Here is a 72,089-nt window from a genome sequence, read left to right on the forward strand (position 1 = left end):
CTTTGATTAGTTGGGAAACTGCAGGTAAAGGAAGAAGAATCAGCAATGGTTAACGGCATGCGGATGCAGAAGGCAATGGAAACCCCTGAATTAAAGACACATATTGAGTATCCACAGGACATGCGGCCTGTAACTGAAAGAAAACTGTCATGAAGATATCTCTATTGGCAAAAGATTCCAGAATAGTCTCCCATTCGGATCTCCAGGAGGAGACTGCCAAAAGGGAGGTGACCGTGAGATAGAGACCGAGTAATCAACGAACGGATAACGTCCTGCGAGTCGGGGCGTGGAATGTCAGAAGTTTGAACGTGGTATGGAAGCTAGAAAATCTGAAAACGGAAATCCAAACGCTCAATCTAGATATAGCTGGGATCAGTGAAATGAAATGGAAAGAAGACAAGGATTTCTGATCAGGTGAGTATAGGGTAATGACAAGAGCAGCAGAAAATAGTGTAATGGGAATAGGATTCACTAGCCTATATAGTAGGAAGGCATGTCAGAGTGTGTGTTACTGTGAACAGCGCAGTGATATGGTTGTTCTCATTAGAATCGTCACCAAACCAATATCAGCAAAGATTGTTCAGGTATACTTGCTGACGTCACAAGCTGAAGGTGATCAGGTAGAGAAAGAATATAAGGATATTGAACTGGTAATTCAGTACGCAAAGGCAGATGAAAATCTAATAACCATGGGCGACTGGAATGCGGTTGAATGTGAAGGAATAGGAGAAAGGGTTGTGGAGAATATGCACTTCGTACTAGGAGTGAGAGTGGAGAAAGATTAACTGAGTCGTGCAATAAATTTCAGATAGTAATATTGAAAACTATGTTCAAGAATCACAAGAGGAGGAGATATATTTGGAAAAGGCCAGGAAATATGGGAAGATTTCAGTTAGATTACATCATGGTCATGCAGAGATTCCGAAATCGGATATGGGATTGTAAGGCATACCCTGGAGCCGATATACACTCGGATCACACTTTAGTAGTGATGAAGAGTAAGCTGAAGTTTAAGAGACTGGTCAGGAAAAATCAATGTGCAAAAAAGTGAAATCCGGAAGTACTAAGGAATGAAGACATACCCCTGAAGGTTTCTGCAGCCATACATACTGTGATAAAGAGTAGCTCAGTGGGCAGTTCGGTTGAAGAGGAGTGGACATCTCTAAAAAGGGCGATCACGGAGTAGGAAAGAAAATCACAGGTCCAAATAATGTAACTGCGAAGGAACTATGAGTAACAGAAGAAACACTTCAGTTTTCCGATGAAAGAAAGAAGTACAGAAACGTTCAGAGAAATTTAGAAATACAGAAACACAGGTCACTGAGGAATGAAATTAATAGGAAGTGCAGTGAAGTTATGACGACATGCTGCGTGAAAAATGTGAAGGAATCGAAAAAGAAATAATTGTCAGAGGGACTGACTCAGCATATAGAAAATTCAAAACAGTCTTCGGTGAAATTATAAGAAAGGGTGGTAGCTGAGCCGTGCGCAGCTCGTGTTCATGCCATTTATTGCTTGACATCTGATCTTTGCAGTCCCGTATCTTATCTGATTTACCGGCAACACTAAGTTGCTGGTTTGCCTGCCCGTGAGTAGCAGAAGCAGCGCTTATCGATAACAGCACTGTTGTACTATCTTTGGAGCAATTGCTAGTATCTCTGGGTTGCCGTGAGTCGGGAGTTCAGTGGGGATGGAGCAGCAGCGAGGTCCGGAAAGCCATGACTGACCCGATCGTTGCCGACACACCTGACTTGAGTGGGGACGACCTCGGTTGGTCGTTCAGCTGGTCGCCTCATCGGACGACTTGTATTTCGTCGCCGATCGCTTCTGGGTTCTCCATGTGTGTCCACTTGTGATCCGTCCTTGTTGTTCCACAGTGACTGGTTTTACTATTGTTCGAGTTATTTGTGGAAGTGTTCGTGGAACCACGTGTAGCTTGTGTGGTTTGGACTGAGAAGCTATTTTAATCCTGTTTGGATGCTGCAGTAGTTGGTCGGTTGGGACAGAGCAGTGAGAAAGTCTCTGCAGCGTGAGGTCAGGCTGGGACCGCTGGCGGTGTGCATGCGTGGTCGGATTGTGAGGTGTTAGCTGTGAGAGCTACAAAGTTCGTTGCCCACTGAACCTGGACGCTGAAGTTGAGTGATCAATAAACCTGTTGTGAAACCTCAACTGCTGTGACATCTGTTCGTTCATTGCCGGTTGTTGCTTCCTGGATCGTTCCAGCTAGCAGCAATGTATGGTGTATTGAAGTTGGCGAAATTTTACAGCCATCTTCCTGTAAGGTCTTTAACTATTAAATTGGTTGTTACTTATCAGCGAAGTGCACCAGGGGTATTTTCTGCCTCGGAACCGTTGGCAACCCAGTTACCTGCCCTGGCCGTTAGTATACTTTCCGGCAGTGTGTTTCTCCTCACCGTGTTGATACTGTCTGGCACAACATGTAGTTCGACAGCCTTTTAGTTGTTTGTTAATATTTTTTCTTAGAGTGGTTATTGTGCCTTTTCTGTTTTTAGATGCCAATTTTGAAGACGTAGTGCTGTTGGTATTTTTGTCCTCGGGTGATACTTTCTGCTGTCGTGCCGTTGGTCGGGCAGAAGGGAATTGATCACGTTGTTGGCCACTCCTTCAGCTGTCCCTGTGAAGGGTTGCCATCCGATTATTTAACTTTACTCTTGGCTGCCTGTCTCACCTCACCTTACTTTAGAGCTACCTCCTCAGGCCGACCCTTGGAACACTTCTGAGCACCACAGTTCTGTCGCTTTTAGATTGTGATTTTCATTTTAGTCTGTAGTACTGTACAAGGCCTTCAGCTGTCTGTTAATTTAGCTTTTTTTAAATTTTAAAATAAGGCCTTGAGCCGACTTCAATTACAATTTGAAGATTGATTTGTTTAAAGCCTAAATTTTGAAAGTTTGTTCTATCTGAAATTCTTGTTATCCAGGCCTTAAGCCCTGAGTTGTTCAATGTCCAGTGTGTGGCCTTCAACCGAGCTTTTACATGAAATATTTTTTAAGTAAGGCCTTCAGGTGCGTGTATTCTTTAAAGCAATTTTTTTTTATAACTTGTGTTCAGGAGTTCAGCCATTCTTGTTTTGGTGTAGTTTTGGGCCTTCAGCCCAGGAGCTATCTCAAGTTTTCTTAACTAGGCCTTCAGCCATATTGTTTTATTTTGATCCTTTTAAGGCAATGTGTAATTAATTGGTTCTTAGGAAAATAGAAGTTGGTGTGTTTTGTGCAACTGACAGTAACCGATTACGGCCCCCTCCACAACCATAACCTGATCCGCTCTATCCTGAGAAACCAGATTTCAGTAGCATTAAGAGTAAAATGGGAATTCCATTGTTAAATGCAGAGGAAAGAGCGGATCAGTGGAAAGAGTGCTTTGAAGGCCTCTATGATGGGAAAGCTTTGTCAGATGTGGCAGAAGAGGAAACAGGAATTGGTATAGAAGAGGTAGAGGATCCAATTTTAGATTCAGAATTTAAAAGAGCTTTGAAAAACTTATAATCAAATAAAGCAGAAGGGATAGATAACATTCCATCGTTATTCCTAAAATCATTGGGGAGGGGGAATGGTAACAAAACGATTATTCACGTTGGTGTGTAGAATGTATGAAACGCGATATACCATCTGGCTTTGGCAAAAATATCATCCACATAATTCCGAAGACTGCAAAAGCCGACAAGTGCGAGTGAATTACGGTACAATCAGCTTAACGGCTCATACATCCAAGAAGAATACAGACGAAAGGAAAATAAAATTGAGAAGCTGTTAGATGACTATCAGTATGGTTTTACGAAAGTCTAAGGCAGAATAGAGGCAGTTATGACGTTGCGGTTGGTAACGGAAGCAAGACTGAAGTAAAATCAAGACACTTCCATAGGATTTGTCGATCTGAAGAAAGCGTTTGGAGTATCAAATGGTGTAAGATGTTCGAAATTCTGATGAAAGCAGGGGTAGGTAAGCTATAGGGAGAGTGTGTACAACATGTACGACAGCCAAAAGGGAATAATTAGAATGAACAAGAATGAAGATCATGGAATAAAAATGGTGTAATACAGCGATGTAGTCTTTCACCCTTCTATTCAGTCCAAACATCAAAGAAGCAAAGATGGAAATAAAAAAAAGGTTCAATAATGGAAGGAAATAAATGATAACGTTTGCTGATGACATTGTTATTCTCAGCGGCAGTGAAGAAGAACAGTCTAATGACTGCAGTACATGGATTGAGAGTAAATCGAAGGAAGACACAAGTAATGAGAAGTAGCAGAGATGAGAGCAGCGAGAAACTTAACTGAAGCAGATGAAATTAAGAAATTCTGCTTCCTAGTCATCAAAATAACGAACAGGTAGGACATTAAAAGAAAACTAGCACTGGCAAAAAGGGCCTTCCTGGCTAAGGGAAGTTTCCGAGACCATAGGTCTTAATTTGAGGCAGTAATTTCTGAGAAGGTACCTACATTTGGAGCACAGCACTGTACGGCAGTGAAACGTGGACTGTGGGAAAACCGCAACAGAAGAGAATCGAAGCATTTGATATGTGGTGATACAGACGAAAACTGAAAATTAGATGGGCTGATGAGATAATAAATGAAGAGAGTCTGCGTAGAATCGGAAAGGAAAGGAATATATGGAAAACACTGACGAGAAGAACGGACGGGATGTTGGACATCTCTCAAGACATCAGTGAATAACTTTCATGGTACTAGAGGGAGCTGTAAAAGGTTCAGCCCTCTGTCGGTGAACGTAAACTATAAAGACACGTTATTGAATGCACCCTAACTACCAAATCTTATCCATTCAAGATTCCTAAAAGATAACATTTCACAGGGTAAAATGATAGACAATAAGAAAGTGTAGAAATATCATTTTTCGGTCATTAATATTTGCCTAGTGTTCGCTGCGAAACCCGACAGGACAGTATGAGCAGTACGGGGACATTCACCCCTAGGGCTCAGATTCGGAGCCTGAGGAGAACTGAGAGCAATGAGGCGGTTTCAGAGATTCCATGTGTTGACAAGGCCTAATAGGCGCTGTAACAATGAAGAATATATTCTTCAATATACTAACACAGGATGAGTCAACACCATGTTTTACAAAGGTTTTTAGTTCCGGATTTTTAGCACGAATATCGAAAGCTCTTTCAGAATACGAGAATCAAAATCAAATGCGTAATTCAAGTTATATTTGTTGCTCTGTTTTATAGTTTCGTACCATATCTGAGGTGGTCCCTCTTTCCCATTGGGCACTCTGGGCAAGTTGCCAGGGCCCCGCGATAGATAGGCGCCTCGTAGTTCCTACCAGATCACCAAACGGTAACCGATATTTATTATCTAAAAACAAAATTTATTTCGAAAAAATCGAACGATAATGACCGAGTACAATACCTACTTGCTTACTAGCTCTGCGCAGTGCGCAGTTCTGCACGGGGCGAATAGCGACGTACAATTAAACGTGACGGGCCGACTTAAATAAACCGACTCGACGACCAGGAATTCCCATGTGTTTGGCTTCGGTGTTGTGACGTTTGTTGTGTTTGTGGTTGTTACTGACTGTGCTCTGAGGTATTCTTTGAGTACATCGTCGTTTGCCTGTTTTGTTTCGTGTTAGCGACTATTTTCGGTGTAAAAATTAATACTGCATTGTAATATAAAATGCCGAAACGGTCGTATCCTATTGGATCTGCAAAAAAGAAAAAGGTTGTACATCTGAAGGAAGTGATTGAAAAGTTTCCAAAATTAACAGCATATTTTACTACTACTACTGGAGCAACTTTTGTAAGTAGCAATCAAATAATAAATCTTTCATATGATGAAGCGTGTCAATCACAAATTGCGGTAATTTCTGAACGTTCATGTTGTACACCAATTCCAGATTTATATCAATTGAGAAAAAGAGATTGAATCAGAATATGACCGTCCCTATGACGGAAGTGTAACAACTTCGGTGACTTCACCGGCACCGACAAGTGTGTCAATTGAACAACAGTTTTCCAACCCAGAAGAAATATCACACGAGCCCACTGATTACTTTCATCAAAGTTTTGCAGAAAGAAATCGCGAAATTTTGATTCGTAAAGGACCTGTATATTTTGTAAATAAAGATTCTGACTTTTCCGTACATCTTTTGTGCTTCTGACACCTCTCGAGTCACAATTATAATATTGACTAAATTAAGGGAACCACCCCTCATCGAAAAACGGTACTTACAAGCGCTCACAAAAAACAATGAACACACGTAGAGAACAACTCTCTTGGCAACCCTGTGTTCTTCGTTTCTTCAGTTGCATATTAGACGGACAAAGGGCACGCGCTGTTAAATTGTTATTTTGTGCGGCCCTTTGTTTTAAGTAAAGAGCCCGAAATGAGTGATAAACGAAAAAAAAACTTGATTACAGGCATCAGAAAATGTTAATAAAGTTAGGTTTTGGTTAAAAAAGGGATGTTTTTAATGGAAGAGATAATTTATAAAACTCCGTCCAAATACGGTTTTTTGTTGTCCAGCTTGACTTTCTGCCACATTAGGCCGGATAAACGGGATTCTACTGTATGTTCAGTTCCCAACACACGATATCGTAGACTTTCCTTCAGTTCACGTAGCAGTTCGGATAGTCGATCTAGGTTAAGTGGTACTGCCTATCGAAAGACAGCTGAAGAAAAAAGACAGAGGGGTAGCAAATTTTTACAGAAAATCCAGCCACTAGACTTACATTTTAGTGCTGAAAGAGAAAATGAACGGCGTGGTTTCAGAATATCCAGGTGAAGCTGCGGTTCAAAATAGTAACAATGGACTGTGTAGCTCTGAAAATATAAACAAAATAAGAGTTATAAACGGTAAACAGAATGCATAGATCAGTCACACGATGACGCAGCCAGCATACCTGGTGCATGTTAGATTTGGAAGCTAGACTAAAGGATCGAAACTTTCTAATTTTCTTCATTCCACGATCGTCTTACTCGCCGAATCTAGTTAGTTTACGAGCTACATAATGCTGCACTGCTGCGATACTATTTTTTGAATTAATTCAAGGCTCATATACCCTCTTTGCAGAGTCTGCAGGCAGATGGAATATCTTGGAAACATTGTTTGATTCTGCGAGTGTTACACTGAAGCCACTGTCTACAACACAATGGTGCGCATGTGAGGTTGCTTGTAAGAGTATTAATGCAGAATGGAAAGCTGTGTTTTCTGCATTAAGAACAATTTCCGAAAATAAGAGTGGTGAAGTTAGATGTCATGCTGAAGGTATTCTCAGAAAGTTAAGTAATATTGAGGAAATTCTCATTACATCAGTGTGGGGTTGTATTTCGCTACAGTTTGACAAAGGAATGACGAAACTGCAAGCTGAATACTATACATTTCCACTTCTTTTGAAATGTATGACTCTCTTGCATTGTTTTTAGCTGAGCTTGAGACACGTTTTCAGTTCACAATGATTGAGCTGAAAAGAAACTTTTGGAGATAAGGAATTCGGAATCAATTCCACCCTCTTCACTGCTGAAAATCAAAACAGGAGACGTCAAATTAAGTACAAGAGATTCTTTGATGAATCATCTGACTCAGAAGACGAACACAAATGTCCTGAAGTAGAAACAGGATCAGATTGTGTTGAGATTTGGAGAACAACGAAAATATCTTATTCTAAAATTATACAAACTCTTCAAGATGAATTATAGAGGAGAGCTAATTTCTACAGAGAATGTAAAGTAAGATGTTCATTTCTCCGAATTATCACCGAACTAGAAACTGTTCAGATTTATGATGCTGTAGAGACACTTAGCGCCATCTATAATTCTGAAATACAGAACAACTTTGGTAAAGAATGCACACATTTTAAAAGGTATCTGTTGTCGATGAAGAAAGAAGATGCTGAGAATTTGTCGTCTCTTCCATCTTTCTGTAGAATGTTGGTTTTGAAAAGAATTTGGTGATGTCTATCCAAACGTGTACACACCAGTCAACATTTACAGCTGTGTGGCAAAAACAAACTGTTCAGGTGAAAGGTAATTTTCTGTTTTAAAACGGATTAAGAACAACCTGCAGACAACTGAAAATCAACAATGACTGCTCAGTCTTGGAGTACGAGCCGTAGAATACGGCGTGTCAGTCAGTCTTGATTTTCGGGAAGTGATAAATGAATTCGCAAGTACAATAGTGAGAAGGAAGTTATTTCCCTAAATCCGCTATATTTTGGAAAAGGTCAGTTAAATGGTATTGTAACATGTATTTGGGACTGACTAAATTTCTCAGGTAATTATAATGTAAGGTATTAAATAAAAAAAATATTTTCTTTGTATTTTTAACATGTATGTGTCCAACTATGATATTTCTGTGGTAATGTTTCAGCTACATGGATACTCCGCAAATCACACTTAACTGCCCGGTAGAGGGTTCATCGAAACACCTTCACACTGATTCTCTATAACTCCACTCTCGATCAGTGTGCAGAAAAATGATTAACACCTATTTCTTTCTTTGCCAAATGTAGTAGTTATTTTATTATTTTTCAATGTTTAACTTGCACATGCACATTGTGTTATACGTTATTTAAATGCTTCAGTAAATTTTAGAACTCGAGCAAATGATTACGCAGCTTTATTGCTGGTAGTCCGTAAGTAAATATCAATGCTGAAGTTCACGAACGGGTGGCGTAAAATAAATTACTGCACAGGGGCGTCACACACCCTAATTAGGGCCCTGACAATGACTCTAACCAACATTGGCATACACTCAGATTAATTTAAGGTCGCCACAAATGTGCCACTCCACGCTTCTTCAGCAAGGAAATTACTGCCGGCCGGTGTGGCCGAGCGGGTCTAGGCGCTTCAGTCTGGAACCACGCGACCGCTACTGTCGCAGGTTCGAATCCTGCTGCGCAAATGGATGTGTGTGATGTCCTTAGGTTAGTTAGGTTTAAGTAGTTCTAAGTTCTGGGGGACTGGTGACCTCAGATGTTAAGTCCCATAGTGCTCAGAGCCATTTGAACCATTTTTTTTTTAAATTACTAAATAACATTGCCAGTGATCCGGATTGTGGACCATTACCTAATTTCACGTTTTTGTATACATGTATCTAGTTCTATACTTGACCCCCCAAACTCCTGGTGCTAGGCAAATATATCCGTGCTCCAATGTGTTCTAGCAGGCGGCGTGTCTTGCTCTGCAGAGCAGTCAGTTCGGCTTGGCACTACAGTTCTAGCCTCATGACTGTTGGATTCCTTGCTGCCATTAAATTTTTAATTTATGAAGCTTAAGCTTCAGCAAACGTATGTAACAGGTATGTCAAATTCGTGTGATACATATTTACTGTATGGTCTTTATTAGAAGTTCACATTTTGTTACTCTCGTCTGTTGCTTTGCTCTAAAGACCTTTGTAAGAACTCTTGTAACATCTACCGTATGTAAAAAGAAATTTTCATTATTTATCATGTCATGAGATGTGGGATAATCCCAAAATATGTCATGACAATAAACAGTAAATAAATCCACAAAATATCAGTGAATATTTGTGGACAAACTTAGAGAATTTTAAATTATATTTACTAATTATTGGTATTACAAAAGATGTAATGAACACTTCCTTGCATTATCAGTATGCTGAAAAATACGGCCTCACAGCATGATGTCACTATCAGGCTGCCTTACAGGAGCTCATCCCTCTAAGATTACAGTAGACTTGTAAATAATAGTGGGAAATAAAGAAATTCATATAGGATCGATTCTCTAGACATGTATGTAGAGACAGAAAAAATTGATATTTGCGCTAATATCCCACACGTTTGCTGCAACCACAACTGTGATACCAATTGGAGATGTAAGCACATTCTTTAAAACAAATAATGCAAGCAGGAATATATCGGTTACACCACTCATTCCAGTATGTGTTACTGTGGTCTCAACGGCTGCCGCTTCACATCGAGGCCCCCTTGGGCAATAGCCATACCTGAAATAACATAAGTTAAAGCCCCCTCCACGCATGTACGGAGGCAGTGGGCGTATTGGTAGGAGATCCATTGTATGACCTGTTACTGTTTGCCCATCCATTACCGCACTCTGCACAGATGAACATGTGCGAAAAGGACATCATATGTAGGAAGTCATAACCTATAAGAATTTTGTAATTGTAATACTTCCGGAAATGAGGTGTTATTAACATTTCATCACTCATATTCTTCGTAGCGAGACATCGATAGTAGCCATTTTTATGTCAGCTATACTATATTTAAATGAGTAGTTACAGATACGTCAATATTATCACATTGGCACACTACACTAGACCAGGGCTGCTGTGCCTTAGAACACTGTCATGTGTAATTCATCTTACCTAAACCCACCTAATGTGCAATACATGTTAAACAAGTTTGCCTAGTGTAAAGCTACAACTGCGCTTTGGTCCCGAACACACACATACATACACACAGTAACGACATTGGGACTGCAATAACCGCTGCCAAAGTAATAGGTCTCCGATAAAGACGCTTGCTGGGTTTTCCTACGCTGATTAACTATATCTTTTAATACCCCCAAACGTCGAAAAAGTTATTTGACAAATAAGCCATTACTTATATTTCGTTCCGAGGAAGGAACTTACGCTACTGTCATCACTTAACATCTGTTCCTGTTCTATTCACAATACTGCGTTGAAAGATTGTATGAGCAAACTCCCATATTAGTTCTAACACTCGTTACAGATGTATGTGGGAGTAATTACAAGTAATATATTCTCCCCCGAAATATGTTCTCCAATTTTTGCAACGGTAAAGCACTCCATGATGTATAAATTAGCTTCTCTTGTGGCGTCTGCCAGTGGAGTTTGTTTGACAACCTGCACCGACTAAACAATGCCTTGATAAAACGCATCGCTCTTCGTTGGATGTTATATTAATCTGACGTACGAGTCGGAGACTGACGACAAATCTCAAAATTCGGTGGAATAAATGTATTGTAAATCGCTTCTTTTATGGATAAGACTCTCCTCAGAATAGTATTTGTTTTTCCTACTATTTGGTTTATTATGCACTCAGTCCAATTTGGATCGCTCTGGCTAGTTACTAGGATTTTTATAATTGATACCGTTTATGTTGATTTATCATCAATGGTATAATTGATCAGTAGTGGGTCTCTTTGCCTGCTTATATAGCGCCCCAATACAATTCTAAAGTATTTTTGGTGGTTTAGTTGTTCATATGTTATGGGTGTAGAGGTGCCGTCTGCCATTTTCGGATAACAGGTCAGTGTTCTGGACTATGCAGCACTCATTTAAAATGTATACTGTGGAATGTCTTTTTCAAGAAGCAATATAATCCATTCCCCACTATATTACTCAGAGTATCGCCACTCTGCCACTGATTCCTTTGCTTCTAAAATAACTAACGTCCCCATTTTTTAAGGAAAAATTGCGATGCTAATTTTCTTAAAAAACAGATCATGTATTTAGCCCTGTTATGCACTCTCCATACAACATACAGTTACACAACTGAAATTTTCAGTGAGTGTATTATTCTACTACATACTCCGAAGATTTTCGAAACAAGATTTTACTACCAGCAAAGTAGATGACCTAAATTTTTTGTGAAGTAGAGATGTATGGGGTAAATGGTCGCAATAATTTTTGCTTACCTACAACAGAGAATGCTATCGTAAATGCTAAGAGAATCTCCTATAAATATCGATTTTGATCAAAATTTGCAGTGAAGTTTTTTAGCATTGTCCATTACCGTGTAGTTACGCGTCTCACATTGGGTCCATCTTCATGAAAATAAAATTTATTAATACAAAAAGTGTCCATCGGCACCAATCAGTTATAAATAAAATCTTAATACCATACTATTTAGTCAGTAGTAGGTATATCAGGACATTTAGTAAGATCGATAAGGAAAGCACAATATATACTTTCGTTTCTGTGGGTAGTGTTAACTCTACATCCTCAAACACCTACTTAGCAATGAAACTGTATGGCGTATATTTATTAAAATACTAGTTTCAGTAAATTCTTAATGCGAGATATCGCTCCTAAATAAATGCCATTACTCATGCAGGCATCTGTTTATTAGGCCAATGTTTTTAACACTTTAATAATGCAGCGACAATTTCCTCATGTGTTTTCTAAAAGTTATAATAGTCAACAATTGTTAAACATCTTTTAGCACAGCAGCCTTAATGACACACCGTTTAAATAATGCACTCTCGTAATATTAAAAATCTTGTATCTGTGTGTGTCTTTGGATGATGGTCAGGAAAAGTGGGTGTTTAGAATATTGGGAGAAAATAGCCCCAAAATACCTTAATGGTACTCATACATTCCAGAATATGCCATTGGATAGTGATGATATTATTAACTTATAGCAATTCAGCTGATAGGATAATGGACCACAATTTTTACATACAACCTGTACACTCGAAGTGTCTGAGATCATTTTTGGTTTGTAAATTATGTTAATTCAACTCAACATGACATTTGTACACCACGCAATTCGCCTAGAAAAGAAGGAGCAGGGGAAAGGGAGTGGGAGGGATGAGAGGGGAGGAGGTGGCTAATGGAAAGTAATCAAATGGTTCTTTGGGAGTCGATAAGAGCACTGGCGCAGAGTTCATTTACAATAGGGTCATAGGATCATAAAATACACTTGCTAATCATAACTTCAGAACACAAATTTGTGGTTTGTTTATGCATGACCAGGGCCCAGTGAAGTCATTGTTTACAGAGAGCCACAGCCAAGTGAGCAGTTTGTTTACATTTGAGTATTAAATTAGACTTGTCTAAACATAGCAGTAATATCATTTTATTTCATTATGAGGATAGTACAAACAGCTATGGGTTTATTTATATAAAGAGAACAATGGCTCTTTTCTCCTGGGGAGGGGTGTGGGTGACCTCGAAAGTGACAGCTGGTGTTTCTTTATATAAGAGCCATAAATAAGATTTCCTTTCTGTGCTCTCAAACTATTGAGATTTGCATGATGTTGTGTATGGTTCTGCTGAACCCATCGATTCCTTGTTTCAATGACACTTGTACCTTGACACTTATTCTAGCAGCAGTACTACCTGAGCAGCAGTATCCCGGAACGATAGTCTTGATAAGCCACACGCTATCCACTGATGGGTTCCAGGAGGTGCTGATAAACGTTTCTCCTTCTTGTGTAAGACAAAACACTATTTTCTCCCAACCGACCAACATTAAAACGTATTTTCGGTACAGTAAGCCCACTGTGTAATCTTTTCCTATATGTAGAACAAAGGTGATGTTACTTCCACCAACATCGTATGGTTGAGCTGTCGAAATACAACGACGTAGAACACTTCATTCTGTTTCGATATGTATTGCATGCGTTACGGTGATACGATTTTAATGGACAGCAATGTAATTTTGGAAGTGTCTGTTGTACTACCTTGCATTCACCATTAATCATTTCTGTCTGATCATAATTGCTGTTGAAATTAAATTTCCCGAACTGGTTAATTACTTTTTTACGATAGGTTCCGTTTCCACAAACGTAATCAGTTTCCGGTATGTGAAAATAAAGCACGACACAATATTGTTGATTTCTTAAATTTTATTGCAACATTGATGAACACAGCCAAGATAAATATAAAAATAATGAAACACTTTAGTCTCTAGACTTCAAATAATATGCTCTCGTGAAATTAGTAACTAAAAGATACAATTAAATAAATATAGCACTTGTTCAGACGAAAGTGCTTCATACGAGCGAATCATAGGCCCAATGGGTATGAGATGTGAGATAAATCAACACTGCATGCAGTGCGAATCCACTCGATCGACATACTTCATCACGTCATCATGTTGCGTGCTTGGAATCTGGGTCGTGGTTTCTTGCCGATGGCTGCCCTACCGTTTACGGTCGCATCTACTTCAAAGCGGGGTCAACACACCTGCAAAAGTAAAGCTATAATGTCGACACAGAGAACGTGGAGATCTGTGTGCTGGAGCATACACAAACTGAACAGCGCTCACATACGTCGCTGCCTAAGTGAGTGCTTCAGCTAACTGTTACTTCGTCACACAGCACAAAACTCAGTTATGCACTATCTACAGCGGCGGTAGAGTCATAACACCCCTAACGTTTCAAATGCTACTCAATATATCAAAGTGGTGTTTTCTGAAACAGAGGCAACGATACTATATTCACAGCGATAACGTATTTTTACAGATTCAGTACGTCATAAAAGAGTTTATATACGGAACATCTCGGTACAAACGATGAACAGAATCGAAAAAAAGAAAGATCATGATGCACTTCTTCTAAATATAACACCAAAGTATGTTGGTACAGAGCTGTTGTGTGGCTACAGCAGTTTCAAGTTCACTGCTAAAACTGTAGTATAATGCAGTACAACAGAAACCTTTACGCAAGTAAGTTTGAGTCCAGAAGTGCTAACAGAAGAGGCAATGAATGCACGTAGAAGATAGCTATAAATAATACTTCTAATGAGTTCCTACAAAGCACATCATTAATAAACCTAACGACTCAAAATTATAATAAATGTTGCTATTGCACACTACTGCACATACCTAAAAGCAGTTGGGCGAAACATTCTTTCTTAAGAAACAAAAATAAAATTTTTGCAACTGGTGAGTAGATAATTATTTAATTTTAGTCTCAAGATAAAACTACATACATAATGGGATTTTCACTCTGCAGCGGAGTGTGCGCCGATATGAAACTTCCTGGCAGATCAAAACTGTGTGCCGTAACGAGACTCGAAATCGGAACCTTTGCCTTTCGCGGGCAAGTACTCTACCAACTGAGCTGCCCAAGCACGACTCACGCCCCGTCATTACTCATTGACTCATTAGTTGAAGGTTTAATAAAACACCTACAGAAACTAAATATCATTTATCTTCTATCATTTTAAAAATGAAAATATTCAAAGAAAATTCTTTTTGATTCTTAAGTTCAGTTAGGTGCTTGAATGCAGGGGGGGCCGAGAGGGGGTGAGGCACCAGTTAATACCTGATTGTACTCATGTAACGGTCTCAGAAAGGTAGGGAACCACTCATGTAGAGCCTATGTTCAACTATTTTGACAACAGAAGTGCTTGAACCAAGAAACGTATAAAAGAGGAAACACACACACACAGAGACAAGGGAGATAGAAGGGAAGAATAATAGTAATTGCAATAGAAATTATTATAATATCCCAGGAAGCCGCCGCGCGGGGTAACCGTGTGGTTTGAGGCGCCTTGCCACGGTTCGCGCGGCTCCCCCCGCTGGAGGTCCAAGTCGTCCATCGGGCATGGGTGTGTGTGTTGTTCTTAGCGTAAGTTAATTTAAGTTAGAGTAAGTAGTGTGTAAGCCTAGGGACCGAAGACCTCAGCAGTTTGGTCCCATAGGAACTTACCACTAATTAAAAAAAAAAAATTCACAAATCCTTTTAATTTATTTGAAGATTTGTTGCTCGCATCGCCCAAGGTCAGAGTAGTAATTTATAACAGTGACAGTCAGAGACGCTCATGGCACGCATTTTTTACATAGCCGCAGTTCACACGGAAGGAATCCACCACTTTGCTGTACAAGAGCTACTGGATTTTCAATTAAAAGTTTGAGAATATTTGTATTTTACTTTTCTTATTACGTGGTTTGACGTTCCCATAATTAAATATAGTGTGGAAATTTCATATTGGATGGGATGGCAAGACATTTAGCGAGTTGGTTGTTGTGCGCATAGAGCCATCAATTTTTGGATCATTTGTTTTCCACAGACTAATTAAAAAATAGACAACTGTCGAACAGTCAGTCCGATAAATACTGTACCACCCTGCACCTTGCGGAAATGCGTACCCAGTCACAAAAAGATGGCAGACAAAATCGAAAATAATTCAAAACAAATATTATATACTACTGCAACAAATATAATATTTCAAATAACAACTAAATCACGACATCATTCAGTAGAGGACCTTCAATGACTGTACAAATGAACTCTGTTAGCGAGGCGCATTCTATGCCATCAATGAAGCATACAGAAGACATTGTCAGATGTCAACGTACCTTCGTGATCGTTACACATCATCAAAGGGTATGTAACTGATTAGCGTTGCCATTCTGTGTGAGAGGTCATGACAAGGCAATTGTGTAATTCGTCTTTATCACTGCAGTGAGATTTGGTAGGTTGTATAAAGGGCACGAACAGCGTCAGAAGCTGAGGGATGACTAAGAAGAAACGGAGATGCAAGTTACTCGAATGAGACTGCGTTATCATAACTGGGGAGAGTTTCAAAGGGTCCTCATTGTTTGTCTCCGTTTGGCCGGCTTGTTGGTTCACTCAATAATCAGATTTGTGTGGCGTTCCGGTGTGACAGGGGCCCGACATTGGGCTGCATAGGAACGTGCGGGCAGGGAGACGCACCTGCAAGATCCCCGTCGACAGTATGCGACCACCACAAGGGAGGATCGCGCTATTGTGCACAAACTACATCGCAACCAGTTCACATCTGTGCCTGCCATCAGAGTACAAGCAATGGGCAGCAGCCGGACTACGGAATTAGCCTCCGATGCGTCTGCTGCTGTTGACACCACAGCGCAAATGGCTGCATATTTAGTGGTTTGCAGTGAGCGATGGGCATAGATTGCTGACGAATGACGTCGCATAGTGTGCAGCGATATACCGTGGTTTCACAATACCCCGGAGGTCCATCGTCGGCGAGTATGACGGCGATCTGAGGAGAGATCTGACTCTTCGGAAGAATAGGAAAGGCGCAACGGAGATACACCTGCCGTCATGCTGTGGGAGGCCTTTGGGTATGACTTCAGACCACGGCTAGTGGTAACTGAGGGAACTGTGACGACAGAGTAGTGCGACACGGACCTCATGTGTTACCTGTCAAGTGACAGTATCTTGGCGCCACTTTTCAAGGACAATGAATGTCCACACTCGGCGGATGTCTATATGAACTGGCTGCGTGATGCTGAGTTATTCCCATGGTTCAAATGGTTCAAATGGCTCTGAGCACTATGGGACTTAACATCTGAGGTCATCAGTCCCCTAGAACTTATAACTACTTAAACCTAACTAAGCTAAGGACATCACACACATCCATGCGCGGGGCAGGATTCGAACCTGCGACCGTAGTGGTCGCGTGGTTCCGGACTGAAGCGCCTAGAACCGTTCGGCCATACTGGCCGGCTATTCCCATGGTCATCACGATTCACAGGTTTACCCACCACACAACTTTTGAGGGAAGAATCCGACGTCCGTCCCATCGGCAGTACCCAGGATACCAAGACCGTTGGTCAGCTTGCCTCGGGAGAGAATACAATGGCTTTACGACACCTTACTCCAACGGATCAGTGAATTAACCCAGGCCAGAGGGAATTCGACGTCAGTTCGGGTCATGTTGCCAAGTTCTTTGTAGATGTAACTCGATTTAGTAATCACGGAAATAACAAAAATGGTTCAAATGGCTCTGAGCACTATGGGACTTACCATCTGAGGTTATCAATCCCCTAGAACTTAGAACTACTTAAACCTAACTAACCTATGGACATCACACACATCCATGCCCGAGACAGGATTCGAACCTGCGACCGAAATAACATCACATACCATATCAACCTATAAAGTTTAACTTGTTTTTCTCCCTCCCTTATGGATGCCTCTGTTTTTCCACACAGTGTAGATTGACATATCACAAGTCCTGGGATAGCGATATGGACTTATACAGCTGTCAGTAGTATCGCATACACAAGGTGTAAAAGGGGAATTCACTGGCAAAATTGTCATTTGTACTCAGGTGATTCATGTGATAAGTTTTTCGACGTGATTGTGGCCGCACGACGTGAATTAACAGACTTTGATTGCTGAATGGTAGTAGCAGCTCGACGCATGGTACGTTCCATTTAGGAAATCATTAGGGACTTCAATATTCCGAGATCCACAGCGTCAAGAGTGTGCTGAGAACACCAAATTTCAGGCATTACCTCTCGTCACGGACAACGTAGTGACCGACGGTTTTTACTTAACGGTCGAGAGTGGCAGGTTTTGCATGGAACTGGCAGTACTAACAGACAAGCAACACTGCATGAAATATCCTCAGAAATCAACATAGGACGTACGACGAACTTATCCTTCTGGACAGGGCAGCGAAATTGGGCTTTAATGGGCTACGGCAGCTAATGACGCTCGAGTGCCTTTGCTAACAGGAAGACATCGCCTGCATCTCCTGCACTGGGCTCCTGACCATGTCGGTTGGACCCCAGACGACTGAAAAACCGTGGTATGGTCAGATGATTGCCGATTTCAGTCGGTAAGAGTTGACTGTAGGATTCGACCGTGGTGCAGGACCCACGATGCCATGGATTTTGAACAAGACATTGTGCAAGCTGGTGGTGACTGCGTAACTGTGTTGGCTGTGTTTACATGGAGTGGACTGAGTCTTGGGGTCCATCGGAACCGATCTTTGACTGGAAATAGTTATATTCGGCTGATTGGAGACCATTTGAAGTCATTCATGGTCTTCATGTTCCCAAACATCAGTAGAATTTGTATAGACGACAGTGCGCCATCTCAGTGGGTCACAAGTGCTCGCGATTGGTTTGAAGAACTTTCTGGACAGTTCAAGGGAATGATTTCGCGACCCATCGAACAGTTATGGGTCATAATCGAGAAGATAGTTCGTGCACAAAATACTGCACCGGTCACTTTCGCAATTTTGGACGGCTATACTGCAGCGATAACAAGGCTCAGTATTTCTGAAGAGAACTTCCAACGACTTGTTGAGTCCATGCATGTCGAGTTGCTGCGCTACACGGGGAAAAAGGAGGCCCGATGCGATATTACGAGGTATCCCATGACTTTTGTGACCTCGGTGAATATTGAGCAGTAAGGGCTGTAACCAGCATTATGAAGCAAACTTTCCGGACGATTTTAATCCCATGCGTAGCTCAAGCGTGACTTTCCTGAATGAATCTGTGGTGGTTCCTCAACAAATGCTTATAGTCAAATTTGCTTCTAAAGTCCTCTCTACCAACAAGTGAAAAAAGATCGGTTATAACATTGCCACCATCTTTGCCAAAAAATGACACATTGTTTACATTGTAGATTTTATGTACTTCAACAGTACACAACAAGAGTGATTAACGCCAAACTGAATACCAAGGGACTATGTTTCGGTCTCTTAAATGTTATGGATACTTACGCAGCAGTGGCAACGTCGAAGATCTGACTGCCAGGACACCTGTACATTTCCGGAGACATGCCATCTCCCTTCTGTATGCAGATGTAGTAAATGGCTGGGTTCTCTGGGACAATGCCCACCTGTCCCAGCTGCGTACAAGGCGTGATGGGGCCTTCCGTGCAGACTCGGTCGGATGTCGTCAGGCTGTCAACATAGAGCAAGATTTGATTTAAATGAGTTACGGACCACATCACATCAGAAGCATAATTCAGAGATTATGAAACTGCAGTTACCTGTAGGTATGGCGAATACTGTAACAAATGCTGCATTACACCAGAAAAAATTTTACACGTGGAAAGGCTTTTGATGTTACTCATTTAGGAATCACTAATTCGTTATCTAATCACACATTCTATTGAAGTGCCCCAAAAGTTGTTAATATTGGTCAGCTGTATCAACATTTTAAGGGAGTTTGTTCGTTTGATTAAAAGCCTACGTTTCTTCCTGTGCTGTTGTTGCGAATTTTTCGTGAATTGTCTTCCTCGGCACTCATTGTGCAATCAATTTTGTAAGTTCATTATGTTTTATTATTCTTCCACTTGTAATAATTTTCACGAATAGACCATCATCTTCTAGCACTATTCCTTTTTTCATATCAAGCGTGACAGAAGAATATTAACTACAGTGGACCTACATTTGGAAAAACCGTTGTTGAATGCCGCATCTGTCATCCAGTTGTAGATTTCCCATGGTCTCTCTAAACAGCTTTACCAAATGGCATGACGATTCCCTTGAAAATAATATAGTTCAATCCCCATGTTACCCCACACCGAATTTCTGCACCGTCTCTAACATCTTCGTCCACGAAACATTGAAGCATAATTTTCCTTTCTCCTCCCTTTCTACATATCTCGATCGGCTTTGTTTACATCATCCAGCATACCTGCAGGAATGCCATTATTGTCATTATTAAGTAAACATAATAACTGTTTTTTATTTTAAAATTGTGTGTATGCCTAACGTTTTAAACTATGTGATAATGCCGACTCTCTTTGCTGTGTACGTGACAACAAGACCGATACAGCTCAAAAGATTAAGACGATGCGTATTTCTTGGAGTTCAGACATTGAGTTAAGCAATAATTTTCATTAATATGGAGGTGGCTCGTCAAAGAGCTGAAACTGGTCATCAGTACTGAAATTTTAGCGATTCTGACGTATGGTTTTTATCCACACATTTTATCGTAACAGATCGCCAGCCTTCCGATTTGACAGTGTCAAATAATAATGTGTTATTTATTTGTTTCGTGCTATACGACGTTTATAACCGCATCCTCGTCGGTTCTTTTGCCGTAGCCCTTTGCTGTAAGTCACCTGCAACGATATCGGTAATTTTCAGTTTCGATTGCTCGGTATGTTGCAGACGAGGGGCATGTCACAACTGATTGGCCATACGTGCAATTAACAAATATGAACCAAAACTCAATATGTAGTACATTTCCAATTTGGTGCGTACATGTACTTTACTTCAAATGCAAATTATACTTCCTACATTTCAACTGTCAAGAGTGGCTAGAACATTCCGAAAGGAATGACAAATTAGACTTACAAAACTTTTCGAGCAATAAATAGAATAATAGCACCTGTAAATGCAAAGGAATTTAAAGAATGTATGCAACACAAAACATCTCACCAAAACTGGAACAATATATTCCTCGATTGAACAGTCCACGAGTGTATCACCGGTTCTTAGTGTCCAAAGGGGAACAATATTTAGGCGACATGTCTGATTGTTCCAGTGGATGTTAATAGCAATAGCTATGCAGGGATCAAGAGGCTTGCAAAAGAGAGACTAAGTTCGAAAAACATATCAAACCAGTCTTTGAGCTGAAGACTATAACCGCAACAACGTTTACTTTAATACTGATGCTTCTCTTGGCCTGGGTTGAAATAGTGAATTCAGAAATGATCAAAGAGTCAGGCAAGGGCAAATGATATCACCAAAACAGTTCACAATAGTCCAAGTAGAACCGGAAAATAGTGGATAACCACCAACGACAAAGTAAGGAGCTGTACCTCGAAATTACGTGTACGAAATAAGTGAAAGTGAGTGGTGCTTGTGAAAAAATACTCAACACACGCCACTGAAAAATGAACGCTTTTTCGTAAAAATTTGCTCTAATATGGCAATAAATTGAAAAAAAGTGTTATCTTATGAAATTAAAGAAATAATTACTCGATTCCGGCTACGTGCAACACACAATAATTCATTACCGAATGTAGTCACAAGAAGAACTGAAACAAGATATTCTTCTTCGCTAAATGCAACAGAAGCCTATCGATGTAGATACCCAACCACAATATAAAGGACAGCTCAAAAGTTGAAACTTGCCACTGATTCCATTCCACTGAAATATGCGCCACCGAGAGTATAAGAATTCTATCCACTTCTAAGAGCACTCACTAAAAAAATGTTAATTGTCCGCTCTTAAAGAACTCCTAGCTCGCTTTGGAGAGGTGCAGGTGGTCTAGAACTAGTACCAGATGGCGTTTCACTCTCCAGTGAAGTAAAGAGAGAGAGAGAGAGAGAGAGAGAGAGAGAGAGAGTGAGTGAGTGCCAGTCTCTTGTATGGAATCGTCGTAGTGAGATGCGTCAACGTGGGGAAATGAGCAGTGCACAAATAACTGCTTTGAATTATTTAAATGTACTATTATTTAGAGAAGTCGTCGGCTGTTTTCCTTCCTTGTCATGCAATTGAGCTATGATAGTGTCCTGTTTCCAACTACTACAGTGTCTCTGAATCGCAAAATTTCCTTTTTGTATACTTTTACTTAATGTGAATGAAAATTAGAGCCCCTTGCAAAAGCAGCATCAACGGACAATCCGTGTATTCACATAGTTCACTAAACAAGGGCATTGTAGGATCCTGGGAAGCAATGACACAGGCGTCTTCTCAGTTGCCGTATCGGAGCATGCCTTTTAGTATGGCTTCTGTACAATACTTTAGCAAATGGCCAATTCTTCCTACTGCAATAACTGCAGTATTTTCGATGTGTGCACGCTTTTACTATTGTACATGAAATTAATGAGAGAAATGTCAAATGCGGTACAAAGAGAACAAAGGAATGGCAGTACACGGCCTTCTAAGACTTGCGTATACTTCAGTACCGAGAGTATTACGCCACAAGTCGTCAAATGTGTGATACTTTTATACGACAAGTTTCGGGACTAAGTTGTCCTATTATCCTGTGCTTTGGGAGGTGAAAGCGGCTCTTTAATTACAACTCAACCTTGAGTGTATAACACGCCAACATGGCTTGTTCTAGGAAGAGTTCTATGTTGGACAATGCATGTTTGCTGCTGGGGTTTTACTTTTGACTGAGCCAAATGTCATAGAAGCTTTAAGCTATGTTACACTGCGGGACGATACAAATATTTTCGTATGGTTTGAGAGTACGTGTAGTATCGCGGTTCATTGGTTGGTTTCTGAAGCATTGTAACTTCTCGATATTGCCGGAGTCGGCGACTCTTAAGTTTCCTGCGGGCGCCACGAGCAGCGCTTTGGACATCGCTACCAACGAAGAAACTCCAGTCCGCCGACCAATGAAAACATCCAGGACGGTTCTACAAGCAGCGGGCACCTGTACACCAGTCTTCTAGTTCAGGATTACTTCCAGTAGGGTTTACTTCCGTGTCACTAGTTGGTGCCGAACTTTACATAGAGCTGTCGATAGCTAGCCCTACCGACAAACATTCTCTGCACCTAGGCGCACGAACGATTGGTCCTCTGCTTATAGCTAGCCACGGCTGTCACAAGTTGTCAAAAGTGTAGTGTTTCTTCGACCAGAGGTTGAAAGTGAACTTGCGACAAGTAATGTTTTTCTTGCCTGTCCAGTTTATTAAGGCGACAGACCGTTTGGCCATCTTCCACCCACTTACCATCATCAGTGAGGACGAAATAATTGACTCCTCGGAAGATAACGGTTACCGCCTCGCAACGTAACAGTTTATTATTGTGAAGCACTTCATAATTGGATAACGTGGCAAAAATATCACGCGTTTGCGAACTCCTGGCATAACATTCTCGGTTCCGCTTCGTGAGACAGTTGTGCGAGGGCTTTACAACATATGAAGTAACTGTGAAAGGATTAGACTCGTCAGAAGCGATGGTGCCCCTGGGAGTCATTTTATTGATCTGATGGAATATATTATTATCGTAAACGGAATATTATCATTATGCATTGAATGATATGGATTTACTAAGATAGATTTATTTTGAGAAGACAGGTATTTAAGGTAACGAATGAACGTATTTTACTTTATTGAGGCAGCATTTTGTTAGGCATTCTTGGTTCAACACAGACATCCAAATCAAGAATTTCTTGCTATTTTTTAAATTAGAGATTGAAACCACCGCTACAACTGTAACGTTCTATTTATTATCACACGACCGGTTTCGCGCTCTTATACGCCCATCTTCAGGTGCCGTAACTTGGTGCTGTGACCCCAGAGCGCAGCAGTGGACGTATGATAATCAAAAGAACTTTACAACTGTAGCGGTATTTTCAACCTCTAGTATAATGTTCATTTGCGGTTGTTCCTCCAACAGGATTGGCTATTTTATAAAGTTATTTCACAGTCAGTGTTAATGGATTTGAAAAGACAAAAAGAATTTAATCATTTTGTGTTAGAATAACCTTTCATATTAAGCTACTTTTTGTATTTTCCCATTGTTGACATGACGTTATTAATTCAATATTTCCTTACAGCTTTCTAAGGCTTCAAGTGGTGAAATTTTGTAAACGAAATAAAGAACTTTTATGAGATGTTCTTCTTTTTTAATACAGATTCTTGAGAAGAAATTTTATCTAGACAGTAACTCAGATTATCACACGTCATTTGAAGGTCCCATTAGCTGATGAACATTCCTTTTTATGAGAGATAAATTTTAGGAGAACCAAGTTTTCAGAGCGTATGTTTAAGAGATCGTATAGCACTACCACAATTATCTATAGTTAGCAGCAACTCAGAATTTGAGACACACCTTTTCTCCTTTTTCTACAAGAGTGGTATCTCAACGTTTTCAGTTGCTTCACAGGGTCAATTAACAGCACTGAATTTAATTATTCTCATTTAAGTACAGAGTCTCTTAAAAAAAAAGAAGAAGAAGAAGGAAGGAAGTCAGATTTGCTTCTCACTCTCGAACACAGACTTAGTTCTTAACTGAACGTGAGGTTAACTTATGCACATATTTCTTCTCTATGAATGGAATTTTTGGTATGCAACAGCTTACATTCATAAAGAGACATACATGTACAAAGAGACAATCTAGAAGTAAAGCAAACAGCTACACATTAACATAATCTTATCTCGTTTATTTACTAAGATAACTTATAACTGCACTTGTTCGACTTTGGAGGCCTTTTCTGAAGGAATTAGTCTGCAGAGTAGCCTTATAGGGAAATAACGTCAACGATAAGCAATTCAAGTAAGAGGTGACTAGTGGATTTCGAAATGTGAGGCTAGAGAATAGTGCCACAGATTCGATGGGTACATCACATAACCATAGAGGAGCTACTGAACTGAATTGAGATAATAAATATAGTGCATAACCTGAATAAAAGAAAGGAACAGGTTATTGAACACATACTGAGGCATCAGTTAATCGCCAGATTAGTAACGGATGGAAGACTGGAGATAAAAATTTTAGTAGGAGGGCAGTAAAGACGTTCAAATGGATGTAGGCTTCAGCAGCCATGCAGAAACGAGAAGCCTTGCAGAGAAAAGAATAGTATCATGAAGAGTTTCATCAAACCCATACTCGGACTAAAGACCCCAACAAAGAATACAAAAGGTCGCCCTCACACCGAAATGAGTCTTACAAAATATTCTGGGAAGGAGAGGTATTCTTGGAGCAGTAAATATATGCTCACCTGCAGTCTGCTTGCAGAGGATTGTACGCTGTAGTTCCGGAGCACGATTCGGGTTGAGAACCTGCGTTGACCTCGGTGCAGATGTGGTACGTCTGGCAGTCGTACGGGTCAGGGAAGGATCCGATGCCGTGGCACGTGAAGTCCTCGCCGGGCAGGGAAGAGTGGCACTCAGAGTCCGCTGACGCGACGCAAGCAGCCTGCTCTGCGCTGCACTTCTGATCCGCGCTGGAGTCGCATACTGCCACCACCGTGGCGTAGAAGCCGCCTGAACCATCCCCCAAACACACCAGCACCTGCACAAACACAGCAACGTACTTCGAATACATGTAGAAAAATAAGAAAATAAGAACTCCTATTTTTTTTTAGTTTTATACACACACAAATTCCAATACCTGCACAACGAAACTGCTTTTAGAAGACAAAGGAAATACAGACGTTGTTTGCTAGTCGGCCTTGATTTAAATCAATGGAGAAAGTCGAAAATTCGTGCCGGGCAGGGATCCGAACACAGGTCTCCAGCTCAAGCTCAGTACTTGGATGCTCGGACCACTGCGCCATCCGGACACAGGTGTCCTCTGAACCGCACGGACGACCCTTAGCATACCTACCGTCAGGCCCGAATTCCCAACTTATCGCACAACACTAATATAGTGCCCTTTGACTATCATCCTCATTTCCTGAGACATTTCGCTGATTCCCGTAAGAGTTCAGCACTGATATCTCTCTCACACTCACACACTCGCGCGCACGTGTGTTTGTGTAACTGAGGCGAGAATGACCAATGATTTTATCAGTGCAGATGCGCATCGGGCTCTGTTACGGGAATCGGCAAAATGTCGCGAGTAATGAGAATAATGGGCAAGGAGGCACTACATTTGTAGTATGTGGGTATCTAGGTCTGTTGGGAGGCATGCTGAAGCAGTCTATGTACTCACGACGACCATTGTGTGTGGCTAGCGCAGAGGAAAGCGCATCTGCCTGCTAAGTAGGAGACCCCGACTTCGTATCCCCGTCCGGCACAAATTTTCAAGTTTTCCAGTTGATTTACATCAGTGTCCGCTTGCAGCCATTGTTTGTAATTCCACTGTGTCTTAATTCACAGTAGCTTTAGATCAAAAAGTGTCAGTTCTTTCGGACGTGTCTGAAAGATCAGACAATATATATATGACATTGCGTTTATTTCTTTTTGTAAAGAGAACAGAGAATGGCAGTTGTTGCCGCATTTCAAGCGTTCAGAATGGTACTGGTTTCAAGCCGTCCATGAAATTCTGTCGGCTAATGACTTGAAGTGTAAGGTGTCCATAATTAAACTTCCAGTATCAAAACGCTGTAGAAAGAGAAACGTTGCTCAAAATAACGTCAAATTTGAATAGCATATTATTCGCGCATACGGAAACATCATGGGAAAAAATTACAAAAAATTGACCAATACAGGTCGCTATAAGCTCCAGAACATCCATACCAACAGATGAGCGGAGCCCATCATGACTGCATCCATAAAGGACCGCGCGATGCTGGTACAGCTCTTTTACAAGAACGGTGACTGTGCGCTAGTAGCCATGCAGAGGTTCTGGACAGTCAACAGAATGAAAAAAGGCATTAGTTTGATGCCTGCTGAAGGTCTGGAGAAAGTGACTACAAACTTCGAAAAGACAGCTTCTTTTTGTAATGCAGTGTGATAGAGGGAGGAAGGCAGTTCATTCGACGTCTCTCGAACATTTGGCCACCGCACTACAGGACGGGACGGGAGGTGGTGTGCAAAACATGCCACGCACGGGAAGTTCCCCGAACACTGGACGCGCCTTCGAGGGCACGGTATACAAAATCGCACGAAATACGTTGCATCACTGCCCATACAAAATTACTCGTGTTCAGGAGTGACTTCCTGTTGACTAGCCAAGATGACAAACTTTCGCTCTTGAATTACATGTTCGCATGGCCGTGGAACATTCTGTGGACTGAGGAAGCCATTTCTGTCTCCAAGAACACGTCAATATGCAGGACTGCAGAATGTGGACAACGGGAAATTTGCACGCACGTCAACCCGTACCACTTCACTCTGCAAACGTGACTGTATGGAGCGGGTCGACTAAATCGTTTTTCGTAGGGCCGACTTTTTTTGAAGAGATGTGTCCTGCGGGTCCTGTTACCCATATCGTCACTGGTAGACACCTCGAGGGTCTTTTGCGCACCAAAGTCATTCCAGCTCTCCAACAGCGAAGGTGTGTGGGTAGGATAATTTTTATGCAAGATGACACTCCTCCGCAAGTTGCATAGCCAGAGAAGGGACTGCTGCAGAGGCACTCCCAAAATCCTATAGTTATCAGCCGTGATTTCCCTACAGTCTGGCCGTCCGTATCATCAGATCTCAATCGTGTTACTTTTGGCTGTGGGGTTATCTGAAGGCTGTGGTGTTCAGTGTTCCAATTACGAACGTAGCTGAATTGGAGGCACGTAGGCCTATTGCGCAACGCATACTGAACGTGACCCCAAACACACTGCAATATGTTGTGGAACACGCTGCTTCTCGATTTCAGCTTGTGGCAGAAAACGGTCGACAGCATACTGAACATGTCTTGCACCGGACTCACGACAGTTAGAAATCGGTGTAATTTGGTTTTTAGGCGTTTTTTGGCCCCTGGACAATTAAAAACTGATTTTTTCTATCCTATGTGGTGGGACATTACCGTGACGGATGAGCTTACCTAACTAGCAGTGCCGCAACTGTTGCCTGCCGAACCTGTGCAGTCATGCATGTTGATCAGTTCGGATGGTATAATGCGCAATTCAAGCCACAGCCATCGTATTGCGATTCATTTGTAATTTGTAGACGACCCTATTTACATTAAGACGTTTACAGCCCCATCTATTGGTAAAATTTTCTTTAAATCTTCATGTGTGTTTGTGTTTATTTCACGACGTCAGTAACATACTATTTAGATCTGACGTTATTCTGAACAGATGTTCTCTTTCTACAGCGTTTTGAAGCTGGAACTTCAAATATGGACTGCCTGTAGGTATACATCACGACTTCCCAGCAAAATATCTGTGTCGTATTGGAAACAGATTTTTGTTTTGACTACAGAACAAAAGTTTCGCTGGGGAGCTCTCACACATATTCCACACAGTCTCTAACTTTATCCACGTGATTTCCACATTTTAGGAGCCATGAATAAAGATATTCGTGGCCTTCTATGTCCTTCGGACGCAGAGATGCACGCCTAGACACAATCATGGTTCCGCAGGCAAATGCAACAATTTTCCATGAAGGTACTGACGTCTTATCTGTAAGTGCAGTAAGTCTATTAACAGTTATAGCAGTTACTTTTGTAATAGTAAACGTTTACTTACTTTTATTCCATCCGTCTCACTTTCATTTGACTACCCCTTACAGAATGTTGTTAGCGTCTTTGGACGTCTTCTTGACCACACAAAGGCAAGGGAATGCAATAGGCAGCTACAACAGGGGTCACAGTACTGTCAATTTCATTATGTTGTTTACGCACCATGCGATTGGTCTACGTCAATGCTCTGTTAAGTATTGTGTGCGTTCACCTCTTTTTCATGTTTTTGGCATTACATCATCAATGCAAAACCACAGAAATTGAGATTATTATTACATCAAATTATTATACACCTATGATGAAAGAGATACATATTGTCCCTAATATCTGGTCTGATAAATTTTAATGTGTGTGTAGGAGGCCGCCTGACATTGGGACTGGTAAATTGTACTATCTGTACTGGTATTTAGTACGGGGTGTAACAGGCGTTCATTCGCGGTAATGCTCCAAGTACGTACTCGCTCATCTATGGCTATTAGTGCATCGTTAGCCCACGTGTGTCCATGTCAGGAAGGGCCACAATTGATTGCAACTTGTATGTTTGCAGGTGAGGACCCCTGCAGATGGTACAGTTTGTTGGGCGTGAAAGGAACCAATGAGGTCAGCTGTACACCCATTATAGTTATAGGACCCGATATCAGTCTGACCGTTCTAATATTACGACTTATTCGACCTGAAATTAGGAGACCACATGAAGTCGAATGTGCACACGATCCAGTTTTATTATAGCCGTAGGTCTTCCGTTTATTACGGTAGGCACATGTGTCATTCTGTTTAGAAGTTAGAAACTTTAATAATGCAAATAATTATTTATTAAATAACACAAAATCATGACACAGATCCCACTGTATTGGAACTATTACTATGAGCTTCACGTCAATTCACTTCTACAGCACAAGCTTCAAAATGCTAACAACTGCAAAATCGGAGGCTATATTTGGTATTACTCCTCAATATAAAAGGCAACTCCACGTTCCACTTCACTTTTCAGAGTAGCCGTGGTCTCATGATAACTATAAATTAGAACGTAAATTTATTTCTCAATGTGTCCAAACCGAAACAAAGCAAAACTGTAGAAACATGCTTGATAAATGGAGAAACGCGTCGCGAGCTTATTGCCACGTACCGCTACTACCAGCCGTGCTGTTCGTGCATGCAGTATTGCTATACTTCAAGCACGAATCGCATGCAGTCCGTCAGATTGCGTAGGGTTTCTATTTGACCAGCGATCATCGACCGATTACTGCGATTTTCCCATGCGCTGCGTAGCGTTGCTCGTGTGTAGGCCCCTCAACGGCCATCGCTCGACAAGGTAGGTACAGTTCGACAGCTGTACATCGCACAAATTGCTTATGTTGCTGAACTTAGCAACAGCTAGCTAGTCTACTAACGATCATACAAATGTGTTATGTCATTACATCTACGAACTTGAATAATAAAGAAGTTCAGAAGCAACAGTGTCGCCGCATAAACTACCGAGATGGCCACTCGTAACTGGTGGAGCACACAGAGCAGCAGATCACAGGCAACTGAAGTGGCCGCCCCTTTGAAAGAGAGTGAGCCTTACCCATCACCACACCGTCGGAAACAGCGAACTCACCTGTGAACAGTCGTCACTGCAGATAATCTCGCTAGCCGCTGTGCAGACCCCCCGTTGGTCGTGTCTGAGCCACCATGGCAGCTTGCCGAGAGCCGCGCTGGCGTGGGCGGCACACAGCAGCTGCAACAGAGAATGGCGTGAGCTCTACACCGTGTTCCATAACAGCCCGCAGCAGTTTCAGTGTGGCTCATGGTTCGGTTACTGAAATGATACGCAATGTGTTGTTCCCATAACTTAATACTACTGTTCATTGGGAAAAATATATTACCTAGCTTGTATATGACGAGCAATGTACATGGACTAAATTACGTTTCATTTTTGACACACTAAAATTTCTTTGCGATGAAATACAAAACACTGAATATATTTAAGCAAAGTTAGATGTAATTAGTTCTCTTATTCCCTAGGTTGAATGTAAATTCTGAGATCGACAAATCCATGACATTTGTGAACATAATATTTATCTTTTTTGCGTTTCCGGTCGGTGTTTCGTCTAGAAGAGCTTCTATTCAGGTTTTTAGATTATTTTAGTTGGTATCACCAACGTTTAAAGTGTAGAACTTTGGATACTCTGTTTACTGCCCTGACACTATGTTGGAGTTTCAGTGGCCCCAGTACATGTTGTCAGCATAACATTCACATCACATGAACATGCTGACAGATACACATTTAATTTGTGCAGCATGTATTGTTTTCTGTACGTCATAATTACTGGGAACTCAGTTATTATTTAATCTATTATTAATTTACAGTGAAAAAAATTTTCATTGTTGTGCGCTGAATCGGAACATAAAAGAAATCTTTCACATTGTGCTAGTTGGACATTCAAGTGAACCAAGTTTGTATGGTACTGAGTAACCACGCTGAGATGAGAATGGTAGTTTTAAATACAGAAAAAGTGTTAGTTATAATCGCATTACCGAAATGAAAATGGACTATAACATCATTTTTATGCATATCAGACAATGAAGTCTGATCTGTGGAATATAACACTGAACTAATATTTTGTGTACTAAAGGTAAGTACAAGGAAATGACTATTTTTGCACTGATGCTTTCATTAATCAACATGCCATCTTGCATGATGTAACTCGTCTGCCTGCTCCAACTGATTTAGTTCAACAGTCTCTTCCCTAAAAGTGTCTGAAACCAAATGCTGCCAAATTTTCTATCACACTACTATAAATATTAGTTCTGGCTGTCAACAAAAAAGTTAGCAGCATTAGATGAAGTCAGCCGGTGTGGCCGAGCCGTTCTAGGTGCTTTAGTCTGGAACCGCGCGACCGGTACGGTCGCAGGTTCGAATCCTGCCTCGGGTATGGATGTGTGTGATGTCAGGTTAGTTAGGTTTAAGTAGTTCTAAGTTCTAGGGGACTGATGACCTCAGATATTAAGTCCCATAGTGCTCAGAGCCATTTGAACCATTTGAACCATTAGATATAATAATTGCTGGTGTGAAAAGCAACAGGAAAGCTTAAGCAACATTATGCTGTAATCATATTAGATGCAAACTAACTTTTCATGCCCAAGAAATTATGTTAGGGAACCAATGAAGTTTTTTACAGGAGCAAGGAGCAATCCATTAGATAATGACCGAGTGCTCTGTGCGGCAAATTATACAGTATCTAAATTATTATTATTAACGGATATGGCGTTAACAGCCATAGGCCCGTATTACCATCTCATCATATTTTCCTCAACAACAGTCTACGTGATTGTTACCACAGTTGCTCTGATAAATTCTAGAACTTCCTTCCCTTATGTTAACGTAACTCTGCAACTGTTCTAACTCTAATGGCCTAGTTGTTAACAGAGCTTGCAATGTATCGTGAAACGATAACACAGCCGTATTATGTCTGATCAAGTCAGGTCAACCTCACTTACCAGAACGGCAATCTTTACACCTGTTGACTGCTCCATGTTGGCCTGAATCATTTCGGATGCATTGGACCAGCGCTTTAAATGCTTTTGTCTACCCTTGTGTTATCAAGAGACCTACGAGATAGCGTTGATATCGGACAAATCGCTGCGGAACACTTTGATGTTTTGACAACTGTTATCGAAGCAATTGATGCAGTATGAGGAAGCATTTACGAATATCATTGTATTTTCGCAAGTATAATTTGATTTTATGGAGCAGGTGCTACTAGAGTAGTAATATACACAATTAAATACACAGGACATTGAAGTCACATGCAAGATTTTGTGAATTTCCAGTAGGCCTCCTGCACAACAGCAAAATCGAAGTCTCCAGAATAATACGAATGTCGATAAGACTGTATGTGAGAGTATTATCATTGCCATTGTTTCAATCGTTCATTACAATGGCTACTTTACTTTGTTTACCAAACGATAATGTGTTCCGAAACTTCCTGGCAGATTAAAACTGTATGCCCGACCGAGACTCGGTGGCTCAGATGGTAGAGCTCTTGCTCGCGAAAAGGCATAGGTCCCGAGTTCGAGTCTCGGTCGAGCACACAGTTTTAATCTGCCTGGAAGTTTCATATCAGCGCACACTCCGCTGTCGAGTGAAAAATCTCATTCTGGGACAATGTGTTCCCTTTGCGTTCAGTATCGTTTTTAAACTCCACAATAAACTAGGTTATGCTTTGCTCCTTATCCACATCAGTAGTTGATCAAATGAAACCCAGTACATGTGACAAGCGTAATACTACTGCACTGGTTTGCATCTAGAATCTAAAGCGAAAATGATATCTTTATTTTTAATTTCTTTCATATGCATTTAATTCGTTCAGATTTACGTTTGTTATGTGGCCGCAAATAAAGATTTGTTTCCAAAACTTCCATGGTAACACATTTTATTTTATTCTCTCAGCACATCTGTTTGGTTTAAAATAACTTTTCGAAGCTCTTTTAGAACTATAATTCGCTTTTAGTGAGTTATACTTATGTCGGAGCGGGACATTCTTCCTCGCAAATTTTGTGCCTAATTTTTATAGTTCCACCATGGCAATAAATATTTTACTTTTAATTGTTTCTTACAAACGCGCAAGGGAGACGATCGATGATCAGATTTGTAGACGTCAGAAGACATGCGATCAATTGGTAGATTTGTTTCATACATCAGAAGAATTTATTGTGAACAGAAAGACTGGGAGAGGAACTGTCACCCTTACTGTTCAATGTTGTACTAGAAAAAGTAATTAATATTGGCAAACTAAAACGCTCTAGTGATGTCAAATATCTCCGAAACAAGAAATGCGCGAAATATCTCCAAAACAAAAAATGAAGTTTGGCCACAAGTGTCAGATATTGACTCGATAAATAAAGAACACGTAACTTTAGTTCTGACTGCACCGGATGTGTTGAAATGAGGATTTAGGTTTAAGATGGATGACATCGAAAGTATTATACTCAACTAAATTTGGAGTTATATATGTGGTACTTCATCCTACTATCTTTCATTATGTTAATGATTTTGATTATGGAACACACGGTTTTATTTTGGTTCATACTAGGTTTTTTCTTCAATGTGGCTTAATAAAGCGCTTAAGAAAAGTTCAGATCACATTATTTATTTCTGGTGGCCAAAGTTTCATTGTGTTTTTTAAACATTGACAACAATGGAATGGTACTTGAGAGTTGTGGAAGTATAGGTCGGTCACTGTATCCCCAAATCAATGCTAACTTTCCCCACGTACAATCTTTTCCATTACTTTCTCTGCATTTTAGTAAATGTATTGTGTTGATTAGTAAGTATGTAATCCTTTAATACAAGCCCAGAAATTTCGCTCTGCGAAAGAGGGATCAAAATAAGTGAACACCTGTCTCAGCTTATCCGCAGATCTCGAACATTTCTGAGAAAATGACGGTCAAGGTTTTCGAAGTACGATATGTGTTTTTTGAGGGTGGGACATTTTCGACCGTAGAGGTGGCACAGTGGCCAGCCTCGCGGCTTCGAGTTTTGCATCCTGTGTTCGAAGCCCGCATATTGTTACTGTTTTTGTTTTTCATTTATCTATCCATGTCCGTAGAAGAGCACTACTCGAAGCTTCTCCAATGTATGTTGAAATAACGTTGTCGTTATTCGTCTACCAACTTTCTGCCTGGTGAACGAATTTAAAAAAATACAAATAAATGAGAAAATTATTTGAAATTGTTTTCGGCGAAGCTCCTGTAGCGTCTCGTGACTCATAATTAATTGGAGGCGACAGTTTTCGGAAAAATGGTCAGTTATGCGTGGTTTGCAGCGAAATCTTTAGCGATTTTAACTTCAAATGAGATTCATACGAAGTAAAGTCACTGTGGCAAAACTTTCTTCACGCGATTCTCATGGTGTTTAGAATATGTGTGTTTAGAATGGTTCTACGATCGGTACCATCCAAGGGAATGCACCGAATCTTCCTCAAGAACAAAGATAAGAAGAAAATGCAAGTATTAGTGTAGGAATTGATTTAAGAATGAAATATAAGAGTATGAGAATTTAAAAAGATTGTAACGCCTGAAAATACCATACACACTCATGCATTACATGAACGCTGTATGACACTTATTGTGACGCAGCTATAAGTTAACGATTAATTTAACGGCCTTATATCCCTTAACTTATTATGAAAATTTTTTGTAGTAACCTTCTACGAACATGAATAGATAAACAAAACAGAGTAAAGTAAAATCGGGCTTAGAACACGGGGCACAAAAAAGTGAAGCCTCGTCCCAAATCACTGTGTTGGTCCTTCAGTTCAAATTAACGTGTGCTAAAAAGGGTAAAAATACGGCCAAAATTTTGATCGCTATTTTCTCGGAAACGGTCGAATATTTATGGATAAGCCGTGACACGTGTTCGCTTATTTTTACCCCTCTTTCACTGAGCGTAAGCGTGCATTCGACTAACCCCAAACCACATTCATTTTGGACTTTAGTGGTGTCAAGCGAGAGGTCTTTCGATGTAGGCTGGTTCTGCTTCGGTACCAGCGACGGCCGAGTATTGGTTGGAAGGAGGCGAGTTGAGGGTCTGCAACTAACGTGTCTGCATACTAGACACACAGGACCTGCAGTCGGTGTTATTGTCTGGGCTGAGATTCCGTATGACAGCAGGAGCACTCTTGTGGTTGTCCCACGCACTCTCACTGCAGAACTGGCGATTCGACCTGCTGTGCTTCTATTCGTAAACAACATTCCAATGGGTGTTTTCCCGAAGGATAACGCTCACTCACATACCGCTGTTGTAACGCAAGATGCTCTACACAGTGTCGAGGTATAGCTTGGCCTGCTTGATCGCCAGATTTGTCTCCAATAGGGCACATCATCAAAAGACAAACAGCGTTGACCTCACGGTACTGAAGTACCAAGTGCAACAGGTATTGAACTCCAACTCAAAAGCTGCACCCGTCACCTGTACCACACAATGCACGCACGTTTGCATGCTTACATTCGACATACTGGCGCGTAGACCTGTTATTAATGTACCAGCATTCCGGATTTTCAATCGATTATCTCGCACTTACATTAACCTGTGATCTTGCAATGTTAATCACGTAAATATGCTACCTAGACAAACGTATTCCGGAAATATAGGTAGTCTACAGTAACTATTTTTTGATGTAGCGATATGTCTTTAAATGTCCCTTACCTGGAAGGTACATCTCAGCCACACCTCTGAATGCTGTCTCCAGCAGTTTACAACTTTGTTACTGTAGCCGGCTGAAAAGACTCCAAGTCAGTGTGAGTTCGATGACAGAAGCGAAGGGAGCAACAACAGACGGCGTCAGAGTGCGTGCAAAGTGTTGATAAAATTATCATTCATGAGAGAATGTCACGTACAGGAAATATATGAATATTACAAGTAAAATAATTAGTAATTATAGAATGCACGAAGGTCACAAAAGTCATGGAATATCTCCTAAAATGTGTCCGACCTCCTTTTGCCCAGCGTGGTGCAGCAAATGGATGTGGCAAGAAGTTAACATGCCGTTGCAAGTCCCCTGCACAAATACTGAGCCATACTGTCTCTATAGCCGTCCATAACTGCGAAAGTATTGCCGATGCTGGATTCAGTGCACGAACTGTCCCTCGATTACGTCCCGTTAATGTTCGATGAGACTCATGTCGAGCGATAAGGGTGGCCAGATCATTCTCTCTAATTATCCACAATGTTCTTCAAACCAATCGCGAACCGTTGTGACCCTGTCACATAACGCATTGTCTTCCATAAAAATTCCATCGTTGTTTGGTAACACAGAATCTATGAATTTCCTAATATGAACATTTCCAGTCAATGACAGGTTTAGTTCGACCAGAGGATCTAGTACACTTCATACCAAGCACCACATCTTGCGCAGTTCCTTGTTGACAACTTGGGTCCATGGCTTCATGGGGTCTGCGCCACACTCGAACCCTACCAACAGCTCCTGCCGACTGAAATCGGGACACATATGACCAGACCATGACTTTCCAGTGTTGTAGGGTACAACCAATATGGCCTTTAGGCCAGGAAAGGCACTGCAGGCGACGTGCTCTTAGCAGAGACACTCGCGTCAGTCGTCTGCTGCCATAGCGCATTAACGCCAAATTTCGCCGCACTGTCCAAACGAATACGTTCCTCATGCGTCCACATTGATCTCTGCTGTTATTTCACACAGTGTTGCTTGTCTATTAGAACTGACATCTCTACGCAAATGCCGCAGCTCTCAGTCGTTCAGTGAAGGCCGTTGGCCAATGTGTTGTCCGTGGTGAGAGGTAGTGCTTGAAATTTGGTATTCTCAGCACACTCTTGACACTTTGGGTCATCGCTAACAATTTCTGAGAAGCAATGCTCCATGCGTCTATCTCCAATTACCGTACCACCTTAAAAGTCCGTTAATTCCCGTTGCGCGGACATAATCATGTCGGAAACCTTTTCGCATGAGTCACCTGAGTATAAATGACAGCTCCACCAATGCACTGCCCTGTTATACCTTGTGTACGTCATACTTCTGCCATCTGTGCCTGCGTATATGGCTACCCCGTGGCTTTTGTCACCTCAGTGCATTTTACTGTTCAACACAGTGTCTAATCTGATTGATCAAGGTTGAGCTGTTCATACTAGTATTGCATGCTAACAGTTGGAGCGGACAAGCCGAGTGAAGAATATTAGGTAAATTAGAGGAGAAAACCATTAATAGATAGTTCTTATACTGCAGAGTGAATATTCTGAAACCATGAAATTAATTAACTACATACGATTTGCAATAAGAACTACAGTACATATCAAAGAATTGCCATGTTATAAACTGTGACCATTACAAATCGCTTCTAGGGAAGCCTGTTTTCTCGAAGATAACAGTAGTGCAAATCTTGTTTTGCCACATCAGTTAAGTTTTAATAACTCTAAATTTGATTTTCGTGTTAAACGTGTCTCTCAACAATACTTGCATGTAAAATGTGGAAAGCGCCTCAACAATGAACTCGTTCACTTTAATACACATTATGACATACAAAGAGACATTTTCTTTCGCTATAAATTCAGACACACTGAGCCATTTTCAATGAGCGTCGTTAATGTAGCCCCCAAGTAGTTTTACTAACTGATTTCTGCTGCCCTTAATTCAATACTTTTATATCGTATTTCTTCAGGTAAGTTCACTTATCCTTCCCTTTAACAGTTCATTTCATATGCGTGAACTGAGCAGTCTATTAGTAGTGTATCAAAGTGGGTATGAGATCAATTAACGATCTAAGGTCACTATCCAGGCCACCTGTGCCTTTAGCCTCTAGGGCAATTTCATGCGGTAAATGATCACAAGGTAACTTCATACCTACAACACGTCTAGTTAACTCCTTCCTCGTTTCTGCTCACACCACTAGGCCAATTGTTCGAAATAAAAATGGCAGAAAACGGAAGGCCACCCATCTACTGTGAGCTTACGAATACACATTCATGGTCATCCTCCCCCTGATTGATCTAGTTCAATTGCGTAACTTAAAAATGGAGGGAAAATCAAGTCCCTTGTCCCGTCCCAGCTCTCTCTAGTATAGCTGTGTGAGTCTCGTCATTTCAGTTAAGTTAACCACAGTAAATAGATCGTCTTGAAGTGTTATCAGAAACCGGGCACTGCTGTTGCACAGAACAAATAGAATAATAAGACTGCAACGTTTTAATGTAAATATTAGTCCACCATCTCTCTCATTATTATTCGTTTATTATTCTTCTATATGTGTTATTTGTGTTATTTGCAAATATGACTTTTGTATTTTTCACTAGCATAACCTCCCCCCCCCCCCCCCCCCACCCCCCCGATGAAGTGGACTGGGAGTCAACACTAGCTGATATTGGCCCAGGACACACAGCTGTTTGAGTTTCTGCACCAAAGCAAAAGCAGATACCTGAATTCTGTGATCAGGAAATGCAGCTGGCGTATACACCTCAACAGCAGCAGCAGCACAGCGATGGGCTTTCAAAGCAGCAACCAGATTTCCTCAATACACCAAGCTTCAGTTAAATGATTCCAGAATACTACTTTTTCACCAATACTTATCACATAACTGCCAGCAGATCGAAACACGTGAAGTTAGGTGCTGAAAAAGACATTGAAGTTGTAGTTACAGTAAAACTAAAGAATGTTAAATGGGGTGCTAAAGTGCAATACACATGGTTTGAGTAGGATATCCATGTAGTATGATGGGGTACATCGAAATTCCGTTGTCAAATAAATATAACCCATCTCATACTCCTGTCGACATTCATATATTTGGCAGGAAGATATCCGTTATCGATACATATGGAGAAGGAATGCGGAAATTAACGCCTGGAGACTTGTTGCTTTTTTTAAATCACTAAAGTGTTGTGAACTAGCGTGACCCGTACAATGCATTAGTGATCGCAGCAGACAGGCAGTCGTATGTCAGAGCGGTATTCTATGACTTTGTAAGATATCTGCGTGTGCATAGTGAATTACAATCTATAATCAGATGTTCATGTAATACCAAAGTATGCTACTATCGTCCCATAAGTAATAAATCCATAGAAGCGGAATTTACAGACATAATACCTAAGTATTTAGTTACCGCTATGGTTTGAATGCAGTGCGGGCTGAATTTAATATTTGTGAAATATTGCAAAATAAAAGACCGTAATTTTTGACTGTTGCAGTTAAAAATGTATATTAAGTATATATAGCAAATTAATGTTCCCCATAAAACTCTTTTTCTCCCATATCATACTGCCATTCAAACATTTATAAAGCTACATCTAGCTGATGCAGAGTTATCGCCTCACCACAGCAACTGATTCAATATGTCGTAACAGCATCTATATGGAGAACCATACCTCGCTGCAGAGAGGGAGAGGGAGAGAGAGAGAGAGAGAGAGAGAGAGAGAGAGAAAGGCAGAGAGACAAAGAGAGAGAGAGAGAGAGAGAGAGAGAGAGAACTGGCCACCCGCATTGGAAGCTGCAGCCTCAATAAAAGCCACCAAGCTTCAATTCACAGACGTCATGTGCCTGCTACCAACCATGAAAATTCCACATACAGCATACAGATCACACTAATGGAGGGCGAGAGAGATGGAGAAACGACCTCTTGGCCACTCTTCGTTGTAGCGGCAAGCACATCTGAGCTAACCAGTGGCCAAGATAGCAGTCCTGCCAATACATTATTCCAGCCTCAAATTGTGGCCACTAACTACTACATCGGCCAGCAAGCATCACATGTATACCTAACAGATATGCAAGCATGCAGCAGCTGCCATGATAATGTATCCCTTAACTTGTTGATCTGTGAAGCAGTCAGTAAAGGAGAATGGATCAACTAATTTCATTTCCTCACACGTTCTGTATTTCAAATGTTATCAAAGATCCTTAGTCATTGTAGATCAGTGACTAAGTTGTTCGTTTCTTAACCAGGAGTTTATACAGAAATAGCCACAATACCATAATCCACCCAATTTGCTAAACTGCAGTGACTTCACATACCATTATTATTACGTTTAAGGATGCAATAAAATAATGTAATCTGCAAGTGCATACGTTTAAAAATTTACTAAATACCAGTTATGCGACCTTGCTTAGTCTAGACAAGTGGCTAAGCTGACAAGTGACCCTATTGTACAGAATCTATGAGAAAATATGGACTTGTTTGTAGGAATTACTGTGAAAACTCTTCATCCATCAGAAGAAATCATAGTTCAAGTCTACAATTCATGCTGTGCATCAGTACATGCAAATATGTATGAATCAACTGTGACAGATGTAGGTACAAAACTTCATTCTTTTCTAATCGTTTCCTATATCCAGCAATACATATGGGATTATAAACAAAACAAAAGTGCAAACGCTAAACGTGCCTTTTTATTTCCCTATAAAATCTCCTGTAGGCTAATGTCAGCAAGTAGTGATCAATATGACTCAGTAAATGAAACATCCTCATCACAAGGACTTCATAGTAAGCGACTGGTCCAGAATTGATTCTAAAACCTGAGAAAGAAGAAGAATTGATCACCCCTTCCTGATAATATATGAGCTATAACTGTTGACTGAAGCAGTTCCAGAAAAAATTGTTGTCATGTTATAGCTAATATAACCTAATGCGATTTGCTTCGAGCAGCAATTAATATTTTCAAAAATATTATATCAGGCCAAATACCAGCTATTACAGGGGATCCTGCATTTCATCAATAGTGAAACATACACAAAATTCAACGAAATCAGTGATATTCCATCACATGAAAGAGTAAAGCCTAACAGTGTGTTCATATTTGATGATGTTGAAGTGGAAACACAGGTCAGATATGGAAAAATTTGTGTTTCGGCTATCATATGGGGATTGATGATGTCTTTTATTTACATTAAACATAATCTAGGATTCTGAAGCAGCTGCTAGTCGATGCTGCAAATCTTATTATTACTTTCAAACAGGACAATTATTAAACTCATCTAGGAACTAAAATGACATTCAGTGAATTTATTTCCATATATATGGATTTCTGGACTCGCACATTTTATGGGTGTCTGGTTGATGAAACAAGATAACTGAGTGATGGGCGATAGAGATAAAACTATCTCGAACCTATTACATTGAATACGTTGAAAAAGGAATGACGCATACTTGTTTGACTCATTGGCGATTTATCCCTTCCAGCAGAATTACGCTGCTACTCTCAACAACCACATGTTCTACAATTTTTGACGCTAGTAAGACATCTGTACATACGTAAGTGGATATTTCTCCCTCATGTTCCTCCTGTTCCTCCTGACGGCTGAATATAAACAAGCAATGAACACATCATTGCATCAGTTGAGGTCTTTGTTGTGATGTCACACTCTGACTTTAAAAGAACATTTTTTTTTGTTCTACATGGGAACTACGTCAATCAATAGTTTTATAGAGCTACACAAGGATAGAATGGAGTATCACATCGATTGGTTTGAAGACATACAACAGCATTCCCATTAGCACCGATAACAACAATAAACTACATCTAAGAAGTGTTAAAGCTGTGGAAATATCTCCCCTCCCCACAACAGTCTGACAAAATGTTGACGATTAAATGCACTTATAAAACAGTTTATGAAAGGGTTTGAGTAACGTTAAAATGTTAATACATTTAAAAAAATAAAAACGAGATAACAAACAACAGCATTCAGCCAGGAAGTTTCAATAGGACTGCTATTAGACTTCTCAAGGCATCAGGTTTTGGAGACGAAATGCAATAAATTTTACAAATCAGAACAACCAGTGGATGGACAACCACTTAACATACCTTGCATCAGTATCAATATTACAACAAATTCATATCTCAATGAGAGAATCTTCACTTCTGTGGGCCCAGGATACAAAACAGTTTAGGAACCTACCAACGTTATATACCTCACAAGGACCGTTCAAATATTAGCCCATCTCGAACTGAGTGTTGTGGACCAGAACTGGAATGAGTTGATTTTCAAGGTACATCTTCTCCTGAAGCAGCATTTCTGAGAAATATAACACTGATGTACACAACTATCAATACACCACTTTGCGGTGTAGGCATAGCGCCATAACACAAGAGAATTACAAGTTTTTTAATTGATAGGATTGAAATCATGGAATGATGTCACTTGACATAAGAGCTCCAGCTAAATATCATAAGCGAATTATTTTCCGAGAAATATTTGTCCTGCAAACCGTTTGGTTTGCTGAGATTTGAAAGTAATTATGAGCTTATGATTGTTGTTTAAGATCAGTATTATTTAACAATTCCAAGCAACAGTTTCCTGCACCTGGAAGGAAAATTTGTGAAGAAAGAGGGAAGCTGTACATCGACATCGCAACTTATAGGAAATGCTTTCGCCTTTTTGTGTCTGGAAATAATACACGATCTGAATGGCATTGAGCAGGACTATACTAGAAATGTTGTAATCACGTTGACCATTAAAAAACTTAATGTAACAATTCCAGACTTGAATTGTCTATAGAATGCAGAACAGTTCACAAATGGATTGAAAAGTGACTATGATCACTTTAGTGTGTGTATCCCACTCAAGATGTTTATGGGTTACTTTGAGGACATGTTTCATGTCTTCATGAACGCAAGTCAGAACTATGCCTGGTACAAAATGTAACTTATAACATCTCACACATTCAAGGACAGCAAAATGATCCTGAATAGAAAAAAACTGTGTTGGAGAAAACAGTAATTCTGCAACACATGCAGAGCATTTAAGATTTTTGTGGGTACTGAATTCTGGTACTCAACTCCCATTAACTTTCTATTCATGAAAACTGTTTTAACATCCAGACAGACATGGGTCATTAAAACAGCTGTTTAACTATAAATGTCTTGATTCCTTGTACTGGCACTGCAAACCGACAGAAGGGGTTATCTGAAAAATAATTCCAGGATTCCAACGAATTCCACAGTTGTAATCTAGCCAATGCTAAAGAGTACTTGCATTATGAATTTTACTCATATGATAATTTACAAATTGACTGGGGTAGCAGTATTCACAGCATACTTTATGACACGTATTCAATTTTTCACTCTTACTACTATGAGGGCGATGAATTTGGATACATTCTCAGCCCACCAAAGTTTAAGGAATTAGCAACTATTATCATGATACGAATGTGTGAAACTGCGACTGATAGAATCTGAATCATCTGAAAATTTCCCCCTGTATTACTATATGATTGCATGATTAATTATTCATTTCTGACAGGAATTATGAGGGAGGTAATGTAAATGTAGATGTGCTGCTTTGAATCTAATGAATTTCACAATGACACCTCAAAGTATGAATGTGGGCAAATGTTATCTAAGTATATCACCTTTGCCATATTCACAAATGTTGTACATGTCATTGCAAAGGCCTCTACAAAAGTTTCATCACAAAATAGTTCAATGAATGAAATGTGCCGAGAGTCTAAAAACTGGATCATGGTTAATTTTTTCGTACCATTAGAAACGCTGTGTTCACCCTGGAATAGCTCACAGACTTATAGAGACATAATGCAGAGTCCTTGACCACACAGATATAATCTTTTACATCAGTGGCAGTGAGGAAACACTGTGGATGCACGAGGTTGGCAAGAGTGCTATTATTTGGAATCAGGAATCACACTATAATCCATCAATTCGATAACTGAAGTAGATGTAAGGGGAAGAAAGAAATAGTTGTATGGACATTTCTGATGATGTACAATTACTTTTAAGCTAGATAAGAAATAATTGAGATTTTTTAGAAAGCTTGGTATTTCTTTTTATTGTGTTCATCCTCATCTACTGACAATTTCTTTCACGTGTGCAAGTAAGGATTTGTATAAGATAAGCTATGCCGATCACTGGGTACAGAACAGGTAACATTTTAGATGTGTGATCTATACGTCTTTGAAATCGACAACGACTGTCTTCCCAAGGTCGTATACATGCAGCTCAATATGAAAAATCCCGCAATATTGTAGCACAAACTGAATTACACTTAGCACCTGGAAACTGAACTTTCTTCATCATTGCACTCCTGTTCAGTAAACCACCTGATGTGCGTGTCACCCAGTCTTTTAGACTAACACAACATTGCGTTGAAACTTGTGTATACATTTGATAATCAGTTGCATGCCAAAGATGGTCAGCGTGTATCGTTACACTCCTGAGGTGATATTGACTCTCATGCATGTTCTGGTGGTTAGAGATGATATAATCACATGCTGCTGAACAGAAACTCACTGGTGCAACACGACATTCTTGCATTTGACCAATGTTTGCTGCCCATACGAAAATAGTGGAAGCAATGCTCTGACAGAAGCCTTGCTGTATTTGTAGTGCTGTTAGCTACTATCTCTATATAATATTATCACCTGACACTGCAGTGGGGGATAAGACGTAAAGTTACCTGCGAATATACAAAATCCCTTTTTTCTCCTACTGGTTTATAAGAATTGGTGTAAAGTAACTGTTTACTAGACTTGCTTCGATGTATGCACACACAGCTTCAGAAAACTTCACCAGAGCTGCACATCTAGATAGTGGAAAGGCTCAGCTCATGATAGAAAAGAAGGTCTTTGCATATATTCGTTGGAGAGACTGAAGGGTAGCATACCTTGTAAGCTAACTACATTCACAATATATATGTGAGACAATTCCACAATGGATGCACACTACGGGTATGTGGTACACATTTGGCTGAAATGTGATATACTTGATATAAGGGAGTATACAAATTCTTACATGGCTACACATGTAGGTTTGCTTCCAGTTATTTTTGAGAAAATGCAAGTTGTATGCATGCAATCATACACACGTGACCCTGCCTTCTATTGTATCGTGCCAGGACTTTTGGTGATACCATGCTAAAAACGGCACTTCAACATCAAACTACTGATTATCGACGACATACTGTTGTTATTCGAATGTGGGCACTTGGGCACTTTACCAATGCGTCCATTGGTATGCAATACCAAATATTCCAATAATGAGAGGATAGGGGCGCACAGCAACTGATGATCAAGTTATGTTCTGTACCTGTATGTCACAACTCATACAGGCATTCAACCATCACTGCCGATTAGGAGGCTCTAACGAAATCACTGGACTGGGTAAATTCAAAGATATGACTGCAAATTCTGTGGTGTTTGGTATGTTGTGGAGACAGACCTGACGTATCTTAATAATATGTGTGGCACACACAATGATTTGCTGCTATGTCCACAGAGACTGTTTCCAAGCATTGGTTCTTCCCTAAGCTGATTCAGACTCTGCGGATAAACAAAGATACTAAATTCACTGCAGAAACCTCTTGCAATATATGAATTTGAGAAAAGAACTTATGAAAGTCATCCATGCTACCTCCTTCAATCAGTCATGCTAGTTTGGGGATAAATTGAAGTTAACACTGAAAAGAGGGCTTCTGCCATACATGATTTTGAGGAGGACTTAATGAGCAACGCAAGATTCGGCAAAACCATGAAGAATCTGTGAAACCACAGTGACATTTGTACAGCTATGCACTGAAATGTGTGCTATGGGACAAGTGTTTATATCACAAGGCAAAATTTTAAATGGGCCACTATTGCCAGTTAAGATTTTGTCATTCTTAAGATTGCTAAGGTTTCGATACAGTTCACGAAACCTGTTCATTTAAATATGTGCATCTTCGATCCATCCAAACTCTGCACATACCAGTTTCATTATCTTATTGTTAAAACTCATTTTGCGTATCCTAAGTCACTTTACATGGACACAGACAACTTCCTCTATTGATTGAAAGGCTGCAATCCAAAGGATTTAATAAGGGTAACACCTCGACCCAAGTGGCTCATCTGCATAGGCAACTGATAATCCTCTGTGCATAACGCCTCAAAACAAAAAGTTATCGGTCCCAATGATGCCAAGGTGAATGTTGACATATTGTGTTTGTGGATCTTACATGAAAACTTTAAACATACCGTACAGGTATAAATGAAACCCAAGTGCGTGCTAAGGGTGTCTACATCTACATCATCATCTACACGATTACTCTGCAATTCACATTTAAGTGCTTGGCAGAGGGTTCATCAAACGACAATCATACTATCTCTCTACCATTCCACTCCCGAACAGCGCGCGGGGAAAACGAACACCTAAACCTTTCTGTTCGAGCTCTGATTTCTCTTATTTTATTTTGGTGATCATTCCTACCTATGTAGGTTGGGCTCAACAAAATATTTTCGCATTCGGAAGAGAAAGATGGTGACTGAAATTTCGTAAATAGATCTCGCCGCGACGAAAAACGTCTTTGCTGTAATGACTTCCATCCCAATTCGCGTATCATATCTGCCACACTCTCTCCCCTATTACGTGATAATACAAAACGAGCTGCCCTTTTTTGCACCCTTTAGATGTCCTCCGTCAATCCCACCTGGGTCAGGTCTGGAGGTCTGTTGTGCATTCTGAATGGCACTCATGAACGAAGATTATGAGATGTGCCACTTCGATGATGCTGGTGCCTATCCGTCTCATGCTCCACAGACTGTACACCAAGTAAGTATTCAGTTGCAAGACCATGTGGTACACGCTGTGTCACACTTGGCAGTCAGTCTGTCATGCGACACTGAAAAACAGTACATTTGTGAGGACAGGCTTAAAACCCTTCTGTACATACACTATTTTCGGGTGAGTAGGTTTTTATTTCGAAATAGTGTATGTGTGCGTAAGTTTATTGAGAACAGAATGGCCTGTTTCCCATAGTACACATAAGTGTTTGTGTTTGTATGTATGTGTGTGTGTGTGTGTGTGTCTGTGTGTGTATGTGTTCGGGTTGGTGGGTGGGTAGTTCGGTGGGTGAGTGTGTGTTTGTATGTCTGAGTTGATTTCACACTAAATAATGAAAGCTTCTATATTGAAACAGTGGTTTAAAAGAGTGATGACTGTATCAAAAAAGTCTGTATCACCTATTTTTTAATGGCTGCGATCAGAAATGTGGTATACTGACTCTGTTTTTAGTCTTTCACTCTTTTGCTAGTATTAGTGTAAAAATATCTGTATGTAAGTTTCCAGTCTTTATTAAAGTAGTTCCTTACATAAAGAAGATTGTTACCAACTAAATATGTAGGTCTATTGCACAGAAGACATTGTTAGGTAATAAAATGTGACATGTTGTGAATAAACCAGAAAATAATTTGCTTTGATGTGTATAGATATTAATATTTACAAAAGATCTTACATCCTGAACCCACCAAATCAGATCACATTGGCAGTTCAGCTGGTTCTGATCTCTGCTGCTGGCGATTCGTGATGACACTTTCACTGAAATGTACAGAGTTTGAATGACGAGATAGATATAAATTGACTAGTAAGAGAAGGGGGAATATAAGAGGAAGGGGGACAGGGGATTTGAACTCTTGAGCCTAAACGACACAGCTCACAGACTGAGTTGTCTGAGAATGTAAACCTCATCTGACCATCAAGTTTTTGTATGCTCATCCTTCTGACTGGAGGTCTTGGTGATGACAGCTGTTCACTATTGTAAGAAAATGAAACGCCCACACAGTCCTTATGACCTTATTTCTTGTGTAGCTACCAGTTTCGGCGCTTCAGTACACCATGCTGAAGGGATTACCACGATCCTTATATACACTGCATCAATGGCTAATACAAATGATCAAGATTCCGGACTGGCAAAGCTGTTAGTAGGGGTAGGGGACGGGCACAGTCATAAAACACGAATTGTTGGCTTTTACGCAAATGAAGCAATGATCCTCAAAAAAATGGTTCAAGTGGCTCTGAGCACTATGGGACTTAACAGCTATGGTCATCAGTCCCCTGAACTTAGAACTACTTGAACATAACTAACCCAAGGACAGCACACAACACCCAGTCATCACGAGGCAGAGAAAGTCCCTGACCCCGCCGGGAATCGAACCCGGGAACCCGGGCGTGGGAAACGAGAACGCTACCGCACGGCCACGAGCTGCGGGCAAATGATCCTCCTTAGAAGGAAAATCAGTGTTCCTCTCTTTGCAATGAGAAAAAATAAACAACATCACCACAAGCAACTGATATGCTGTGTGACCATTTTTCCCACTCTATAACACACACTTAATCACAGCCTCCTGTTATAATTTTTCTTTCATACTCTCGTTCGACACCCCAACATCCATCAACATCCATGCCCCTTCCCTACCTCCCTCCCATCTCCCTCTCTCCTCTCTCTCTCTCTCTCTCTCTCTCTCTCTCTCTCTCTCTCTCTCTCTCTGTCCCTCCCCTTGCAACCCCCCATCCCAAAGGTTTCTTACGTATAGCAGACTTTCGGCAGTCGTAAGTGTCGATCAGAAAATAATGAATATTTGTCTTTCAACCTCCAGCACGATGCTGGAGGTTCAATTGATCAGCAAATACTTTTTTTTATTAATGTTGCTGTATATGAAACTGTCGAAGTTACAGTGAGATGTAACCTTTTTTGGCAGTGACTAGTCTTGGGCGTAACATCCATTACCAAACCATCGGCTTCATCGTAAGTACTGAAATGTACAATTGTAACTGCATGCGGTACATCTAGTGCATTTGTAATTTTCTAGCAATCTTAAGTAACTTGTACAGCACATCGACAACCTATGACCAATTTTTCTAACCAACAGCATCAGAACAACTGGCTACTTACAAATGGACAGGATATATTGTATTTCAAAACTTCCAGTGGAGACGATGGTTTGATAATGGTTGTTACGTCTTAAACTAGTAACAGTTAGTAAAGGATATTTCTCATTGCAACTTCGACGCTTTACAATTAGTAGCTTTAACAATATATATTTTCAAATCTATTTGTACTTTCTCATCTACTAAAACGTTCTCCATTCGACTGAAATAAAGTTCACTTGCAGTTTTACTAAAAACAGTCTGAGGTCGGGAAATGTAAATATTCATATAAATATTGGACATGACTTCACATCACAGAGTGTTCTCCCATTTTGCTTGGGCAACAGCGTCAAACCAAGAGCCAGATAACCATATTAGACGGCATATTCACGACCACATAGGCCAGCCTGGGCAAGGATCGCTTGCTAGGTTTCTACTGTACTTTGATCCTGTATTCTATGAAGGCTCATCTCGACGTATTTCCTATCTCAGTGTAAGAGCTCGTAAGTTTCCTTAATCCACACTTACTGCTTTTTTTTCTATCGCTTGTTTTTACTACCGAAATTTCCTGGTCAGATAAGAAAATCACAGCTCTGGTCACAAGTAATGGCTTCGGGAAATTAGCTCGTACTAGACGTCTCACGTAATTCAGTTTGAGGAAACGATCTAGGTCACCAAAGACCATGTGATTATATTCCTTGTATTCCGTGAGAACCTACTTATCTCATCCAAGTCATTTCACTTAAGTACTAAGTGTTTACTTTAGATTATTTTGTGAATAAGGTATCAAAATATCTTTTTAAGTAAGAGATTTGTTAACTGCAGATGTGAGGAAAAATGAATTTCATCGAAAACAATTTACCTTGACCGATTCAGGGAAAACACAGAAACGTATCTCAGGATGGGGATTTCAAGTGCTGTCTTCTCGGATGTGAGTCAGTTGCCTTAAGCACTGCACCATCTAGATCTGTCACACCAATGCAAGAGTCTTCTGAATTCCATTAGGAAACTGGCAGGAAGTAGCACTAGTGTAAAAGATGTAACTGATACAATGCTATCTACGACGAATATTTTCAGCTACCTTCTACGAAACTGGAATAGCAGTTGCTTAATCTGTTTACTCCTTCTGAAATCTCCTACTGAACCTATACTCTAAAGTAAAATGAGTCACGTCTGAACACAAATGATTTTCATTCCTTGTTCACTATACGTCTTGACAATGAGCAGTGTTGGCATGGTCCTACAACAAAAACAGCACCAAACACAAATGACCGCGATTCGTCAGAAAATTATTCCGTCTTAACTTTCATTTGTACTCCAGTACTTCATGCAGGAAGATCGCCTTACAGCAAAGCAACTAAATTCCAGTTACAGAGCTGCGAAGAAGAGGTATGGTACTACGAGAGGACGGCTTTTGGAAAAAGTAGGAATCAGATCTTTCGCAATATTAATGCAAGGTCCATGGGACAACATACTCATGAAATTTATTTATTTATTCATTTACATTTCAAATTCCGTAGGACCAAAATTGAGGAGTAAGCCTCCAAGGTCATGGAAAGTGTCAGTACATGAAACTACAACATAAAAGTAATAACAGATAAAAATAAAATGTTTATGAATCTGGAAAAAATTATTCCATAAGATTAAGTAAACGCAATCAACAATACAACAAGAATCAGCTTAATTTTTCAAGGAACTCCTCGACAGAATATAAGGAAACTCTTAAGTTGCAATTTGAAAGCGCGTGGATTACTGCTAAGATTTTTTAATTCGAGTGGTAGCTTATTGAAAATGAATGCGGCAGTATACTGCACACCTTTCTGCACAAGAGTTAAGGAAGTCCGATCAAAATGCAGGTTTGTTTTCTGCCGAGTATTAACTGAGTGAAAGTTTCCAGAATGAGATTTTCACTCTGCAGTGGAGTGTGTGCTGATATGAGTGAAAGTTGCTTATTCTTGGAAATAAGCTAGTACTGTTAACAAGAAATGCCAGTAGGGAATATATATATTGAGAGGCCATTGTCAAAATACCCAGACTCGTGAGCAGGGGTCTACAAGAGGTTCGTGAACTTACTCCACAGATTGCCCAAACCACCCATTTCTGAGCCAAAAATATCCTTTTAGAACGGGAAGAGTTACCCCAAATTATAATACCATACGACATAAGTGAATGAAAATAAGTAAAGTAAACTAATTTTCGTGTCGAACGATCTCTCACTTCAGATACCTTTCGAATAGTAAAAATGGCAGCATTAAGACTTTGAACAAGATTCTGAATGTGGGCTTTCCACCACAGTTTACTATATATCTAAACACCTACAAATTTGAACTGATCAGTTCCACTAATGATATGCCCATTCTGTGAAATTAAACGTCAGATTTTGTTGAATTCTGTGTTAGAAACTGTAAAAACTGAGTGTTACTGTGATTTAGCATTAGTTTATTTTCTACGAGCCATGAATTTAGGTAATGAACTGCACTATTTCAAACTGAGCCAATGTTGCACCAACATCCTTTACTACCAAGCTAGTGTCATCAGCAAACAGAAATATTTTAGAGTTACCCGTAATACTATAACGAATAGGTATGGCCCAGCACTGATCCGTGGGGCACCTCCCACTTGATTGTACTCCACTCAGACCCCACATCACAGCCATTTTGAACACTGCGAATAATGACCTTTTGTTGCCTGTTGCTAAAGTAAGAGGTGAACTAACTGTGAGCTACTCCCCATGTTCTGTAATGGTCCAACATCTGGAGCAATATTTTGTGATCAACGCAATCAAACGCCTTAGTTAAATGAAAAAAATATGCCTAGCACTCGAAAGCTTTTGTTTAACCCATCCAGTAGCTTACAGAGAAAAGAAAATACAACATTTTCAGTTGTTAAACTACTTCTAAAGCCGAAATGTACATTTGATAGCAAATCGTGCAATATAAAATGATCAATTAGCCTTACATATACAGCCTTTTCAATAACTTAAGCAAACACTGATGGCAAAGAAACAGGTCTAAAATTGTTTACATTATCAGTTTCTCCCTTTACTGAGTACTTTAATCGTTCAGGAAACTGACCATTCCTAAAGGAAAAATTACAGATATGGCTAGATACAGGGCTAACATGTGCATCACGGTACTTTAATATCCTGCTAGGCACTCCATCGTATCAGTGAGAGTCCTTAGCCATCAGTGACCTAATTATTGACTCAATCTCCCCCTTGTCTGTATCACAGAGGAGTATTTCACACATCAGTCTCGGAAATGCATTAGCCAAGGAAGTTATGTGATTCCCTGTAGAAACTAAGTTTTTATTTAACTCACCAGCAATGCTAAGAAAATTATTGTTAAATACTGTACACATATCTGACTTATCAGTAACATAAATATTTTTACTACGAACTGAGTTTATATCGTCGACCTTGTGCTGTTGGAAAGACACTTCCTTCACAACTTACCATATGGTTTTAATTTTATCCGGTGAATTAGCTATTCTATTTGCATACCACATACTCTTTACCTTCCTAATAACATTTTTAAGCACCTGACAATACTGTTTGTAATGGGCTACTGTAGCTTGATTGTGACTACTTCTAACATTTTGATTCTCGATTTGTTCTACATGATATTCTTAACCCACTAGTCAACCACCCAGGCTGCCTATTACAGCTAGTACGCCGTTTAGAGCGTTCTAATGGAAAGCAACTCTCACAGAATATGAGAAATGTGTTATGAAAAGCATTACATCCATCAACCATGCCTTTGGCACAATAAGCGCCTTGTCACTCTTGTCCCCTGAGAATGCTTAAAAAGACTGTACTGCTGCTGTATCAACTTACATGTGACATTCATTCGCCTGCAACAGCCTTTCAGTGTTAAAATTTGTGCATCATATTCCTAAAGGCCATTCACCCTTTTACCAACAGAATTCCCATCCAGTAATAAAGAATGAATAAAAACATTGCCTATGGCTGCGCTGCTGCTCCCCTGCATCCCAGCAGGAGAAAACGTCGTCTGCACCAGGCCATATCAATTCAGGAGATCCACCAACAACCCCTTCTTGCACCATCATATACAGAACTAATATCAAAGTCACCACACATAACCAATCTCTGGCACCTCCCACAAAGTGAATCAAGAATCCTCTCCAGCTCGAGCAGAAATACTCTGAAGTCAGAGTCAGGGGAACTACAAACAACAACAATCGGAATTCTAGTTTCACTAAATTCAACTGCCCCTGCACAACAGTCAAATATCCGTCCAGTGCAGTACCGTGGACTCAAATGGAATACTGTTCTTTACGTACAAAGCCACTCCCCCACGATGCAAAGAGCTAGTTCGAAAACAGCCAGCTAATCTGTATCCTGGTAAAGGAAGCCTCTGAATTGTCTTGTTACTTAAGTGGTATTCCGATATATCAATAATTTCAGAGTCAACATCTATCAGCAGTTCACTAACATTATCTCTGATACCTCTTATATTTTGATGAAACATCCAAATAAAAGAATTTTTAACACTGTGCAGCCCCATCAGCAACTGTGATAATTAAACATAGAGCACATCAGCTTCAGTTACAACTGAGGCTGACGAGCAATATGTTTAAATATTCTAATTCCTTCTCTACTTGGAAACGTTACGTCCTCTGAAGGTGAGCCCTTAGAGGGACTTCCTTTAAGCAGGTATACATATCAGCTCTAACACCATCTACTACAGGAATTTTTCCATGAGTGATCCCACCACCACCCACTATACTGTTATCTATAAGCTTTGCCAGCCTCACCTTCCCATAACTATTGAGGTGCAGGCCATGCCTAATGAAACCCATCTACTGATAGGCCCATCTGTCACCACTGAAATGTGATCCATGTCCTCTGCCATCAGCACCCTCTCCAGCCCCCTGTTAACGCACCTAACAGCGGCATTAAAATGAGGCCGATCATGATGCTGAAACAGCTGCAAGAAATACACATTAGTGCCACCAGTTTGGGTAGCTAGCTTTACCAGGTCATCTCCTACATCATATTCCCCGTCCCTGTCAAGTCTGTTCCCTGCTCCATCCACAATCGCTGCGTGACCCTCCTTCGTAAAATTCCTACATAACTCCCCTATGCTGTCAGTCACCTGAGCCAACCCTGCACTAGGCTTCACAATGCTGGTGACCTGGTACTCACTGCCCAACATGTCCTGCAACTGCTGGCCCACACCTCTACCCTGCGAACTACATAGCAGCAGAACCTTCTTCTTTCTATTAGACTTTGCAACTGATCTAGGCCTCCTAACTGCACAGGACTGCTGCATGTTCTCTACATATACAGCTAAAAGAGGCTCCTCTCCACATTTGGCGAAATGTATTACATACACGCAAAATATAACTGTCTGAATACCTCCTCCTCCTAGCTGTCTCACGCCCGGGTTCCCGGGTTCGATTCCCGGCGGGGTCAGGGATTTTCTCTGCCTCGTGATGGCTGGGTGTTGTGTGCTGTCCTTAGGTTAGTTAGGTTTAAGTAGTTCTAAGTTCAGGGGACTGATGACCATAGCTGTTAAGTCCCATAGTGCTCAGAGCCACTTGAACCATTTTTTTGAGGATCCCACACCGTAACCCACTACTCACAAATATACGAAAGAGCGCGCTTCTCACTCATGGTAAAATTTTACAGTTCCTGAAAAAACTGTACGTCTATTTTACCATAGTTCAGTTACACCAGTAGTACTAGTTATAGAACTAACAATACCGGTCTCGAAATTCTCTGTCTACTAAGAAAGCAACTTCTTATATTAATACTAGTACACAACAATTAATACCAATACCAACAAAACTTCACAAAATTGTTACCTAAAACCAAAAATTCAAGCGGCCGCTGCAACACTCAACGTAGTTAAAGCACTCAATGAAAATTTTACCGAAATATTTCACTAGAAATAATTAGAAACGTCAGCTGAAAACTAAAGCACGAAATTTTCTAAACAACTTCAACGCATAGAAAGTTCGAAAAAACACGGCGAACGAACGTTTCCTAAAGTTTATTACATCGCTATTCCACCACAAAAAGCACGAAACACCGCTGAAAACTATTAAATTTAATAACTGTCTAACAGTGCACAAATAACTTTGTCAGTACTTACGACCGCTACAGCTGCAACTGTACGCCACAAAATGTAAACACACTACTAGCTGATATGAGTGCTGTATAAATAAATGCAGAATCCGACCTAATCCAATTAACCTGCTTGACATTTATGAAGAAATACACTCCTGGAAATTGAAATAAGAACACCGTGAATTCATTGTCCCAGGAAGGGGAAACTTTATTGACACATTCCTGGGGTCAGATGCATCACATGATCACACTGACAGAACCACAGGCTCATAGACACAGGCAACAGAGCATGCACAATGTCGGCACTAGTACAGTGTATATCCACCTTTCGCAGCAATGCAGGCTGCTATTCTCCCATGGAGACGATCGTAGAGATGCTGGATGTAGTCCTGTGGAACGGCTTGCCATGCCATTTCCACCTGGCGCCTCAGTTGGACCAGCGTTCGTGCTGGACGTGCAGACCGCGTGAGACGACGCTTCATCCAGTCCCAAACATGCTCAATGGGGGACAGATCCGGAGATCTTGCTGGCCAGGGTAGTTGACTTACACCTTCTAGAGCACGTTGGGTGGCACGGGATACATGCGGACGTGCATTGTCCTGTTGGAACAGCAAGTTCCCTTGCCGGTCTAGGAATGGTAGAACGATGGGTTCGATGACGGTTTGGATGTACCGTGCACTATTCAGTGTCCCCTCGACGATCACCAGTGGTGTACGGCCAGTGTAGGAGATCGCTCCCCACACCATGATGCCGGGTGTTGGCCCTGTGTGCCTCGGTCGTATGCAGTCCTGATTGTGGCGCTCACCTGCACGGCGCCAAACACGCATACGACCATCATTGTCACCAAGGCAGAAGCGACTCTCATCGCTGAAGACGACACGTCTCCATTCGTCCCTCCATTCACGCCTGTCGCGACACCACTGGAGGCGGGCTGCACGATGTTGGGGCGTGAGCGGAAGACGGCCTAACGGTGTGCGGGACCGTAGCCCAGCTTCATGGAGACGGTTGCGAATGGTCCTCGCCGATACCCCAGGAGAAACAGTGTCCCTAATTTGCTGGGAAGTGGCGGTGCGGTCCCCTACGGCACTGCGTAGGATCCTACGGTCTTGGCGTGCATCTATGCGTCGCTGCGGTCCGGTCCCAGGTCGACGGGCACGTGCACCTTCCGCCGACCACTGGCGACAACATCGATGTACTGTGGAGACCTCACGCCCCACGTGTTGAGCAATTCGGCGGTACGTCCACCCGGCCTCCCGCATGCCCACTATACGCCCTCGCTCAAAGTCCGTCAACTGCACATACGGATCACGTCCACGCTGTCGCGGCATGCTACCAGTGTTAAAGACTGCGATGGAGCTCCGTATGCCACGGCAAACTGGCTGACACTGACGGCGGCGGTGCACAAATGCTGCGCAGCTAGCGCCATTCGACGGCCAACACCGCGGTTCCTGGTGTGTCCGCTGTGCCGTGCGTGTGATCATTGCTTGTACAGCCCTCTCGCAGTGTCCGGAGCAAGTATGGTGGGTCTGACACACCGGTGTCAATGTGTTCTTTTTTCCATTTCCAGGAGTGTATACACAGGTAAGCACAGAACTACGTGTCCTCCTTAGTTGCGTGTATGGAAAACATCCAGAGATACATGAAAACTAACAAACAGGATTACAGTCAATAGCCATAATCCAATGTTACAACAACACCTTACCTACATCTTCAGCCACGAAGTAAACAATTAAAAACATAGGTACTATGTAAATGTCAAGCACACTCTTCACTCATTCTGTTTACAACACAGGAAAAACTAGTTTTTGACAGATTTCTCTGAAAGACCAAAGAAGGGTCCATAAATAATCCGTCTGTCAAGAAAAAGGAAGCACGCAGAAAGGGAAGATGGAACAAAACGAAACTTGGTGGGCTTGGAGGACATGTGATGTTATGAGTACTTCACTGATTACAAAATCGAGTCAGATTGACAAAGAACTTGACAGTATGAGCCCACACTACTCAGTATGACGTTTCATCCGTTCTGTTCTGAATTCATGCAATGATTTTGTTATGAATGGTGCCCTAAAGTCACTGAATCCTCTCCTGGGGAGAGTTGGTCACAACTGTTGTAACTGGTCTTTGATGCACTGGTCATAGGCACTCAAATAGATTTGATGTTCAGGTTGGTGCCACACATGTTCTGTTGTTGAAGGTGTGAGTGTCTTGGTGGTAGAAGTGGTACAGGGTACATTCTGCAACAAAGGCCGATTCTTCTCGTTATGTCTGAGACCCAAAGTCGATGTCCTCCTTATTTCCAAGGTCAGGGGTCAATAACCTCCCACTCTCCCTCACCCATAAGCGAGCCACTTCACTTAGCCTCCTTTTTCAACAAACTGTCACAATCCCCTCTATAATTTATTATGCAATTATTTATTGTAATTGCTTATTAATCAAGCTTATTAATTACCTGTCATGTTACTGTTATAATTGTTATATCTTATGGCTGCCGAATTTACATTATTATTTATTACCCAATTACAACGATTTGTTATCTATCAACAAGAATTTTCGGTGATCACCACTCCAAAAGAACTCACCACTCTCCTTGCTCTTACCAGCCATCAGTCAGACTCCTCACGTATGTTCTGTCTCTCATGCTACCTGCAATTCTAACCTTCGCACACGCAACTGGCGTGTGAGAAATATTGTAAACTATGTTATATCTCCAAAACTGATCGAGCGGGGTGGTGCAGTGATTAGCACATTGGACTCACATTCGGCAGGACGACGGTTCAAAACCTCATCTGGCCATCCTGGTTTAGGTTTTCCGTGATTCCCCTAAATCGCTTGAGGCAAATGCTGGGATGGTTCGTTTGCAAGGGCACGGCTAGCTTCCATCCCAATCCTTCCCTAATGCGATGAGACAGATGACCTTGTCGGTTGGTCCCCTTCCCTGAATCAATCAACAAATTAACCCAAAAATGGCCGCTTCCCCTGTCCCACTTCTCTGTGTTCTGTACATTTGTCTATCAGCATGCAATCTGGTTTTTTAAAGTTGTAGCAAACTATTGTGCTGAATGGAATTTCTGCAAGAATTCCAATGTATGGCCACCTTCTTCCCTTGGTGTTTCCAGTTTTGTGATTATTTGTTAAAATTCTGATGATTCTCTCCCAGTACTTAAAAGTACTCACATTTCGAGATAGTAAATGGATACTTCACAGGTTTAACAATTACCACAATGCATTATTTAATCAAATTATACTGATATCCCACGTTTAAAGTGTTCTAATTTATGGTGCCTAATTTACATTATAATTTATTACCCAATTTCAACAATTTATTATCTATCAATAAGGATTTTCCGTGACCACCACTCCAAAAGAACTCACCACTCTCCTTGGTCTTACCAACCATCAGTCAGATTCCTCGCGTATGTTCTGTCTCTCATGGTATCTGCAATCCTAACCTTTGCACACACAATTGGCGACTGATAAATCTTTTAAACAACGTTATAACCCCAAAACTGTGAAGCCTACTGTGGTTCCAGAAACTGATAACAAACATATATCAGGTATCTACTAACCTGGTACTTGGGTATGTTGAAATGGTGGCCAGCACACACTGACGTCACATTCATGTCACCACTTGTTCCATCACATTACTGTAGAGTTGTAAATAACAGTGGGAATTAGAAACTTTTCTTCAGCCGTGTCACACACTGCTGGTCACAAACACAGTACATCACTAAGATACGAATAGAGAGTTATGCACCATACGAAAACAAGGAAAACAAATCTTCCGTGATCCACACCATAAGTGTGCACGACCTTTGCATTACTCATGTGGGACGCCACCACTCACACCACCAGGGCCCAGCCAATGCCAGAGCAGCAGCCAACAGCTGTGGCAGGCTGCTGCCTTCAGACTCAGCCAGAGATGAAGTGGAAAAACTTATTCACAGTGGCCACAGCGCCTCCCAGCTGACAGCTGCCACCATCTGTCGTCTATTGCTACAAGATCTTGTTGTCATGAGATTACAAGAGCTAAGTAACGCCTTCTACTTATATCTTGCTAGCCCATCCCTTCCCCCCGCTCTTGCAGCAAACTGTGAGAGCGACTAAAATGTGTACTGGTACTCTGACAGCAATGTAAATAACTCTTAAGAAAACAGCATCCAGTTACAAACCAAATCCCAGCAGTGTAGTGCCAATTTTCTACACTCTCAATAAAATGTAATTTGCGTAAACTACCTGATTAAAATTATCTGTACACCCACTAACGCACACTAACATGACATATGTCTAATGGTAAAACTGAAACAAACAAAGAAAATTGTGACTAGCAAGGTTCAGAGATGCACGAGTGATTCGTGATCCATTTTGAATGTTTCGTTTTGAGGTATTGTAGTGTAATAGCTTATCGCGCCGCAACGCTATCATTATTAAATTTCCTAGAGTAACAGCTCTACATACAACCACTGTAACACTGCATGTATGCATACAGGGTAGAAAAGAGTCATAAACCAGCACCAAATACCTTCTACCACGCACAGTGATTGTGGTATATATGAAAATATCCTATTTTCGTCTAAAATGTTATATCTCACATCAAAACTAACAATTATTGTCACGTGATCGTTTATTCTCCATTTGGTAGAAATATGTTGTGGCTTTTTCAGCTAAATCATCTTTTCGGTCGCGTTTCATGTGGCATCTTTGAAAATTTCGCTCTATTACCAAAAGTGCTTCGTATTAAGATATCACATGAGATTTTTCTACTAAAAAAACACCGATGTTATTCATTCTTTGTTAAATGATAGGCTAACGGTTCACTGCTATACTACAATCTACATAACTAGGCGATAAACGTCTGCACTGCTGAAAACAGTACTACAGTAATGCAAATACGCTTGAAAACAATGGGTTCATTCAAGCCCCCAAGCATGACGACACATGTGCCGCCCAGAGAAGCCCCTGGCAACATGCCTAACAAACGACGGTAAAGCCCAGTACATACACACTGGGTTTCAAAGGTGAGGTTCTTCATCGCGGAGTTGCATCTGGCTGCTTAATAGCTGAGCTCCTGATATCGTGCGTTGTGTCTGATCCACTGCGTGATAATATTTCTTGGTGATGGCTGTGATTTCCACATTTTGCTTTTATGTCTCCTCACTTATTGTAAAATTCGCAGTTACTATACCAGCAGGGGTTCGTGTCCTAAAAACGACACTTCACCGATTCTGAATCAGTGTCTCATAGTTTCAGATCCCTAGAGACGATAATTTCACACCTAACTCTCTTTCAGTCTTTACATATATGATAAGTATTTACGGAACTGGACATATAAAGCCGTACGTTGAAGGTTCGACGCTGTGAAGTCCACTACTGGCCATTAAAATTGCTACACCACGAATATGAAGTGTTACAGGCGCGAAATTTAACCGACAGGAATAAGATGCTGTGATATGCAAATGATTAGCTTTGCAGAGCATTCACACAAGGTTGGCGCCCGTGGCGACACCTACAACGTGCTGACATGAGGAAAGTTTCCAACCGATTTCTCATACACAAACAGCAGTTGACCTGCGTTGCCTGGTGAAACGTTGTTGTGATGCCTCGTGTAAGGAGGAGAAATGCCTACCATCACGTTTCCGCCTTTGATGAAGGTCGGATTGTAGCCTATCGCGATTGCGGTTTATCGTAGCGCCACATTGCTGCTCGCGTTGGTCGAGATCCAATGGAATAGGTGGATTCAGGAGGGTAATACGGAACGCCGTACTCGATCCCAACGGCCTCGCATCACTAGCAGTCGAGATGACAGGCATCTTATCCGCATGGCTGTAACGGATCGTGCAGTCACGTCTCGATCCCTGAGTCAACAGACGGGGACGTTTGCAAGACAACAACCATCTGCACGAACAGTTCGACGACGTTTGCAGCAGCATGGACTATCAGCTCGGAGAGCATGGCTGCGGTTACCCTTGACGCTGCATCACAGACAGGAGCGCCTGCGATGGTGTACTCAACGACGAACCTGGGTGCACGAATGGCAAAACGTCATTTTTTCGGATGAATCCAGGTTCTGTTTACAGCATCATGATGGTCGCATCCGTGTTTGGTGACATCGCGGTGAACGCACATTGGAAGCGTGTATTCGTCATCGCCATACTGGCGTATCATCCGGCGTGCTGGTATGGGGTGCCATTGGTTACACGTCTACATCTACATCTACATTTATACTCCGCAAGCCACCCAACGGTGTGTGGCGGAGGGCACTTTACGTGCCACTGTCACTACCTCCCTTTCCTGTTCCAGTCGCGTATGGTTCGCGGGAAGAACGACTGTCTGAAAGCCTCCGTGCGCGCTCTAATCTCTCTAATTTTACATTCGTGATCCCCTCGGGAGGTATAAGTAGGGGGAAGCAATATATTCGATACCTCATCCAGAAACGCACCCTCTCGAAACCTGGCGAGCAAGCTACACCGCGATGCAGAGCGCCTCTCTTGCAGAGTCTGCCACTTGAGTTTATTAAACATCTCCGTAACGCTATCACGGTTACCAAATAACCCAGTGACGAAACGCGCCGCTCTTCTTTGGATCTTCTCTATCTCCTCCGTCAACCCGATCTGGTACGGATCCCACACTGATGAGCAATACTCAAGTATAGGTCGAACGAGTGTTTTGTAAGCCACCTCCTTCGTTGATGGACTACATTTTCTAAGCACTCTCCCAATGAATCTCAACCTGGTACCCGCCTTACCAACAATTAATTTTATATGATCATTCCACTTCAAATCGTTCCGCACGCATACGCCCAGATATTTTACAGAAGTAACTGCTACCAGTGTTTGTTCCGCTATCATATAATCATACAATAAAGGATCCTTCTTTCTATGTATTCGCAATACATTACATTTGTCTATGTTAAGGGTCAGTTGCCACTCCCTGCACCAAGTGCCTATCCGCTGCAGATCTTCCAGCATTTCGCTACAATTTTCTAATGCTGCAACTTCTCTGTATACTACAGCATCATCCGCGAAAAGCCGCATGGAACTTTCGACACTATCTACTAGGTCGTTTATATATATTGTGAAAGCCAATGGTCCCATAACACCCCCCTGTGGCACGCCAGAGGTTACTTTAACGTCTGTAGACGTCTCTCCGTTGATAACAACATGCTGTGTTCTGTTTGCTAAAAACTCTTCAACCCAGCCACACAGCTGGTCTGATATTCCGTAGGCTCTTACTTTGTTTATCAGGCGACAGTGCGGAACTGTATCGAACGCCTTCCGGAAGTCAAGAAAAATAGCATCTACCTGGGAGCCTGTATCTAATATTTTCTGGGTCTCATGAACAAATAAAGCGAGTTGGGTCTCACACGATCGCTGTTACCGGAATCCATGTTGATTCCTACATAGTAGATTCTGGGTTTCCGAAAACGACATGATACTCGAGCAAAAAACATATTCTAAAATTCTACAACAGATCGACGTCAGAGATATAGGTCTATAGTTTTGCGCATCTGCTCGACGACCCTTCTTGAAGACTGGGACTACCTGTGCTCTTTTCCAATCATTTGGAACCCTCCGTTCCTCTAGAGACTTGCTGTACACGGCTGTTAGAAGGGGGGCAAGTTCTTTCGCGTACTCTGTGTAGAATCGAATTGCTATCCCGTCAGGTCCAGTGGACTTCCCTCTATTAAGTGATTCCAGTTGCTTTTCTATTCCTTGGACACTTATTTCGATGTCAGCCATTTTTTCGTTTGTGCGAGGATTTAGAAAAGGAACTGCAGTGCGGTCTTCCTCTGTGAAACAGCTTTGGAAAAAGGTGTTTAGTATTTCAGCTTTACGCGTGTCATCCTCTGTTTCAATGCCATCATCATCCCGTAGTGTCTGGATATGCTCTTTCGAGCCACTTACTGATTTAACGTAAGACCAGAACCTCTTGTTCGCAATGACGGCACTTTGAACAGTGGACGTTACATTTCAGATGTGTTACGACCCGTGGCTCTATCCTTCATTCTATCCCTGTTAAACCGTACATTTCAGCAGCATAATGCAGTATCGCAAGTTACAGGTCCTGTACGGGCCTTTCTGGATACAGAAAATGTTCGACTAGTACCCTGGCCAGCACATTCTCCAGATCTCTCACCAATTGAAAACGTCTGGGCAATGGTGGCTGAGCAACTGGCTCGTCACAATACGCCAGTCACTACTCTTGATGAACTGTGGTATCGTGTTGAAGCAGCATGGGCAGCTGTACCTGTACACGCCATCCAAACTCTGTTTGACTCAATGCCCAGGCGTATCAAGGCCGTTATTAAGACCAGAGGTGGTTGTTCTGGGTACTGATTTCTCAGAATCTACTCACCCAAATTGCTTGAAAATGTAATCACATGTCCGTTCTAGTATAATATATTTATCCAATGAATACCCGTTTATCATCTGCATTTCTTCTTGGTGTAGCAATTTTAATGGCCAGTAGTGTAGTATTTATGTACATTATAATGTGTCATGATGATATTAAGATGAAACACATTATTTCACTTACATTTAGATAGCTATTAGTATTCGAGTGTACTACCAACCAGTTTGCAACTGCCTCATTGCACTCATGCCTCACTTCTTGACACCACATCAGTGTCCAAAAACTACTCATGTAAAAGTGAAAACTGCTCATGATGGTAAAATTTGTTTTTCGTAGGTGCGGGCAACGGAGTGTAATCGAAAAACAGTAACAGATATAATAATATGTAGATTTCTTTTTTTTTTCATATGCCGAGTGCTGTATTTGAAAGTGATGTAGGCTATAGTATCTAACGGCGACACTACTAATCAACGCCAAAATACAATTCCAAACCAAAATTTAATGCATGTAAGATGCCTTTATAACCGACCGTCCGCAGTAAAAACCGATTAATTTTTCTGCTCGATTGATTTTGTATTTACAAGATAGTGTTTGGTTTTATATGTGCGATGTACACGGTTTCGTTGAAATTGTTATACAACATTAGAGTGAATAAGTTTGAGAGAAGTCATCTGGTAGAGAAGATCCAAAGGTTGTACAAAAATTGCGAAATCACTGCGAGTAACGCATTTTTGTACAGCAATGCAGATGCTAGCGAAGCCTGCAGCGGTGCTATTGTATTTAACCACAAACAGCACCTATACAATGTTCTCAGTTCGCTGCAAGTGTCAATCGTGGTAAGAATAGTGTTCTGTGTAGGTGTGAGTGCATTATGTCGGAAATATGCGGACTCGAACGTGGGCAAATTTTTGGTGTTTGTATAGTGAGTGATTCCGTAACCAAATTAACCGAAGTGTTTTGTGTGTCAGGTGGCTTCATGTCGGAGACTTAAACAGCATACACGGAAAGCGGAAAAACAGTATTCGCTAAATCACAACGTGGGCGATAGAAGGTGTCGAGCGATCGTGACGGACTGTCGTTGAAGAAGGTTGTAACGAAAAATAGAGGACGACAACTGCAAACGTAACTGCAGAACGGATTGTCACACACGCGAACCCTGTCACCGTCAAAACAACACGAAGGATGTTCCATAAACAGGTAACTTCAGGGCGAGATGCAATTCCAAAACCACTCATCAGTTAGGCAAATGTCCTTAACAAGAAAACGCGGTGCCGAAGCCATGAAACCTAGAATATGGAGCAATGGAAGAAAGTAATTTGACCGGACGAGTCGTCTTTCACACTGTTTCCAACTTCTGTCTGAGTTTACATCTCAAGTGTGAAGCATACGAAGGTTCGGTGATAGTTTGGGCAGCCACATCGTTGTATTCGTGAGCCCCATGGTTACTCTGCAATGCCTCCTCACTGCCAACGATTATATGACCATTTTCACTGATCAGGTCTATTCGTTGCTACAATGGTTGTTCCTCACTGATAATGCTGAGTTCCAAGGCGACTCGGTTCCTGTTCATCCATCTCTAGTCGTCCAGGACTGGATTTGCGAGTACAAGTATGGGTTTTTACATCTCCGCTGACCTCCACAGTCACCAGATCTTGGTGTTATTGAACCTTTGTGATCAACACTGGACAAAATTCCTGGTGACCGCTATCCCTCTCCATTACGTTACCTGAACTTGCCACTGTTTTGCAGAAATAGTGATACAAGCCTCCTTCAGAACCTGTAATTATCAATTCTGGAACGACTAGAAGCTATTTTGAGAGCCAATGGATTTCCTACACCGTTTAAGGTGTCGTAATGTGTTGTGTTTTTGGGGTTTCCTTACTCCCCCCCCCCCCCCCTCCAGTATGATCACGAAGAATGGGACTGTGCTACGAGAACACCGAGAATGTACACACACCAAAAAAGTTTTGGATTATCTCAGTTCCGAGAGTTCCGGAACCTGTACAGAAAACTGGAATAGAGATAAACAGAAAAATCATTTCCACCCTTTTTATTGCTCATGAAAACCATACATTGCATATTGTACCGCCGGTCACGGTGGCCGAGCGGTTCTAGGCGTTTCAGTCCGGAACAGCGCGACTGCTACGGTTGCAGGTTCGAATCCTGCCTCGGGAATGGATGTGTGTGATGTCCTTGGGTTAGTCAGGTTTAAGTAGTTCTAAGTTCTAGGGGACTGATGACCTCAGATGTTAAATCCCATAGTGCTCAGAGACATTTGAACCATGTTGTACCACCATACAGTGACACCTTCAGAGGTGGTGGTAAAGATTGCTGTACACACCGGTACCTCTAATAGCCAGTAGCACATCCTCTTGCATTGATGCATGCCTGTATTCGTCGTGACATATTAATCACAAGTTCATCAAGACACTGTTGGTCCAGATTGTCCCACTCCTCAACAGTGATTCGGCGTAGATCCCTTAGAGTGGTTGGTGGGTCACATCGTCCATAAACAGCCCTTTTCAATCTATCCCAGATATGTTCGATAGGGTTCATGTCTGGAGAATATGCTGGCCACTCTAGTCGAGCGATGTCGTTATCCTGAAGGAACCCATTCACAAGATGTGCACAATGGGGGTGCGAATTGTCGTCCATGAAGACGAATGCCTCGCCAATATACTGCCAATATGATAGCAGTATTGGTCAGAGGCTGACACGTATGTACAGCCGTTATGGCGCCTTCTACGCCCACCAGCGGCGTACATCGGCCCCACATAATACCAACCCAAAACAGCAGGGAACCTCCAACTTGCTGCACTCGCTAGACAGTGTGTTAATGCGTTCAGCCTGACCGGGTTGCCTCCAAACACAGCTCCGACGATTGTTTGGTTGAAGGCATATGCGACACTCATTGGTGAAGAGAACGTGATGCCACTCCTGAGGGGTCCATTCTGCATGTTGTTGGGCCCATCTGTACAGCGCTACATGGTGTCGTGGTTGCAAAGATGGACCTCATCATGGACGTCAGGACTGAAGTTGCGCATCATGCAGCCTATTGCGCACAGTTTGAGTCGTAACACGACGTCCTGTGGCTGCACGAAAAGCATTATTCAACATGATGGAGTTACTGTTAGGGTTCCTCCGAGCCATAATACGTAGGTAGCGGTCATCCACTGTAGTAGTAGCCGTTGTGCGGCCTGAGCGAGGCATGTCATCGACAGTTCCTGTCTCTCTGTATCTCCTCCATGTCCGAACGATATCACTTTGGTTCATTCCGAGACGCCTGGACAGTTCTCTTGTTGAGAGCCCTTCCTGGCACAAAGTAACAATGCGGACGCGATCGAACCTTGGTATTTACCATTTAGGCATGGTTGAACTACAGACAATACTAGCCGTGTACCTCCTTCATAGCGGAATGACTGGAACCGATCGGCAGTCGAACCCTCTCCGTCTAATAGATGCTGCTCGTGCATCGTTGTTTACATGTTTGGGCGGGTTTAGTGCATCTCTGAACAGCCAAAGTGACTGTGTCTGTGATACAATACCCACAGTCAACATCTGTCTTCAGGAGTTCTGGGAACTGTGATGATGCAAGAGTTTTTTTTTTTTTTTATATGTGAATTTCTGTGTCTATGATTTGATTTGTATAAGGTGACAGTCACACAGGCTGATCATGCAACGATAGATTATACGAATTCGGCACTGTGACCCATTACGCTCTGACGAGATGCTGGTGTTGGACAGAGAGGAGTTTAAAAAATGTATTACCTCTAAGCATACGGTATCTATTGCGATTTGATGTCAGAGTTCGAAAAAATGCGTCACAGTTCTAATTACACTTCGAAATTGTCATGAAAAACCAGCACTCGTAATGAACGGGTCATAATGCAGCACATTTACTGGGGGAAAATCGTCGTCCTAAAAGACTGCAGAGTGCGGAGGGGGTGGTGTAGTAGAACGTGCGTTCTCCTTGACAGGCGTCCACAAACTGCCGAAAATCGAGGACCCCTTCCTCCCTCACTCCATCCTCCTACGGGGGGGGGGACCCATGCTCCTTCAGACGGCCAGTTGCTCCACCGACCACCTTCCAGCGTGGGCAGGCTGCTGTCTGCCCTTTGCTGCCACCCTCCACGGTCCCTCGCCACAGCTTTCCACCATCTGGCTGCCGCCTTAAGGCGGCGGTCCTAGACAACACAAAAGGGAAATTAAGTAGCATAACCCTGCCCATCCTGAGAACGGTCCAATTGGTCCGCAAAACCCGTCTTTCCACCATCTATCCGCCGCCTTAAGGCGACGCTCCTACGCCAGTAGCGTTTTTAGTCAACTAAGCAATAGGAGATAAAAGGATGACCGCCTCAAGTGCAACTTCTTTATCTAAAATATAGTGACGGAGCCTCCACACGCCGGCACCAGGGCAGAGAGCGGCTGTCTTCGCCGTCCACCACAGCAGATACGCACCCCTACCCCTCGCCCGCAGCATCCCACCTTTCGGCGATAGAGAACAATTGTATTTGATATCAACGCATCTATAGTCAAGCATCTATTAAAAAAAGCAAAACACTTTTGTGACCATAATAAATATCCTCTATCGCGTGACTGCTACGGTCGCAGGTTCGAATCCTGCCTCGGACATGGATGCGTGTGATGTCCTTAGGTTAGTTAGGTTTAAGTAGTTCTCAGATCTAGGCGACTAATGACCTCAGATATTAAGTCCCATAGTGCTCAGAGCCATTTCAAGCACTTTTGTCCTCTTTCCGGGAAAATAGGTAAAGCTCATTTTCTTTTAGTTTTATGAGCAAAATCGGTATAGTTTTTACGTTCGACTGCAGTCGCATCTCATTATTTTGTGACTTCAAGCTAAGTGTACCACCACTGATTACAAATGATCAGCAGAGACATGCCCACCTTGCTTAAAATCAGGAAAAAACTTCGACTATTTTGATGCGAGAACTACCGATCACCACAGAATGTCCTCGTTATTTCCAAACCCTCATCAGAGTAAAGAAAAAGCGATAATTTAAAACTCCAAAGAAAAAAATCCATATTAAGCAATTTCTTCCAGATTGTTAAATCTGAGAGAGTCTCTCACATTCAGAGTTTGCAAATAAACTCTCATCCACGTCTGTATTACAAACATTTCAGATAATCTTTCACGCCACTGGCACACATGTTGGAAAAAAGCACATTCATTTAACGTTTGACAACAAGAACCTATAATTCAAGATAACGTAGCTGTTTTGTACAATAAGACAGGTACCCTTTTACCAATTTGATGCTATACAATATTAGCGTTTACGAAACATATTGTGAGATCCTATCTCACCCTGTGTATGTGGGGGATTGAAATTTAGTTAAAAGATATCGCCGCAACGAAAAAATAGGTAATGCTTGCCAAGAATCATTCCGTGGTGGCCTAGCCATCTCTTCCACCCGCCAGGCGGCACGTCATGTATATCAAATTGATGGGCTAGTTGATAAAATTGATCATGAGAGTCCCTTTGTATGGCGAGTAACTTTATTTTTTCAGCAGTCGGATTACACTCGATAAGTACGACAACTGGGACTCCATGGAGGGGACACAATGTTTTTTTCGGGGAACACTATTGAGAAATGACAGATGAAACTGACTACAGAAGGATTCTACAATGCACAACATACATTTTGCGTAAGGAACGCGCTATTAAAAAACACGATCATAACGCCTATGTTACCATTATCCTGCATAAAAAACGGTCTTGAGTCTGCAGGCACACACGGTCGCTGATAGTGTTACGCTGTCAGGCAGAAATGCTATCCGAAATGCTGTCCGCAATTTGGAATCAAGTCTATCCATTCAACCGCACATTTGCGTTCGATCCTGTAGAGACGTTTTTTAATGATTACTGCCACTGGTGGATCATATTCGTGCCACGAGTAACCTTTCTTTTTTCGAACCTATCCCATACACCAAGAACTCCAGCGCCGTTTTTAGACAGTCTACATCTACATCAACATCCATACTCCCCAAGCCATTTGACTGTGTGTGGCGGAGGGTACCATGAGTACCTCTATCGGTTCTCCCATCTATTCCAGTCTCATATTGTTCGTGGAAAGAAAGATTGTCGGTATGGATCAGTGTGGGCTCTAATCCCTCTGATTTTATCCTCACGGCCGCTTTGCGAGATATACATAGGAGGGAGCAATATACTGCTTGACTCCTCGGTGAAGCTATGTTCTCGAAACTTCAACAAAAGCCCGTAACGAGCTACTGAGCGTCTCTCCTGCAGAGTCTTCCACTGGAGTTTATCTATCACTTCTGTAACGCTTTTGCGATTACTAAATGATCCTGCAACGAAGCGCGCTGCTCTCCGTTGGATCTTCTCTATCTCTTCTATCAACCCTATCTGGTGCAGATCCCACACTGGTGAGCAATATTCAAGCAGTGGGCGAACAAGTGTACTGTAACCTACTTCCATTGTTTTCTGACTGCAGTTCCGTCTACCTCTTGTAACTGCTCCTGAGTCTCTGCCCCGCCGCCGGCCGGAGTGGCCGTGCGGTTCTAGGCGCTACAGTCTGGAGCCGAGTGACCGCTACGGTCGCAGGTTCGAATCCTGCCTCGGGCATGGATGTGTGTGATGTCCTTAGGTTAGTTAAGTTTAAGTAGTTCTAAGTTCTAGGCGACTGATGACAGAAGTTAAGTCGCATAGTGCTCAGAGCCATTTGAACCATCTCTGCCCCGCCCTCCCTGCAGCTTAGTCCATGTGATCGTCCCAATTTAAGTCTGACCTGTACGAAATTCGGAGAGTGCCTTGTCTAAGACCTTCTGCATCTTGTTGGGAAACAGGACGAACTGAATCAATGCGACAGGAGGGCGTGGAAATGGAAACATGGTATCATAGCTCATTCAATCGTGTACAGTGTGTAAGGCCAGGGCCAAATTAAGCTTTCCCCTGCCACACGAGGTAGTAGAAGAGATAGTACGAGCAGGTACGGTGGTGTTTCTTGAAGGGAAAATTAGGAAGACTACACATCATACATGGAGGAAGGACACAGATTTTGCAACACTTCTCCAAACTACATACAGGTAGTCCGAAGGACATCTGTGTCTCTCTATCGCCCAAATATATGTGAAGATCCCATTAAATATACAGGTATTGTTTCATTGGAGCAGTTGGTTTGTGATCGAAGTCGCTTCCACAGACCGGTGTAAAGTTTTATCACCTGTACTGTAGAAAGACCGTATCCAACAGGCTATCAATCGCATGAGAGGATTCCATTATTGCTCCTTCACAAGCAGTTTGATATATTATTCTTTCTGTTGTAACACAGTCAATCAGTGTACACTGCCATACTCTTTGTTTTTTCTACCATGACTTAGAGACTCGTGTCAGCTGCTGCTAAACCAACATCAACACGTTTAGATCTTCTGGCTATAACATAAAGCTGAACATCGCATGGCATAAACTATACAGCTACCACACCACAGGCTCGTAGAAATAAAACACAGAAGCAATGTTTCTCATTCGCAAAAATGTGGAAGACATCGTGGTATTGTAGAGCGCTTCCAACAACAACTATTAGAAGCTGTTTACCTCTACAGTTAATCTCATCTTCCCATCGAAAGGGTAGCGGGTGTCTCTGTGCTCCGTTTCGAAAAGCATTGTTCCTTCATTTTGCAATAATGTACATGTTTACTGTTCTGGTGTTGACCATCGCTGGAAGCTGCTGTTCACAACACACGTGAGGTAGCACAAATAAAGAGAGGTACTGTTATCTTATTGAGGAAATAAACAAAAAAACATGTGTAAGGTATCGCAGAATATGGAAATAGGACGACTCTGTAGCAACGAGGAACACTTTCAAAGAATTGTATTTAGGTGATGATCTATACATTTAATCCCGTGTTCCACAGTGACAAGTAACAGGTATCCAGTGTTTCGTCAAGGTTCCCTCAGTTTCACGGAGTGGTGTCAATCAATCATAAAGCGGTAATCAACATCGTACCCAGTGGAAGGTCGTGATTGGAAAGACTCCATTGATATGGAGCGATGTCTCTGCTGATCATTTGTGATCGGTGGCGGTACACTTCGCTGGACGTCACAAAATAATGATATGCCACTGCAATCGAACGTAAAAACTATATCAATTTTGGTGATAAAACTAAAAGAAAATGTACTTTACCTATTTTCGTAGAAAGAGGACATTTATTATGGTCCCAAATTTGTTTTGATTTTTGTAATAGATGCTTGATTATAGATGCATTGATATCAAATACAATCGTACTCAATCGCAGAACGGCGGGCTGCTGCAGGTGATGGGGAGAGGGGCGTGTCTGCTGTGGTGGTTGCTGAACAAAATCGCTCTCTGTCCGGTGGTGGAGGGGTGGGGGGGTGCGGCGTGTGGTTGCTCTGTCACTGTATTTTAGACAAACAAGTTGCACTTGACACGGTCGTTCTTTTATCTCTTATTGTTTAGTTGACTAAACACGCTACTGGCACAGGAGCGTCGCTTTAAGGCAGCGGGCAGATGGTGGAAAGCCGAGTTTTGTGGGCTGACTTGACTGTTCTCCGAATGGGTGGGGTTATGCTACTTAATTTCCCTTTTGTGTTGTCTAGGCAGCCGGATGGTGGAAAGCTGAGTGTGGCGAGCGACTGCGGAGGCTGGCAGCAAAGGGCAGACAGCAGCCTGCCCACGCTGCAAGGTGGTCGGCGGAGCAGCTGGCCGTTTGAAGGAGCATGTGCCTCCTCCCTCCCCCCGTAGGTGGATGGAGAGAGGGAGGAAGGGGTCCTCGATTTTCGGCAGTTTGTGGACGCCTGTCAAGGAGAACGCATATTCAACTACAACCCTCTCTGCACTCTGCGTCTTTTAGGACGACGATTATCCCCCAGTATATGTGCTGCATTATGACCCGTTCATTACGGGTGCTGGTTTTTTCATGACAATTTCGAAGTTTAAATAGACTTGTGACGCATTTTTTCCATCAGTTGTGGAAGTGTATATGGCTTCGATTACCTGGGCTGGAGGATGGCTTTTGAGAAGGCATCTGTAGCGAACTCTGATGTCAAGCAGTGATAGATACTGTATGCTCACTTCTTAAACTCCTCTGTCCAATACCAGCATCTTGTCTTT

General features: G+C 41.6%; 1 protein-coding gene across 1 annotated transcript; it reads right to left on the bottom strand.

The window, feature by feature from the left end:
* Positions 1-13,534: 13,534 nt before the first annotated feature.
* Positions 13,535-31,946, bottom strand: LOC124614051. The gene is made up of 5 exons (XM_047142885.1): positions 31,897-31,946; positions 30,014-30,133; positions 25,070-25,362; positions 19,158-19,340; positions 13,535-13,892 (listed from the first exon to the last, which is right to left on the bottom strand). Exons 1-5 carry the CDS (start codon positions 31,930-31,932, stop codon positions 13,868-13,870), a joined length of 657 nt encoding a protein of 218 aa, XP_046998841.1. The 5' UTR covers positions 31,933-31,946; the 3' UTR covers positions 13,535-13,867.
* Between the last annotated feature and the right edge of the window lie 40,143 nt (positions 31,947-72,089).

The sequence above is a fragment of the Schistocerca americana genome, chromosome 4 (genome assembly GCF_021461395.2).
Source record: "Schistocerca americana isolate TAMUIC-IGC-003095 chromosome 4, iqSchAmer2.1, whole genome shotgun sequence".
Classification (NCBI taxonomy): Eukaryota; Metazoa; Arthropoda; class Insecta; order Orthoptera; family Acrididae; genus Schistocerca; species Schistocerca americana.

What these genes read in the sequence shown, in the direction of transcription:
- LOC124614051 (XM_047142885.1), bottom strand. Translation starts at nt 31,932, where the DNA reads ATGGAGCAGTCAACAGGTGTAAAGATTGCCGTTCTG. An exon ending in GCAGTGACGACTGTTCACAG is followed by an intron (nt 25,363 to 30,013) that starts GTGAGTTCGCTG and finishes GTGTTTGTGCAG; the next exon opens with GTGCTGGTGTGTTTGGGGGA. An exon ending in CCTCTGCAAGCAGACTGCAG is followed by an intron (nt 19,341 to 25,069) that starts GTGAGCATATAT and finishes CTATGTTGACAG; the next exon opens with CCTGACGACATCCGACCGAG.